This window comes from Malus domestica, chromosome 13 (assembly GCF_042453785.1).
Source record: "Malus domestica chromosome 13, GDT2T_hap1".
Classification (NCBI taxonomy): domain Eukaryota; kingdom Viridiplantae; phylum Streptophyta; class Magnoliopsida; order Rosales; family Rosaceae; genus Malus; species Malus domestica.
In genome coordinates this window covers 37482080-37554168 of record NC_091673.1, presented here as the reverse complement: position 1 = coordinate 37554168, position 72089 = coordinate 37482080, and the positions used below count along the sequence as shown (strand labels likewise).

The window sequence follows — 72089 nt, the reverse complement described above, 5'->3', positions numbered from 1 at the left end:
AGTGATTTGAGTTTGTAAGGACACAATAAGAATTAACATGAAAGTTTGAGTTTTAGTATATATATAATTTGATGCAATTTCTATTGGAACATCATCTTGAAATTGAGGAGAGCTTCTTGTGATTGATAATTGTAATTTCACTTAAGGTAAACATCATGCTTTTAAGGATTGCATGGTTTTTCAATGGGTAAAGCTTAATAAGTCTTGCATATTCATATTTGATCTGAACATTACAGACGGATTGTGACACACCTAACCCCAATAACACAAGTTACAAGGTTGTGATGTGCTGGCCGACCCTAAATTAACTATATGACCCTATACGGAGATGACATCACAAACCAACTAAAAAATGAAGCCATAGTAAGATAATTATGATGTGTAAGAATTTGAACCAAAATATGTTCATTTCAATAATAAATCCAAAGATGCTACATAAGTACTTATCATCCTCCCCACTTGGGGACACAAATTATATCAGGTTTAACCTCGTTATTAATCATTTCACATTAGAGCAACTAGAAGTTTCACACAACAGTAAATACAACAAAGTACAATGCTATGCATAATCAAAAAGTACGATCATGTAAGTGTTATTACAACTCATATAAAATTGCAGTAAAGGAGCCATCACCAAAAGTCCAAAGGATGAAACCCACTTGTCCCCACCAGTGTTCTCCTTAATCTCATTACATCCTAAAAAGGTCGATAAAACAAAACGTGAGTGGACCAGTTATATCATAGTTATAAAATCATCGTTAAATAGAATAACCCCTGTTTTGAAAACATATATAGAGAAAAACTATATAATATAATACTACCATAATAGTAAATTCTCATTCATCAATATCAACCAAAAACCATCAAGTCAAGTCTAGAACTCATACCTTCGGTCAATCAATCATGCTAGCATCCACTAACATAAGTATAGCAAGCAGGAAATATACTAGCACCAACTAGTTAATTTCAATACCAGTAACACTCATCAACCCTAGCGTCCATTAGGCTAATATAACCTATAAATAAATCTACGGCCAAAGATAGCTATCCAATCATCACATGATGACCATGTGGTGAAAATAGATCATGAATGATCTAAAGATAATATCGTCATAAGTCTAGCACAACAATATGCATCCACATAATAAGCACTAAAGCATATACGTAAATATATAACGTAAAAACATTTGGTTTTTTGAAGAGGTCCACTCACAGGTAAGCAGAGCATCCCTCGCAATCAGACTTCTACCTGTATGTTTATGATCCTCAATCAACCTTGTGAATGTCAATATAAGCTAATATAAGCTTAAATCATCATTTTAATGGAACATAGTCTAATTCAACCATTTAGGCTTCAAATTCGCACAAATGGAGGGCACCACGTGATATAGAATAGCGAAAAACCTAGAGATAGGTCTCGGGTCTGTCACGCGCCACCGCACGTGCCGTAATCCGGCCACGCACCACAACAATGGTGTCATGCACCGCCACGTGCCGTCGTCGCCAATGAACGAACCGCCGTACTCGCAGTCGTGATTTGGAGAATAGACGTCTCACTCGCCATCGCCGGTGAGGTGAGGTTTATAAGTGAGTTAACAGAATATACCTTCTCTGTTATGAGATTCCATCAAAGTTAACGAAATCTTAGCCTTTGTCGTTAAATCTAACGGTGACCGTTGCAGGTCACCACTACCGGTCGTCGGAGTCTACCCAAAATCTGCAAATTTAAGCCCAGAGTATGATTAAGGGCTCCCCAAGCTCAATTTTATGGATTTCAAAGCTAAAACTTAGTCAGTTCAGTCCTAAATTTACAAGGAACTCACCTAGGATCTTTTTAGGACAAAAAGGGGTTGAATCTGTCTCGGATTCAATAGCTTAAGCTATGTGCAACTTGCCAGATTCTCGAAATGGGAAGAACAACATGCATTCAAGTTAATCTTGATAATCCTCAACCAAAACCCCACATGCAACTAGGTAAATTTATACCTGGGTTCGACTCTAGGGTTGGCAATGGTTCGGATTGGTGACGGAAATGCTATATCCATCCCCATAACCATAAAAATTAACCATATCCATAACTGCAAATTAACGATCGGGTATTATCCATAACCATACCCATTGGGTAATGGATTCCCCATCGGTTAACAGGTATATCCATCTTTGTAAATTCAAAAAATATATTAGTTCAATTAAGACATTATAAGTTAGTAGATATTAATTTCTTCATTAAACATTTAATGTATAAAATGATCCAATGAATGGATCTTGTTGAGTATAAAAATTAAAACACTGATGATGTTGGCTTGTCTTTGATATCTCACATAAGCACCATTGAGTTCACATTGATTTTGATTCAAAACTTTACTTTCCTACAAAATGCAACTTTTGTATTCTCAAGGTAATGGTTCGGTGAATAATGGATATACAAATATATATATATATATATATATATATTATGCTATTATATTATATATAAATTATATTATTTACTAATTGGGTCAGATTTGGTTATGGATATGGTTTGGGACCTCTATAACCATATCCAAAACCATAACCGAATAATATAAACGGTCTCCATGTCCAGAATATACCCAAACTTCCATACCCAAATATGTTCCATTCAGACAATTATCCACGGTTATCAGGTTTAACGGTTAGAATTGTCATCCCTATTCGACTCGTAAAGGGTCTGTGCACCCACAGCCACGAACTCGTCGGAGTTCATCCATTCAGCTCGTTGAAAACTTGGAAAAGAAGCATATACATGCATGTAGAGGTTAGAGCTCAAAATAGAGGCACAGAGGAAGACATTTGATGTGCAAGAACACCCTCCAACTTTGAACTCAACTACATTTTGCCTTAGTTCGTCGTCGGGGTTGAGTTCGATGCACATAGATTAACAGAGGTAAAACCCTCGAGTTAATCACACAAAATCATCATCGCGAATTAAAAATAACAAGAATAACCCAGAAATAATAATAGGAAAGCACAGTTTCACCAGGGTTAGAGTTTGAGAGCTTCAAAGCTTACGACTTCAATGGTGATTCACCCCACAATGCCCCGATGATGCATGCAAGTACATTGCAAGGTTCCTCCAGTCTCAAGGATTCCAAAAATATAAATTTTGGGCTTGATTTGTTGTTGTTTCAAAGATAAGAGAGGGTGGGAGCTCTCGGAGCTTAGAGAGAGAAGGGGAGTGTCGAAAGCTTAAAGAGAGATGTTTAAAAAATAAGGAAGAAGAGAGAGACCGAGAGTGGGTATAACCCCACTTAAAAATTGTTTTAAGTGAAATTACGGTTTTGTCCCTCTAACTTCAATTAATTACAAATGGACCCTTGAGGTCTCATTTCGTAATTTGATTTTGACATGAAACTTACGTACGAAAATAAGATTATAAAACTTAAGAAAGTACGAGGATATAATTCTCGAGTTGAGGCCCGATAAATTAAATAAGACACCCACTCAGGGTAAAATAGTCATTTCACACATCTCGGGAATAAAATACAATATTTTAAGGTACGGGTTGTAACAGATTGCATGTTAGATATACGTTCTTGCCTGAACGTCATGAGGAGAATATGCATTAGGAAAACCTAACCTTCAAAAGCATGTATGTAATAATTCATAAGTAATTAATAGAATTGCATAAGATTGCTAATGGCGATGGCTAAACCTAGTGCCTTTTAAATTTGGTTTTTCCTAAAACTATTTTTATTTTATTATTACTACCAGTTTTAATAAATTTCAATCATTTGTTTTCTGTTTTCTTTGTTTAAATTCACAATTTCAATTACTTTTCTCACATTGTTTTTAAATAATGAATTAAGGATTAGTTTTAAGTGCAAATTATTCATTCAATCACTATGAAGAACGACCTTACTTGAGGCATTATACTATATCTTGCAAGTATTTTTAAATGTTTTTATGCCTACTTTTGCAGGTGATAAAAATTTCATCCAACATGCATGGTTTATAAGCATTTCATTACTTTGGATATCATTGTCTCTTCAAGGGTTTTACATTGTCTCTTTTAGGACAATCATCTCTTATTAGATGAATTGTTTGGTGAATTTCGATCATAACATCCTCTAGAGCGTTATAGAGCTTGTATTTTAAATCTCCACTTTCAAGAAGTTGAATCATTGGAACATGTACGCCTATCATGCTTTACGCACAAGATATATTAAAACTGACATATTAATGTGCGACGACTGTCATGCTTCAGGCATGCAACCGTTTAGTAGTTCCAAGTCCACAGATAGTCTTATTGTGACTTCAATCCATGCGGCATCTTTATAACTTGTTTATGCATTTGGTAATTAATTAGTAATTTTCAAAATTTGATTACCTTTTTGTACATCATGAATGATATAAACCGATGAGACAGGATAATAGTTGTAGTCGTTCTTGTCTTTTGGTCGCCATAGACTCTGGTAGAGATTGATGGGGATGTGAGTAGGATTCCTATCATTGAACTTTGGTATTCCATTCACTTAGTCAACCACTTCTTTTCTCCCTTTGAATTTCTATGGGTTTATTGTTGATCATTCTACTCCAGCCTCTTGCACAACAGAAGTGGTGCGCAACCTTTTGCCTTTGAATGATCCTTCAAAACATCACTTCTTGGAGACTTACCCATGCTTCACAACTTCAGTGTAAAAAGCCAACACCATATCAACTATTCTAAGGTGTTGATGACTTGAAATCCCGCACAAACAATAGTTGAAGATGACTACTCGGGAGTAGTGCAAAGTAAACAATCAGGCAAGGTTCCAGGAAATCAGTTCCAAACTAGAAATTTGATTTCAAGTTTCGACTAATTGCTCTCTTTCTCCTTGTCTTATAGGCAAGAACAAGGACAAAGGAAAAGATAGGGAAATACTATGGTATGAAATACTTTTTCTCTTGATAATATGAGATACTTTTGCTCTTGAAGAAAAGTAGTTGAAGAATTTAATGCTGATGTAAAACTTCTCTACCAAAAATATTTTCTTATTGCGTAAATGAGTTATGCATTATGTGAGACTTAGTTAAAGAAGTATTCTCATAAAGGATGAAGCTGAGTATTTTGAGATTGGTTGAAAATGCATTCTCGGCAAGAAAGAAGAGTTAGGCATTCTTGGAGGTTTGCCTTGTAATGGAGGACAAAGCTCAACATATATAGAGATTTTCCAAGAGTGGAGTGGTGTCGTTGTGGCCTTGACATCCATACATGTCGGCAACAATGGTGGAGTTTGAACAGTAAAATTCACGCGTTTTAACTTGTCAGAGATATTTTAATAGAGTTGTCATTGATATCTGAAAACATGAGATTGCATTTGAGAAATGCTAATGAACTTTATTCAGGAAAATAGGGGCTTTTGAAATTCGGGGAGGGATGCCCTTTCAATTTTTGAACAAGTAGCCATGTTGCCTCCCCTTTTTTAGAGACATTAATGGTACCCATAATGCACGCTCAGAAAGTTGACTCAATTGCATTTTTGAGATTTCAATTTATCTGACTTCTTTTTCTTTCATCATTTTTAAAAATGGCTTGACCATCTAACCGTTGTTTTCATTTGAATGTGTGGAAGATGCACAAGTGCCTCTTCAGAACAATATACGATGCTCATCCCTCTTATCCTCTAATGGCTCTCTTACGATTGGAAACTCCATGATGAAGAATGATATAAACACCATAATTGTAGCTAGGAAGCTTTGATCACTCCCAAAGATAAAAGAATACTTTCAAAACAGTCCGATGAATTAGCTGTTCAAGGCTCTTTGGCTTTCAATGTTGAGTATGCAAGTTTTGTATCCAAAATGGGCCACATCTACTTGCTCGAATTTGCCAAGTTGAATCATTACTGATTGAGGTGGCAAGTCTTAGACAAGAGATTGGAGGATTCAAGCACGAGAATAAAGAGTTGCTCAAACTTACAAATAATAATGGATGAACATTAGAAGAGACCTCGACTAGCTACAAGAATCCGAAAGTTGGATTCAAAGTGACCACCAGAGGTTTGTGGCTATATTCCAAAGGGACCCAATGCCTCTCCTTCTAGAATTCTACAAACTCCTGGAACTTTGCAAAGCTCTCAATATTATTTTTTTGTAGTTGTAACTCATGTGTACGCACGCGTATGTATACAAAAGTTCCCACCCTTCTAGTTTTATACATGCATGAAACTTCTAGTTCAGCTTGTTAAGTATAGGAAACTATGGAAACTTATGGTTCCATTATATGAATCAATGAGTTTTTTAAGCAAAGATGTTTCCTAATATCATATGTTTTCACATAAATTATCAGGCATAATGAATCCATGAAAGTATTTCTTGCCTAAGATATTGATGGTAGCTAAATCGAGTTTTGCTAAGTTCACCATTTTCTTACTCCCAAAAGAGGAAGAAAGTGTGATATGATGGAATTTGCGATAATTAATTCAGTCCATATTAACATATGTCCACATAAAGTGTTAGAACTTCAAGCTGTTTACATTATTCATATTTTTGAACTTCAGGTCAAAACATTATACATATGTCCTCGAAATTTATTCTCGATATTGACATTATTAGAACCTTTAGGTTCATATTTTTGGAATTCATATTTTTTACTTATGGTCCTCATTTGCATGAATCAAGGAACTTCTGACCCTCATTTATTAGTATGTTGACAGAAGTGCTTATGGCCATCATTTTAATTTAGTTGAGGAAGCGTTGTTTTATCAATTGATTCAAAAACTTCAAATTTTAATTTTAATTTTAGTCAAGGAACTTCAAGTCTGATCTTTTTGTATGATGAGGATCAAGGAACTTCAGTCTGGTATATACTCATCATAACAAAATGTAGTACAATAAATAAATTGCTTTAAATAAGTAAAGATTGTGACAAGGACTTTAATTAAGCATTCACATAGATATCAAAACTTAAAGCTAATAATAACTATAATAAGAAGGGCGAAGGTGACTTGCCATTCACATGTATATATTAATATAGGAAGGGTGAGGGTGTTAGTATATTGTGACAGCCCGTCCCTGATTTTAAGAGTTTTTAAAGTTTTAATAAAGGATTTTACAAAAATGACATTTGAGGCACGCGCATTATTCGAGGTTAATCATTGTATCGTGCCATTTAAGATTTGTTTTCTTGACATATCCTCGTAGTACTCGTCGCTACGGAAGCATGGGCGCAGACGGTTCATGATTTGGAGTTATAACGAAAAAGATTTTAAAATTTAAAGTTTGGGCATTTTATGAATTTTATTATAAAAATTTTGGTGTGCCATTTGGATGGCCCAGATTAAAGGAAATCTGAAATGGATGGCTTGGATGTAAGGGAAAGAAAATAAAAATAAAAAGATGAAGGAAGGTTTTGTGTGTGTGTGTGCGCGTGACTGGTGAAGAAAAAGAAGAAGAAGAGATTGGGCACAGCTGCCCAACCAGAGGAAGAGAGCAGGAGCTCCGGGAGAGAAAGGATAGAGAGTTGGGGGAATGGAGAGAAGAGAGAGAGAAGCCCAGCCAATCGGAACAGAGGAAAGGAGGAAAGGAGGGAGAGAGTGGTGCGGGGGATCGGCCGGATCCCCTTGGCCCGTTCTTGACCCGGTCGGCACCCAAGCCTATTTTCGATGATTTTCACCCGTTCTTTCGGTGAATTTCTTCAAGAAACCTCATGGGAAACACTCTAGGAGCCTTCCTCTATCCATTCCATCTCAAAATTGGAGAGATTTGGCTTTGAAAATGGAGAAAATCGCAAGAAGGGGGTGCGGCGGCTTTGGCTTCGAATCACCCAATCCCGAAGCAATTCCTTCCAATTGTTACCACCCATAGCATCCTCTTGAGGCCTAGAACAAAGCCCAAGCATTGGTTGGGACGGCAGAGTTGATTTGAGGACGAATTGGAACTCACCCATTTCTAGGGTTCTTCACAGGTTTGATGGAATTGGAGCCTTTCGAGACCAAATTGGCCTTGCCCATAGGTATAAAGTTTACTCTACTCATTGAGATCTTCATTTCTGTAAATTTTGGTAATTTTTGGAAATAGTTGGATTTTCCGGCGAGCCGGGGCGGCCGACCGCCACCCGCAGCGGCCCGTGCGGCTTCGCGTGACCAGTGACCCGCCAATGTCATTCTTAGCATGTGTTTAATGTTCTAGGTTCAGTTATGATAATTGATTGACGTAAATTGAGTAATTGAACCTAAGTTCGTTACAATTCGTGGTTAGGTGAAAATGTGAATTGACTATCTGACCGTTGGATCGTCACCAAACTTTGATACGTTGTAATACGTAATATTTGAGGATTATAGGAACTTATAGATTGGGAATCCAATTTACGGATCTTCCGAAATTGGAGTTGTAAGTTCATAAAATAGAATGTTAACTGTCACTTGGTTTTGACAATTGATGGAGATCCGACCGTTGGATGGTAAGGAAATTTTAGGATGTTGTTCTCGAGATATATTGTGGACCTCTAGAAGTTATTGATTGGAAATCGGAGTTGCAGATCTTCCGGATCGAACTACGTAGGGACGTGTTTTATATAAGTTATATATTTTATCGATATGATTTCTGAGGTTTGATTTGATGATTGTTCTAGGCGCCGATCGTCATGACGTCTTGATGTGTTGTGCTAGGGAGTTGTAGGGCGAACTCCAAGTGAGTGGGCAGTTATTTTCGGTTTATACCTATATACTACTGATTTTTCCCATAAATTGAATTTAAATGAAAGTATGTTTTAAAATGTCATGCATACATAATATATGAATTATATGAAATAGTATTTGATGCATATATATGAAATGGTGCTGTGGACGAACAGGTGAGTATCCTGTGAGTTTTATGTGTTCATGTGAATTATTAATGATATGAATTATGTTGAGAGCTCATAACCTGTACCCCTGGTGTTAGTGCTTATATTATTCACCCCGCACCATACGCTCACCTTAGATCCAAGTAGGTGCATGTCGTATAGACCATGAGAGGTGGTTCCGACATGTCGTACAGACCATTAAAGGTGGTTCCAACTTGTAGGTGACTTTAGATTATTATACAGCTGTTGATGAGATAAGCACTAGAGCGTATTCTTACACCATTCTTGTCGTACAGACTACTTCAGGTAGTTCCGATTTATGTGCAAAGTAGTGCCGTACAGGTCACAGTGGTGACTCCGGTTGGATTGGATATTGAGCTATAGAATTAACCGTACAGGACAGCTGCAGGGTCTTCGGTTGATTCCTTATTTCACCTCTTATATTGATGCATCCTTATCATGTTTTGAAGCATAGCATGACATATTTCTTGAAAAGTGTTAAAGACTTGTGATTTGGGTCATTTACTATTATATATGGTTATATATATACTATTTTTCTGGGAAAGTATACGGGTTTTACAGCGAGGGGTTAGCGTTTTGATAATGAGATGATTTTCGAAAAAACTTTGTTTTACTGACCCACTCAACTTTGTTTTGCGCCCCTCCAGGTTCAAGATAGCAGAGCTTTGGTGGCCACGAGGAATCCAATGGTATTCTGACAGAATTCAAAAAAGTAGGATTCACCCTCGGGTGTTACATCTTAGTAATTGTATCTTTAAAGCTTCCAAACTGTGTAAATGGTTACGTCACTCTCACGTAATGGCCAGCATGCCCTCCTTCGGGTGTTACATCTTAGTAATTGTATCTTTAAAGCTTCCAAGATGTGTCATATATGATGGGCGATTATACGAACCAATCACATTAGTAACAAAATAATAATAATAATAATGATGATGATGATGATGATGATGATGATGATGATGTTGATGATGATGATGATAATGATGATGATCATAATCATAATGATAATCATAATAATAATCACAATAATAATCATCATAATAATGATAATCATAATAATAATCATGATAATAATCATAATCATAATAATAATCATGATAATAATCATAATCATAATAATAATCATAATAATAGTAAATATAACTTACTATCCTCCCTTTCTCCTTTCTAAAAGTGGTCATGTATCAAGGGTAGTGTCTAAGAATTATGGAAAGATCAAACCATTATATCTGACCCAAATTTTAATATGGTATGTTTACGAGGGTAATGAACAACTTCAATGAAGAAACCATTTCCATTCAAGGTCAGGAAGTTCGTGTATAAAAGTCGCTAACATGGCTATCAATTTTTTTGATGATTTTGGGTCTATATGAGTATTTCTAAAATCTAGAATGAATTAACTGTTGGATCTTTTTGGGATTTTAATATGTTAGGGAGAGAGGATAAAGAACAACTTTTATGAAGGAAATGTTTTGTTTGAGCATAGGAAGTTAGAGTTTCAAAGCTCGTAACACGATTGTTGGTTATTCTGCAAATTTCAAGTTTGTACATTTTTTTTTTGCTTCTGCAAATAATGATATATAGTCCTACGACAAGATATATTGTTTCTTTAATAAAATTAGTCATACAAATGTATGAGGATAAAATAAAAGGATTTTCATATCTATGCAATTCTAATTGACTGAGGTGAAAGGTAGGTAGTGCTTCATTGGATTCAAAGCATTGTGCTTTCCACTCACACGAGTGCTTGTCGTGCTGATAACGTGTTGTGAAATTGAGGATATGTATGCAATAGAATATAAAGCAACTAAAGAAACTAAGGCACAATATTTGCAAGGTTTGGTAAATGTGGCTATGTCCTCGAGGCAGCAATAATGTTTTCTCTTATTATTTGAAATAATAGTACCCCATGTTCACACCATAGCGGCCTGGCAGAAGAGTTCATAAAGTGCCTTCAAGGGATCGGTCGGACTTGGTGATGCACACCAAGCTTCTAGGATATGCCTAGGGCTATTCAATATTGCATGCAACTGTGTTGGTCCACTCGAGGCCAACCGCTACTAATCCTATTCATAGTTATAGTTGGGTACTAGGTACGAGCCTAAAGTCTTGCACTTACGTGTGTTTGTATGCATAGTTTATGTGGCATTGCCACTACGTACTAAAATGGGTCCTTAGCGAAGAATGAGATTATGTATCGATTATGATTCGCCATCAATTATTCGTTATTTAGAGCAGTTGACAGTCGATCTCTTTACTCCACGTTTTGCAGTCCTAATTTGGTTAGGAATGTGATTATGTAAATCCTTTGGGATTCTATTATATCTTTTAGATAGTGTCTGGATTCAGTTGTAATACCTAAAGAGTAAGGAATTCACCTTCCTACTACTATAAATAAAGGCACAATGGGGTAAGGTAACACACCTCATAATTCACCAAATCTCTCTCATTCTCTATGTGCAATACTTCTCTCTCTCCCTCTCTTTAGTTCTTCAATTAAATAGGTCTACAACATATGCATTTAATGAAAATATTATTTTAACAATCATATGATTATATTAAATATGTATATGCGAAATTTTATTTCAACCCATATAACCTCACTCTGCACCCAACTTAAGCTTTAAATGTGAATTGTCTTTTTTTGCCCTATTGGATAGTTACCATCAAGTACAAGATAAAATTAACAATAAAATTAAAATTTATAAAAAATATCCCCACCCAATAATCAAATCCTTCACATGACGCTTCATCTCATTTAGGAGAGTTGCAACACAACTAGCACCTAACACATAAGAATAGATACATAATTCACCTTATATCACACTAAGCCTCACTTCCTTGTTGTTTAGTAAGACTAGGAAATAAACCAAATAATAGCACATTAAATACAAGTGTACGTATGTTTATATCATCACACATCAACTCTAGTTTATTGCAAAGAAGAAGGTGGAATGTCTAATTGTTGACCTTAAAAACTACCAAGCTTACGTGGCGCTCATGCCGAATAGCTTATGAGCTAACTACGTTCTTTGGTTGGATGTGGGGCGTACCAACTTGTCGACTGAGCTCGGTCGGTGAGTAAATCAATATGGTGGTGGTGTCGAATGCGTTACTGACTTCTTATCCAAGCGATTCGGGCCGAGGAAGGAACTTATCTGGGCCTTTAGGTTTTAGAGCCTGAAGTCAAGGCTGCTAGTCATTGTGAAGTTCAAAGATTGTTGACACTTGGTTCAGCTACTTCAATTATATTCGTAATAATATAAGTGTGCTGAATCAATACCATATTGTAAGGACACAAATACTTAAAAGAGATAAGTGCCTTGATTGTGAATGTGGTTCATCTGTAGGAATGCCTAACTCTAAAATACGTTGGTGAGTATCCAATCATAAAATCGGTTCATCTTTCAATGTGTCGAACAATGTCAACTGGTAATACCCCAATCGCTAAGAAGCTAATGAGATGACATCTTCCAACAAGGACTCAAAGATTCCTCGCCAAGAGATGCTTGGATAGATAGTCAACAAAACTCGGAGTAATGTTGTTTCTACAAAATGGAAGGTGCTCTTCGATCCCTTGATTCTATGGCTTGAGTGTTGTTTCTACAAACTGGAAAGTGCTCTTCAAACTAAAGTAAATTTATCATGAAGATTACAGATTTCACTACTACTTGATATCAAAACCCTAGTAATAAGAGAAATCCCAAAAGGAACCTGTTGTAGAAATAATATTGCTTCCTTACAGAAATATCATACTTGATATAAAAACCTTAGCAATAGGAGAAACCCGAGAAGGAACCTGCTGTAGTTATCTCTTGCAGCACTTGAGCTTTAAGTCCACCGTCAAATCTTACCCTAAGCATATTGACTGTATGGCAGTTTCTGCCTCCGCCCTTTTATTCCCACTCATCCAACTGCTCATCCTTCTCTCTCTGTTTTCCTCTTAGTTTCCCATCAACCAAACACCATTACATATGGATTGCCAACTGTGATGAATTGGGTTTAACTGGGAGTAAAGATGAATTTATATTGAATTGGATTTTTTATGGTAGTTTAGGTAGTAAATTTGAGTTTAAAAACATATTGATAGTTTAATTAAAAGGGTGATTCTATGAAAAATCAATAAAACGTTACAATATTAACAATAGATCAACAATGTTTATGTTATATCAATCATGTATTGTGATACTTAAATGGATTTAAAATAAACAAAAAATACAAAATACAAGTCTTATATTTCAACTAACACTCTCTTTCTCATAGTCTTATATTTGGAAGAAGTCAATACGAATCAAACACTGCAATGCAAGTGTCTGTTTCCTGATTTTGTTTTTTACATTTGGATTTAGACACTGAGTTGCAGTGTCCATTTATTGGTTTCGTTTTTTCCATCACTCACATGCCCCCTACATGTTCCTTTGTACATTTGGATTCATACAGTGCAATGTAGTGTCTGTTTCCTGGTTCTATTTTTTCACTTTTGGATTTAGACGCTGCGTTGTATTGTCCGTTTCCTGGTTCTATTTTTTCCATCACCCACACATCTCTTACTTCACACCTCACGCAACTCCTGATTTTACATTTAGATTCAGACACTGTAATACATTATTCATTTCTTAGCTCTATTTTTTACATTTAGATTTAGACATTGTAATGCAGTGTTCATTTCTTGGTTCTGTTTTTTTACAATTGGATTCGGACACTGCAATGCAATGTCTGTTTCCTCGTTCTGTTTTTTACATTTAGATTCGAACACCGCAATGCAATGTCCTTTTCCTAGTTCCCTTTTTTTTTACTTGAGTAGACTCCTTTACGTAAACGAAGGGCGAGATGGAGTGATAGAATATACATATTCTAACAATTTATTGGATTCAAATCCTCTCAAGATCAGTTCTATAGGAATAGAAATCCAACGGCCAAAGCCTCGTCCCCCGCCTCTCTTCCCCTTTAACTTTTATTTCTCCTTCGCACCCCCACACCCCATCGTTGTTAGCAAACCCCATATCCAATTGCAGGTCATCTATGCTCTAAGTTTGATTTATTTTTTCGCTATTCCTTATTGTTTTAGTTTCTTCTTCTTCTTCTTCTTCTTCTTCTTCTTCTCCAATTGCAGGTCATCTATGCTCTAAGTTTGATTTATTTTTTCGCTATCCCTTACTGTTTTAGTTTCTTCTTCTTCCTTCACACCCCCACACCCCACCGTTGTTAGCAAACCCCAAATCCAATTGCAAGTCATGTATGCTCTAAGTTTGATTTATTTTTTCGCTATCCCTTAGTGTTTTAGTTTCTTCTTCTTCTTCTTCTCCAATTGCAGGTCATCTATGCTTTAAGTTTGATTTATTTTTTCGCTAACCCTTACTGTTTTAGTTTCTTCTTCTTCTCCAATTGCAGGTCATCTATGCTCTAAGTTAGATTTATTTTTTCGCTATCCCTTACTGTTTTAGTTTCTTCTTCTTCTTCTTCTTTATTTGTTATTCTTTCTTCTTCTTCTTCTTCTTTTTTGAGATTTCTCTCACTATAATTCTTCCATAATTATTAAAAAATCTCTGCAACCAAAAGACATTGGTTTGCGTGACCCCTCTCTTTGTTGTTTCATTAACATCGACTGAGATTTTAAGGTCAAGGGACATGCAATTGAAGGATGTGGCGGTGGTGGGGCTAATTTTGGAGATGGTAAGGTGAGAGACCTACAATTAGTGGTTGTGGGTTGGGTGGGTTGTGGTGGTATTGGGGCTGATTTTGAGGTGAGGTTGAATTTAATTTGGAATATGGGGAGGTGGTGGTTTGAGGTTGAGAGCTTGGAAGTGAGGGAGAAAGAGAAGAGTTGAGGGGAAAAGAGGAAGGATAACAGATTTTAGCTGTTGGATTTGTATCAATTGATGAGATCCATCGGTCAGGAGGATCTCCACAAATTGGTCTGGAGATGATCTAAATTCATATTTATAATAGCTTAAGCCCAAAATGACATTTATAGAGAGAGAGAGAGAGAGAAAGTGAAGGATAGAATAGTCAAATTGTAATTATTTATAATAACTTAAAGGCTATGTAACATTCATCATTGACCTATGTCTAATTATTAAAAATATATCATTGATTAATTCCAAAACAAAAATATGTCAATGATATATGGCTTAATAGTAAAGTTTTTATTGACTTTTGGCTAAATTACCTTAATTAAAAACTAGTATATGCCCACACACAAAGTGTGGATTTTTACTTTTGTTTTTAAAATTGAAAGGGAGAGAAAGAGAGAGAGAGAATGTGAGAGTGGAGGGGGGAGTGGGGGCAGAGGGAGAAATGTTTGGTTTTTTATTTAAAAAAAATTAGAGATGATAAAATCATCTCTTTGTGAGGTTTATAAAAAAAAAGTAAAATTTTGTTTTGTGAAATTACTTTATTGTCTTTAACTTTTTTTTTGTAATAGAAGATAAAAATGTCTTTTCACTCTCTTTTGGTTGACAATGAGAGTTTCATTAATATGTAATTTAAATAATATTGATGTAGATAATAAATTGGGATAAACAAATATTATATTGGTTCAAATTAAATTTGCTACGTATACTTGCACGAATTATAGTCAGATAATAATTATTGTATTTACTATTTACTCTCCAAACACTTTGTCAGACGACATCACACTAGTTTCATATCACGCGCTCACAATAATTCCACTTTCCCTTCTTCAATTCACAAAAATCACTGCCTTCCTCCGTCTGTTTATACATATACTATCATCATTCATCTTGGTTGTACCTTCTTCTCTCCAACGACATCAGAGGGTTTGGTTTTTTTTCTTAAAAAAAAATTAGAAATTATAAAATCACATGTAGGTGAGATTTAAACAAAAAAAAGTAAAGTTTTGTTTTATGAAATTATGTTATTGTTTTTTGCTTGTTTGTCATGATAGAAGACAAAAATGTCTTTTCACTCTCTTTTTGTTGACAATGAGAGTTTCATTAATATGTAATTTAAATAATATTGATGTAAATAATAAATTAGGATAAATAAATATTATATTAGTTCAAATTAAATTTGCTACGTATACTCACACGAATTACAATCATATAATAATTATCGTATTTACTACTTACTCTACGTACACTCTATCAGACGACGTCACACTAGTTTTACCGCTCACAATAATTCGACTTTCCCTTCTTCAATTCACAAAAATCACCACCTTCCTCCGTCTGTTCATAAATATACTAGCATTTTGTACGCACCATGAAACTCCTCAAAACTAACGACATCTTGCATGCGTGTCCAGTCGTCGTCAATGAATAAGATCATCATCCATCTTGGTTGTACCTTCTTATGTCCAATGACATGAGTGCTATGCAGCAGTTATATGGTTTGCAGCAATCAACTAAACTAGAATAGCTAAGTTTGCAACGTGGGTTCCTTCATGTTCGTGTTTCCATTTTTTTCTTTTTAGTTTATTTTTTATTTACTGTCCTGTTTGCTTTTGTTTTTTTATTTGGACATTTCTATCCCTAATCAATATTCCTAACAGTAAATCATGCAAGTTAAATTTTTTTGTTTGAGGGGCTTTATAATCTAATTATTTTTTATGAAGCCTTAAGATACCACCCAACTTGACTTGTGGCATTCTAACATTTTTTTTTATGAACAAGTGATATTATATATTAAAATAAGTGGATGAGCTTAGCCTTATAAATAATGTGATTCAAATTAGTTTTTGGTGAGAATCCATCCTAAATTAGTTGGATATTAGTTTAGTTAAAGACTTTAGTCAGCGACTCCTCAATTTCTCTTCCGGTTTTGACACCGACCTTTCCCCTCGCTTTCTGTCACCAACCAATACACTCCTCCTCCGGCCGTCAGGGTTTTCGTGGTCGGACGGCGATGGACTCGGAGGACGATATGCATGATGCCAACGACGTCGAGTCCATGGACGACGACGACGGCTTCTACAGCGACGAGGATGCCTTGGACTACTACGGTACTGACGAAGACGACGCTGATGTTGATTTCGGCGACGATAATGAGGGAATCGAGAGGATCGAGGCCAGTCGAGCTGAGGTTTGTCCTACTCTTCCCTTTTCTTTCTCTCTCTTCTGAAAATATTTGTGAATTTCTTGAAATTGGCGACGCACGCTCTGATTCTTGCTCTGTTTGGGAGCTGAGAAAGCTCTGGATTAGCTTTGATCACTGGAATTTTACAACTTTACTTGACAAAAGCTCCAATTAATGGTAATCCTGTCCCTCACTCGCGTCTTATTTAGTCCAGCAGAGTCGGACTAAATAATCCTAACATTGGGCTCTTTCTAGTTGCTGTTGATTTTGATGGAATATAAGGGTTTCATGCTTACTTTCGTTGTCCGGGGAACATTTTTCCATTTAAGATGAAGTGAATGTCTTACATGGTGATGGCTGTTCTGAGTTCGAGTAAGAATACTAGTCTGTTGGCATTCGGTTGATTTGTAGAGTAGTGGAGGAAAGCTAGAAAAACTTTACAGATACGACTTTGGTCGCTAGGAGGGCGTGACGAACAAATAGGCAATTGACACCTTGAGAGTAGAAGACATCTACAGTTACCGAAACATGAAGATAAGGGAATTACCTGTGTAATGTTTTTCTTGTGCTTCGAGAATTGACGAAGTTGAGGTTCCACCATAAAAATAATTGGCAATACTTATAAGCACATGCAAGGTCCTTCCTCTCATCAATATGAGATTTATTCTCAACACGCCCCCTCATTCTCAACACGACCCCTCATGTGCGGTAAATTTTCAAGTCTAACACGTGGACAACAAAACTCGACTCGGGTGAGGTGGAGCACGTGGGGCCATTGGGTTTCACATGTGGACAACCTGCTCTGTTATCAAGAAGAACTTGGAGGTTCCACCATAAAACCAATTGACAATATGGGGAGTAGCCCAACTACTTATAAGCACATGCAAGGTCCCTCCTCTTATCAACGTGGGATTCATTCTCAACAGAGTCGACCTAACGCCACATGGGATCCTACTCAATTTCCTGTTAGGACTAAGTATGTATCTACTTCTTATGAAATGATGGCAAATGGGTTCTCTCTTGAATGGAGTTCTGCACATCAGCTTCCGCAACTATGCTGCATTCCTCCTTGTCAGACTTTACGCACCTATTGCTCCTCTTTCCCTAGGTCTTCATAATAATTCCCGCATCACCAAATGCTTCTTTTCCTGTCCTTTTCACCCTCCTACAAAGAAGGCTTTATAAGCTTATAAGTTCTTTTAACGCAAATAAGCTTCCCACCTCATGATAATAAAAAGCTGTCTTCCATTCATCCAATCTCTTTCCACTAGTTGCCTACTATTTCAGTTTAATCTGTTGGGGATAATGCACATAACAAGAGTTTCATTACTAATAACTAATTAAAGAATATTTGCTCACAAGCCTCTCCATAAATGGGGGTAAGGCTAGCCGACATTCACCTCTCCCAGACCCTGCGTAAAGCGGGAGCCTTGTGCACTGGGTACGACGACCTCAGCAAGAATAAAAATCTTGTATCATGTGCCAGCAACACCTGTGAAGTTAACCACCTGGAGGCCTCCCATTTATAGTTACTGCAAATTTACAGATTTTAAGCAGTCTTGATATCTTGCTGAAGACTTTTGTCTCTACCACAAGCGGCAGTCTTGATGAACTAAATTCTTACTTTATTGTCTCCAAGGAGCCATCTTTTTTCAGACATGTATGCATCTGTATGTGTGTACTTATGGATATGGATTGGAATGTTAATTTGAATATTAAATCTTGTTTCCATCGAAGGCATTTTGCCAGTCAGTTTGAGGAGCTTATTGCATTCTCATTAGTTTCATAATTTGTCCCTTTTTTTTTTATCCAGAATAATTATATCGTCTTGAAGGAGTCAGATATAAAGCATTGCCAGGAAGATGATATTACAAGTGTATCTGCTGTGCTTTCCATATCAAGAGTTTCTTCAAGCATTCTACTTCATTACTATAATTGGTACTAAATTTTTCACTTGTTCATCTCTTTTAGCATCCTCAATTTCATATGTATGCAGAATTGTGCTCTTTTATTTGAACGGTTCGTTTGAACTGTATGCTCTGTTGTGAGTGAATATAGTAACCTGTGAAATTTTACTGGTGACCACGTGTGCCGTGGCACATAATTACTCTTTTCGTTGAACAGAAAATAAGAGTTCCTGAATACCGACCTTCTCCCTTTTTTGTAAGTTATTTATCTGAAAAAGTTTTGGTATGGCAGGAGTGTAAGTAAAGTGCACGAGGCATGGTTTGCCGATGAAGATAAAGTCCGAAAAACTGTTGGCTTGTTAAAGAAGCCAGTTGTTCAGTTCCCCCATTCCAGAGAAGTAAGCTTTATACACATTAGGAAATTAGAGTTTGTTGTTTTGCTAGTAACTGGTTTGTTTTTATCTTCATGTGTTGGTATACCATCCTAATACCTATTATTCCGTTGGACAGCTTACCTGTGGGATCTGTTTTGAAGCTTGTCCCCATGGTAGCATCAAATCGGCTGCTTGTGGTCATCCTTACTGTTGTACATGCTGGAAAGGTTCATTTCATATTCTATTTTTCTTTATTTACTTATTTATTTATTTATCTTTTACCAAGTTCTGACTTAGGTAGCATCAAATCTGCTGCTTGTGGTCATCCTTACTGATGCATCATTTGTTCTGTTTTGATTATGGAGAATGTAACGTAGGAATTGCATGTCTTTTTAACGTCTACAGCTGTATTTAATTGTTTAAAACTATGTTTTACAACTACTTGCTCCATTTTCTCCAATATTCGGTCTCTGAATATTCTTAGTATTTTAATTCCATTTTAAATCTGCCTTGCTGCGATCAGTTGCTATACCGTTCTTTCCAATGTCATGTTTTATGGTTATGATGATTTGTTCCTTTGGTGATAGGATACATTGGAACATCCATTAGCGATGGTCCTGGTTGTTTGACACTGAGATGTCCTGATCCGTCTTGTGGTGCGTCTCTTGGTCAAGACATGATTAGTGTGTTGGTCAGTGATGAAGATAACCAGAAGTACTCTCGGTACCTTCTTAGGTCTTATATTGAAGACAACAAGAAGGTATATGTGGAATTTGATTTTGATTGTATGGAGCACTTATCAGCCATTAATTCAATGGACTTCAAATTACTATTAATGGATGACCAAAAGTTGGGAGTACTTTATTACCAAAAGTTGGGAGTACTTTATTACCAAAAGTTGGAGTACTTTATAAATTTTCTTAAAAATTTCACAAGTCTAGTTTCTTTGAAGTATGGGACATGTTGTTGAGCTCTTACAGTCTAGCCTGTGTTTTTTTTCACCTTTTTAGGTGTAGATTTCAACCTTAATAAAAGATTCAAAAGAGATTTTATTTTGTCTATTTATAGAGATGTAAACCCAAAGTTGTACAATAAATCTGAAATGTTTTTGGCCAACTCAAGATATGAAATAAGTTTGATTATTAATAATATAAAACATCTATAAATGTTCTTGTAAGATTGGCTTTTATCAAAGAGAACATGTTAATGGATCAACTTTATCAAATGTCCCATCTCATTACTTTGTTACTTTTCTTCCTTTTGGTTGGAAAACTATGTTATTATGATCAAAGAGTCATTTTAAAAAAATGGTGTTATCTTTGTATGTGTTTCAATACTCAATAGGTATCGAGGTGGACGGTTTTAATTACTATATTGAAAAGTGATTAGTGGTTTCTTTTCTTTTCAGTTACTCCTTGTGCCTGTGTGGGCTTGGGGTGTGACTTTATGAATATCATGTTTCTCTTTTATTAGTGGTTTCTTTTCTTATTGATGGTACAATGGTGTGTTCCTGTCTATTACTCTTGTTTGGTATAGTGGATTATATGAATATTATTTTTCTTCCTTCATGTTTTTCCTTTTTTTTCATCATTACTTATGATTATTTTTCTTTGCTGGTAGACAAAGTGGTGTCCTGCTCCGGGTTGTGAATATGCTGTTAATTTTGTTGGTGATAATGAAAATTATGATGTTTCTTGCCTCTGCTCCCATGGATTTTGCTGGAATGTAAGTTTCGTTTTGTAATTTTTAGTAGTTGATATCTTAGTGAAAACTTATCTATATGGGGTGAGTCATAGTTTGTTTTGGGTATGCAGTGTACAGAGGAAGCTCATCGTCCTGTCGATTGTAGCACTGTGGAGAAATGGATTTTAAAGAACAGTGCTGAGTCTGAAAACATGAACTGGTTTGTATTTTCGTTTAGCATCCAAAATTGTATGTTGTGGTTTTACACTTTCACTTCATGGATGTATGTTGTGGGTTTACACTTCATAGATCTCTCTTTTGATACATGCACTGGCTTTCTGATTGTTTCCATGGTAAGAAAGTTTTGGTTGGCCATTGAATTGTATACCTCCTTCTTTCTGTGCTTACCATAACTAGAGGACAATGGCGTTCTAAGATTTATATAGCCGACTCCATTCAGTGACTTGGAGTTTTCAAGTCTCCAACCGAGAAGTTTTCCTCACTCGGAAAATTAAGGGAACACTACCTTAACCTACAAGCTCCACTCACAAAGCTTAACATACAAGCTTCAACAAAAGAAAAATTCAAAGAACTTAGTGAAGAAGGCTTTGGTGTATTTAACATAATACGTTGAAATGAAGCAAAGCTTATTTATTGATATCTCCGATAAGTTACAAATATGTACATATACATGAGTCAAAATAAACAAACAAGAGGGAGCCTTCACAAAGGTTGCTTAGGAGAAGTCTCAGCAGTCGGTAGAGCCCCAGAAAGAGAAGGCACCGGAGGGTGATCATTCGGAGACTCAGTACTGGACAGAACCCTAGAAGGAGGAGGCATCAGAGATTGATCATTTGGAGCTTCATTACGCGGTACAGCCCAAGAAGACGAAGGCAATAAATGCCTTTGGAACAAACCCACAAATCTCTGATAATCAAATAAAATCTGACCATCAGATTCCTTCATCTGGTCAAGCTTCCTCTTCATGTTTGTAGCATAGTCATGTGCGAGCCGGTGCAACTGTTTATTCTCATGCTTGAGCCATTTAATCTCCTGTTTGAGACTTATCACTTCAGCCGCCAATGATTCAACTTGGCGGGTTCGAGCAAATAGGCGTTGGACCATATTAGACACAGAACCTGCACACTGAACACTGAGAGCCAGAGAATCCTTAATAGCCAACTCATCAGACCGTTTGGAAAGTAGTCTGTTATCTTTAGGAATGAGAAGGTTCCTGGCCACCACCACAGTGGTCATATCATTCTTCATCACAGAATCCCCAACGATAAGAGGACCAGTAGGGGATAAGAAGGATGGGCGCCATATGTTGTATGGAGAAGGCGTGGCTGCCTCTTCAACAAGGTTCAAGTCAAAACGACGGTCGAAGGAACCAGACATTTTCAAAGGTGTTGAAGAGAGAAGAGGTTGAACAAGTCAAGATCTTAGAAGTGCAAGAAGGGAGCTTTTATTGGTGGAGATTCAAGTGTGCTTTGGAACTTGATGCCATCCTCTATAAAAATCTGCACTTGACGGAGCTTCAGAAATCGAAGAGGTGCCTGCTCAGAAATCGAAGAGGCGTTTGCTTTCTCAAAAGCTGGATTGCTTAGAGACCCCGAGGGTCGATCTCAGAAATCGAAGAGGCGTTTGCTTTCTCAAAAGCTGGGCTGCTCAAAGACCACGAAGGCCGATCTTAGAAATCGAAGAGGCGCTTGCTTTCTCAAAAGCTGGGATGCTTAGAGACCACGAGGGCCAATCTTAGAAATCGAAGAGACACCTGCTTTTTCAACCTTGTCAGCACCTGTCACATGCACACTCAGCTTTGCGAAAATTACGGGCATTCTGTCGAAGATTTCTGGTGAAGTATAAAGCACGTGAATCTTATTGTTCAATCATCTACTATCCACACGCAACATCAGCTCATTGGTACCACATATAACTTTGCCAAAGATCTCTGACAAAGTTTAGACATGTGAAGCTTGCAGCTCCCACTACATCGCTATGACCAAGAAGGGTAAAAGAATAGCAAAGAAACAGTACTGACAAAGTTTGGACACATAAATTTTTAAAGGTCTAGCTACCATATTATTACCCACAAGGGTAAAGGAACAACACCATTGCTGGATAATTGGAAAGTCCCTGTGTGTCAACCTCTGTGCTCCGTGGCAAGGTAGACTAGCAAACATGCCCAACCTTTACTCACATTCGAGAAAACACTCCCAACAAGATTGCTTGCTCCAAAATCGAAGAGGCACCGCCTTCCGAATCTCGAGAACCAGACTCCCAACATGATTACTTTCTAAAAAATCGAAGAGACACCGCTCTCCGAATCTCGACAGCCAGACTCCCAGCAGGATTGCTTTCTCAAAAACCGAAGAGGCATCGTTCTCCGAATCTCGAGAGCCAGATCCCCGACAGGATTGCTTGTTCGAAAACCGAAGAGGCACTGCTTTCTCAACTTTGAGAGCCAGATCTCCTTGGATAAAGCTTGTCTGTAATCTTCACACGCAACATCAGCTTCCCAAATACCACAGACCATTTTTCAAAGTGCTCTGACAGAGTTATAACACGTGAAGTTGGCAGCTCCCACTACAGTGCTATGACCAAGCAGGGTAAAGGAATAGCATTACTACTTGTTGTTAGGGAGACTCCTATATATGTCGACCTCCATTCTCAACGGATAGGCAGACCTGCAAAAATACTCAACCCTTCCTAATATCTGAGAGGGCACTCCCAACAAAGCCTCTCGAAATACTCAGCTTTCTTTCCCCCCGATAATACATCAAGGTTAAAAGCAAGAGTATCCCATATCATGCTTTTTCCCTGTCTTTTCCTTTGGTCTTGTTCTTACCTGCAAGACAAGGAGAAAGAGAGCAATCAGTCAGCACTTGGAATCAAGCTTCCAGCCAGGAACTGACTGCCTGGAACCCCTTACCCTGGCATTGCTCTCGAGTACTCATCTTCAACATCTTATGCTTCTAGAGAAGATACCACATCTGTCTGAGGAACAGATAGGGCAAGTAAGAAGGATACAAGGAAGCATGTGGAGACTAGCGTAATAGAACACGTGCCGATACATCCACTACTTTGTCAACAACAAAAGTATCCTATATCAGCAGGGTCGAACGTATTCTACATTTGATGGACTTGTTTTGACCCTCAAATTCTTCAGTCGGCCTTATACTCTGGAGGAAACCAGAAAAACCCTCCAGCCCAGTTCAAGAATAAGCCTGTGGAAAGTTACTTCTTCAAAAGCAAAAGTATCTCATATCATCTCTTCTCATTTTCTTCTCTTTATCCTTCATGCTGCCCGCAAGATAGGGAGAATGAGAACAATCAGCCGGAACTCGAAATCAAACTTCTGATCTGGGACTGATTGCTTGGAGCTCTGATTGCTTACCTTGTCTGTCAACTCTTTCAGCAGATCCCCTAGCTCGGCGACTTGGAGAACTCCTACTACATGGTTTGTATCGCGCTTGACCAAGCCTGAAACTACAAGCAAGCTTCAAGTGAAATTGATACATTACCTTGTGCATCTCCACCAGTTAAAGATACCACCCCTGGATGGAGGAAGAGTACTTCCAGAGAAGATGCCATATCTACGTATGAGACAGATAAGGCAAGTGAAGACGATACCACACTTCGGTACTTAGAAGTTTCATGATTACTCAGCGGCTTGGATCTTGCAAGTCCCCAACCGAGGAGCTTCCCTCACTCGGGAACTTAGGGGAGCACTGTTTGTACCATACTTGACCAATACCGAAACTACCGAGCACCAGTCAACGTTACACCATCAAGGACCCAGAAGAGTTTCCCTCCAACCAGGAGGTCAATCACAGAGCAACACATGTCGACATCAGAAGCCAATCATAGCGCGACACGTGCCAACATCGGAAGCCAATCACAACACGATACGTGTCAATGTCAGAACAAGGCTAGAAACTCTCTTCTATAAAAGGATATTATTCTCTCACAATATTTCCTAATGTCATTTGTACTAAATCATTCACTTGTACGCACTAAAGGAGAGCTTGAACCTATGTACTTGTGTAAACCCTTCACAATTAATGAGAACTTCTTTACTCCGTGGACGTAGCCAATCTGGGTGAACCACGTACATCTTGTGTTTGCTTTCCTGTCTCTATCCATTTACATACTTATCCACACTAATGACCGGAGCAATTTAGCGAAGATCATAAACTTAATACTTTCTGTTGTACTAAAGTCCTCACTGATTTTGTGTATCAACAATCCTTAAGTGCTTACCTTTTTGCGTTGGTAATGGATGAGTTAATAGGACATATTCAAGATGATATTCCTTGGTGTATGCTTTTCGCAAACGATATAGTGTTGATAGATGAAACTCAGGAAGGGGTAAATGCGAAGCTTAACCTTTGGAGAGAAGTGTTGGAATCTAAAGGTCTTCGCCTAAGCCGATCAAAGACAGAATATATGGAGTGCAAGTTCAGTGCAAATGGAGGCCAAAATGAGTTAGGGGTGAGGATCGGAGATCAGGAAATACCAAAGAGCGACCGTTTTCGCTACCTAGGATCTATCTTGCAAAAGAACGGAGAATTAGATGGAGACCTCAACCATAAAATACAAGCTGGATGGATGAAGTGGAAGAGTGCATCCGGCATGTTGTGTGACCGTCGTATGCCACTGAAGCTCAAGGGAAAATTTTATAGGACGGCAATAAGGCCGGCGATGCTGTATGGCACAGAATGTTGGGCGGTGAAGCATCAACACGTACACAAAATAGGTGTAGCGGAGATGAGGATGCTTTGTTGGATGTGTGGGCACACGAGATAGGATAAGATTAGGAATGAGGATATCCGAGATAAAATAGGAGTAGCTAAAATTGAAGGAAAGATGAGAGAAAATTGGTTATGGTGGTTTGGACGTGTGCAAAGAAGGCATACAGACGCTCCGGTTCGAAGATGTGACTACGGGACAGAGGTTCAGGGCCGAAGGGGTAGAGGAAGACCTAGGAAAACTTTGGAAGAGACCCTAAGAAAAAACTTAGAATACTTGGATCTAATAGAGGACATGACACAAAACCGAGCGCAATGGCGTTCTAGGATTCATATAGCCGACCCCACTTAGTGGGAAAAGGCTTTGTTGTTGTTGTTGTTGTTGTTGTTGGTAATAGGTTTTATGTATGAATTACATGTGTCTGCATGGGTTAGTGTGTCGAGCATCTGAATTCCTCTTAAAGTTTTTCCTCAGGCCATGTTTGGTTATTCAGATTGGATTGGATTAGGAGGGAGGGTTAGATTGCCTTGGATCACGTTGGATAAAATTAATGCAGTGTTCTGTTTGGGTGCTACAGAGGATTACAGGGCTGGATAGATTAAAATATGCTCTTTTGATAATTTCATGGCCTGGGTTGGGTGTAGGGCGTGGACACTGGTCCTGGATCCCAATTTTACATTTGCAAACTTCTGGAAGTATATTCTTAACTATGTTGAATTGAGTGGTGCAAATGGAAAACATCATCAGTGTTTTAATTTCTGATACACTATTGAAAGTTACCTTTTATTAACGGTTTTATGTGATTTGGGTGGAATTCTTGGTATTTCATATTTCATTTTTATTGTTCTGTCCTAACCTAGTTCGCGACTCTCACTTATACAAAAAAATAGATAACTTTAATTTTGCATTTTATTTTTTCAATAAAATGTAAGCGACTTGTTGAATACTTGGATGAACGATCATTATATGCTTGTTCCCAATATTTTCTATGTACTGGTACTTTATAATGTCACTTTATTTTACCATTTATGTATCCCAATACAATTATGTGTGTTTTTTTTTTCAAATACACACTTATTTATATAGTATATAGTATATTCTTAACTTATGTTGAATTGAGTGGTGCAAATGGAAAACATCATCAGTGTTTTAATTTCTGATACACTATTGAAAGTTACCTTTTATTAACAGTTTTATGTGATTTGGGTGGATTCTTGGTATTTCATATTTCATTTTTATTGTTCTGTCCTAACCTTTGTTCAAATGCTCAGGATACTAGCCAATTCTAAGCCATGTCCAAAGTGCAAGCGGCCTATAGAAAAAAACCAAGGGTGCATGCACATGACATGCACACCACCTTGCAAGTTTGAATTTTGCTGGTATGCTTTCTCCTCCTAATTTCTTAGTTCAATGGAAATTGATTGCTGTTTGGAAAAAATATCTGAATAATGAGCTGAAATATATCGTTAAACTTGAGATTAGATATATTGTTTGAGGGAACTTTTCTTTTGATTATGTTCTAATATTGTTAAGTTTTATACGTGATGCTAAATGAATTATATGTATCATGCAGGCTGTGCCTTGGTTCATGGGTGGAGCATGGTGAGAGGACGGGTGGTTTCTATGCTTGTAACCGCTATGAGGCAGCTAAGCAAGAGGGTGCTGTAAGGATTTTATACTTTTCTTTGAAGTAATTCTGATATTTTCCCTTTTGGAAGAATATCCTTCTTTCTCTTCTGTTTATTTAGTTTGTATTGTTGATTGTAGTATGATGAAGCTGAGAGAAGAAGAGAGATGGCAAAGAATTCTCTGGAGAGATACACTCATTATTATGAACGTTGGGCAAGCAATCAGCAGGTATCCACAATTCTCTTTTTCAAATTTTCAATGCTTCTTGTGCTATGCCATGAATTCATGCAAGTATCTTCATCAAGACATTTTTTAACAAATTCAGTTATGTTAGTAGCCCGGCTGTGTATTTTGTCAATGGACCCTTTTTCTCAATGATCAGAGAAGATCCTACTTTTCTTGACACTTCTTTGATTATACACTGGGTTTTTATTTCAATTCTCACAGAATTTGTTTTGGCAAACAGTAGTAGGCAGGTGGACACCTGTGTGGACTTCAGTTTTTAAGGGTTTGTATGGGAAGAAGGGGTGGAGCTTCCTTAAATTAGAATCAAGATTTTTCTGTGCATTATTCTTCATTTTACGAATTTAATTGGCTAAGCCTTATTGCTACCTTTGCTGGATCTTTACAAAAAGCCCTTTCACTTTTAATCATTGACCAATTTTTTTTCTTGGCAGTCAAGGCAAAAGGCTCTTGCGGATTTGCATCAGATGCGAACTGTGCATGTAAGTATATGTGCTACATGCACACTTATATACTCATAAAACATATGTGATTTCTGTAGTTAACCGCTATTAGATGCAAGGCTGAAAATTAAGTTTGTGTAGGGTTAACTACAGAAACATGAGGTTTTATATGTTTTCACCTTTCAGAAATTAAACTTGACAGAGTCCATTAAAAATTGACCATATTTGTGTCTCATTTTTCAGCTGGATTGTAGATGTAGAACCATAGTTGTGGTTGCACATATACCCCCTTATGTCAACTACTTGACTTGACAGAGTAATCGTTGATAAAAAAAATCTTGTTTCTGATAGGTTTATGGGTCTTTCTAATAAATCAGTAGGCATCGCAGCTTCGAAAAATCTGTTTTTTTTTTTCATCCAATAAGTGCCAATTGAAGGAATTTTCAAAATGGCCATCTTACCCTCCCTTTCTACTTCCTCCCTTCTCTGGTCTCCATCGTGATGAATCTCTGAGCTTTCATCCCGTTTAAGCAAAAGCACCAAACTCATATTTGAAAACAATGTCTAAGCTTTCCGCCACCACTCACCTACCCTACGACCCACATCCACCAAACGAACCGAACGACTTGCAGGCCCACCAAACTCTCCTCCTTGATCCCCTCAGCCACTTGTGTGAATTGGTTCCTGACGCTAGAGCTTATCTAACTGCGATGCCCTCACCCACTAGTTCTCCCCATTGGGTCTCTGCCACTGCTGCTGATCCTTAAGATCCTCAAAGCTCCTCCGATTGTGACTGGTTCTCTCAGCTGCTTCGTCACCGTTCTCTTTGACCTCAGTTGCTAGGAGCAGCAGCCCAAGACCGACTACTAGATTGGGACAGGGAGAGAGAGGGACCTTATTTGGGGAGAGGTGAGGGAGAGGAGAGAGATTGTGTTTCTATAAAAAGAGAGAGTTTGCAGAAAATAATTAGTGGAAAATATTAAAAAATATGGATGAATAGTGTCTTCTTTTTTGTCATTATACATATTCACAACACTTCTATGTAAAAGTTTACCAAACACTTTGATACTGCTTTATGGACTCAAAGCACTTTTGCAAATCTAATTTACCAAACACATGATTGCTTTATTTCACAACTGATTATTTTTACAGCACAGTAGAAGTAGTTTTTTTATTTTTACTTTTGTATTTTTGTATTTTGTATTTTGTATTTTTTTATTTTTTTTAAAGAACAACAATACCAAAATAGGCCTTAGAGATAGTATTAAATTTGTAGTTAGTTTCATTTTAATGTCTTTGTTAAATCATTTAAGAAATTCAATGTATTTTATCTTGATTGGGTAGGATTTGAATTGAATGTAATATGAGGCTTTGGTTGGACTATTCTAGACCAAGGTTCTAAAAGACGCTAGGCACTAGTTGGGTAGCAGGTTGGGGCTTGCGCCTAGCCCCTAGGAGAGGCCTAGGTAGATTTAAGTGAATTTGTTATATACTATATAAATAAGTGTGTATTAAAAAAAAAAAACATATATAATTATATTGGGATACATAAATGATAAAATAAAGTGACATTATAAAGTACCAGAACATAGAAAATATTGGGAACAAGCATATAATGATTGTTCATCCAAGTATTCAACAAGTCGCTTGCATTTTATTGAAAAAATAAAATGCAAAATTAAAGTTATCTATTTTTTTTGTATAAGTGAGAGTCGCGAACTAGGCTGGTGCCTATGCAGGTTTAGGCGTGATAGGCTGGTGCCTAGGTGGGATAGGCGGATGTCTAAGCGGGTCTAGGCGCACTTTCTTATTTTTCAAGTGCCTAGGGACTAATCGGAGTGGTGGCCATCTGCCTAGCGCCTAGGCAGGGTTTTTTAGAACAATGTTATGGACTTGTCCATACTACTCTTATTTAAACAACAATGAAGCTTTGTGTTTCTTCAGTTAAAGAAAGGTGTATGTATATTATACACTCACGTTTATGTTTTTAACTGAAATAAAAATGCCGTTGCTAGAAGATGTTTGGTATGATCATTTCAATTGGATTCGTGTTAGCTATTTTGAATTTCTGTGAAGTTACAATGTAATAACTGATGGATACCTTTTTTTTTGTCAGATGGAGAAACTTAGTGACATACAGCGTGAACCTGAGTCTCAGCTCAAGTTCTTAACTGACGCCTGGCTGCAGGTGAGTTGGGTTTCTTGTTAGAGATATGAATACGTTCATTAAGATATGAAAGGAATTATTTATTTCTCAGTGTATCTATAACATCAAATTAAATTTGTTTGGTGATGAAATTCTGACAAATTTTGTTTTGCCTTCGGCATTCATGTTTGTAGATTGTTGAGTGCAGAAGAGTACTAAAATGGACTTATGCTTATGGGTACTACCTGCCTGACCATGAGCAAGCGAAGAGGCAGTTTTTTGAGTACTTGCAAGGTATAAACTGTGTATTTGTCTGCAGGAACTATTTGGGAGTTGTTTTTTGAGTTTTCTGAAATATGCCAATCTGTTTTTGTCTTCAGGCGAGGCAGAGTCTGGTTTGGAAAGGCTTCATCAGTGTGCGGAGAAGGAGCTACTGCAATTCCTCAGTGCGGAAGGCCCATCGAAAGAATTCGTTGATTTCCATACAAAGCTAGCTGGACTTACCGGGTAAATGCTGTGATATATTAGCTGAAATTCATTTTCCATGGGATGTTTTCTGTTGAAATGCATCTCGTAAAAAAAAAAGGGAGTTGTTTATGTGTAAATGGAGGAAATCTCTGGTACGGTTAACCGCATCAGAGAAAACTGCAAAACTTATAAGTCCGCACTTAAAAGTTTCCTTAATCCCTTCCAAGTTTCCTTAAGAGGTCGCACTTGGTGCGATGGCAAGTGCCTTCGCCCATGAGCGATAGGTCTCGGGTTCGAGACTTGGGAGCAGCCTCTCCATAAATGGGGGTAAGACTAGCCGACATTCACCTCTCCCAGACCCTGCGTAAAGCGGGAGCCTTGTGCACTGGGTACGACTTTTTTTTTTTCGTTGTTTTTTCTGGGTCAACCTAGTATGTTGTCCGTTCAACTTTGTCTGGATGCAAAATGCAGCAAAGGAAAAGGTAAGGGTCAATGAGTCTTTATTATAGGAACTTGAAGGAAAACAATCTCCTTTTTGGAGGATGAGAAGAGGAAGAGGGAAAGTGAGCAAGAATCGATTTTCTAACTTGAGTAATTTATGATGTAATTTATTTGCGGGATATGTATGGTTGGATAGTTTTTAATTAGAATAGGCCAGTAATTGTGTTGCATGGTCATTTATCCGTGACTACTATTTCATTTCACTCCCTTGCCTAATTCAATCTTCTCATCCACTTACCCAACTTTGGCAGGGTGACTAAAAATTACTTCGAGAACCTGGTAAGGGCATTAGAGAATGGCCTATGTGATGTGGACTCTCAAGAAGCTTGCAGTGGGTCAACCAGCTCAAAAAATGGAGGAAGCAGCAAAGCAAAAGGTGGAAAGGGAAAGGGAACAGGTCAAGGTGGTGGGTCCAGGTAAATGTCTAGCATGTACAGTTGGCCCTGTTGTCAGTATAGTATGACAATTCCAAGCCTCCCACGTGCCATCGCTGTCAGTGAGTATTCTAGCTTCCTGTTTTCCTCAGTCTGTTGGAGAAAAGAACTTAAGCAAATTGAGAACAAGTTACTATGGATGAGGGGATTCTTTGGTACGAAAACAATAATGATCTTGAAACAGAAAAATACAGATGCCGTTTAGGGTAAAAAGAGGTTGGCCTGTTGGTATTTGTGTTGGTGGGAGCATAAAGTGATTATTCTGTACATAGTATCGACGTGCTCATAAACTAGGGTTTCTATGACCTAATTTGAGGATATTACAGTTGTCTATTGTGAATGCAAATATGTTCTATTTATATTATTTTCATCTTTTTCAGTAATGTATGTGTTTGGACTCATTTTTTGAACGGCCCGTGTGGCCGCTCATATTACCTGTATGCAATGAAATTATTCCGAATTGCATTAATTGTAATAGTAAAAAGTAAAGAGTACAACAACAACAACAACAAAGCCTTTTCCCACTAAGTGGGGTCGGCATATATGAATCCTAGAACGCCATTGCGCTCAGTTTTGTGTCATGTCCTCCGTTAGATCCAAGTACTCAAGTCTTTTCTTAGGGTCTCTTCCAAAGTTTTCCTAGGTCTTCCTCTACCCCTTCGGCCCTGAACCTCTGTCCCGTAGTCACATTTTCGAACCGGAGCGTCAGTAGGCCTTCTTTGCACATGTCCAAACCACCGGAACCGATTTTTTCTCATATTTCCTTCAATTTTGGCTACTCCTACTTTACCTCGGATAACCTCATTCCCAATCTTATCATTTCTCGTGTGCCCATACATCCCACGAAGCATCCTCATCTCCGCTACACCCATTTTGTGTACGTTGATGCTTCACTGCCCAACATTCTGTGCCATACAACATCGCTGGCCTTATTGCCGTCCTATAAAATTTTCTCTTGAACTTCAGTGGCCTACGACGGTCACACAACACGCCGGATGCACTCTTACACTTCATCCATCTAGCTTGTATTCTATGGTTGAGATCTCCATCTAATTCTCCGTTCTCTTGCAAGATAGATCCTAGGTAGCGAAAACGGTCACTTTTTGTGATCTTCGCTAGATTGCTCCGGTCATTAGTGTGGATAAGTATATAAATGGATAGAGATAGGAAAGCAAACACAAGATGTATGTTGTTCACCCAGATTGGCTACGTCCACGGAATAGAGGAGTTCTCATTAATTGTGAAGGGTTTACACAAAAGCAAACACAAGATGTACGTGGTTCACCCAGATTGGCTACGTCCACGGAATAGAGGAGTTCTCATTAATTGTGAAGGGTTTACACAAGTACATAGGTTCAAGCTCTCCTTTAATGAGTACAAGTGAATGATTTAGTACAAATGACATTAGGAAATATTGTGGGAGAATGATCTCGTAGCCACGAAACTTCTAAGTACCGGAGTGTGGTATCGTCTTGACTTGCCTTATCTGTCTCATAGGTAGATGTGGCATCTTCTCTGGAAGTACTCTTCCTCCATCCAGGGGTGGTATCTGTAACTGGTGGAGATGCACAAGGTAATGTATCAATTTCACTTGAAGCTTACTTGTAGTTTCATGCTTGGTCAAGCGCGATACAAACCATGTAGTAGGAGTCCCCCAAGTCGCCGAGCTAGGGGATCTGCTGAAAGAGGTGACAGACAAGGTAAGCAATCAGAGCTCCGGCTGATTGTTCACATTCTCCCTATCTTGCAGGCAGCATGAAGGATAAAGAGAAGAAAAATGAGGAGAGATGATATGGGATACTTTTGCTTTTGAAGAAGTAACTTTCCACAGGCTTATTCTTGAACTGGGTTGGAGGGTTTTCTGGTTTCCTCCAGAGTATAAGGCCGACTGAAGAATTTGAGGGTCAAAACAAGTCCATCAAATCTAGAGTACGTTCGACCCTGCTGATATGGGATACTTTTGCTTTTGACAGAGTAGTGGATGTATCGGCACGTGTGCTGTTACGCTTGTCTCCACATGCTTCCTTGTATCCTTCTCACTTGCCCTATTTGTTCCTCAGGCAGATGCGGTATCTTCCCTGGAAGCATAAGATTTTGAAGATGAGTACTCGAGAGCAATGCCAGGTAAGTAATCAGGTAAGGGGTTCTAGGCAGTCAGTTCCTGGCTGGAAGCTTGATTCCAAGTGCTGACTGATTGCTCTCTTTCTCCTTGTCTTGCAGGTAAGAACAAGGCCAAAGGAAAAGACAGGGAAAAAACATGATATGGGATACTCTTGCTTTTAACCCTGATGATATGAGATATTCTTGCTCTAGTATAGCTTGTTTACAGAGGTATTATCGGGGGGGAAAGAAAGCTGAATATTTCGAAAGGCTTCGTTGGGAGTGCCCTCTCAGATAAGAGAAAGGGTTGAGCATTTTTGCAGGTCTGCCTGTCCGTTAGGGATGGAGGTCGACATATATAGGAGTCTCCCTAACATCAAGTAATAATGCTATTCCTTTACCCTGCTTGGTTATAGCACGGTAGTGGGAGCTGCCAGCTTCACATGTTTTAACCCTGTCAGAGCACTTTGAAAAAGTGGTCTGTGGTATCTGGAAAGCTGATGTTGCGTGTGAAGATTACAGACAAGCTTTATCCAAGGAGATCCAGCTCTTGAAGTTGGGAAAGTGGTGCCTCTTCGATTTTCAAACAAGCAATCCTGTCGGGGATCTGGCTCTCGAGATTCGGAGAACGATGCCTCTTCGATTTTTGAGAAAGCAATCATGCTGGGGGTCTGGCTCTCGAGATTCGGAGAGCGGTGTCTCTTCGATTTTTGAGAAAGTAATCATGTTGGGAGTCAGGCTCTCGAGATTCGGAGGGCGGTGTGCCTCTTCGATTTTGGAGCAAGCAATCTTGTTGGGAGTGTTTTCTCGAATGTGAGTAAAGGTTGGACGTGTTTGCTAGTCTACCTTGCCACGAAGCACAGAGGTTGACACACAGGGACTTTCCAATTATCCAACAGTGGTACTGTTCCTTTACCCTCTCTTCGATTTTTGAGAAAGTAATCATGTTGGGAGTCTGGCTCTCGAGATTCGGAAGGCGGTGCCTCTTCGATTTTGGAGCAAGCAATCTTGTTGGGAGTGTTTTCTCGAATGTGAGTAAAGGTTGGGCATGTTTGCTAGTCTACCTTGCCACGAAACACAAAGGTTGACACACAGGGACTTTCCAATTATCTAGCAGTGGTACTGTTCCTTTACCCTCTCTTCGATTTTTGAGAAAGTAATCATGTTGGGAGTCTGGCTCTCGAGATTCGGAGGGCGGTGCCTCTTCGATTTTGGAGCAAGCAATCTTGTTGGGAGTGTTTTCTCGAATGTGAGTACAGGTTGGGCATGTTTGCTAGTCTACCTTGCCACGAAGCACAGAGGTTGACACACCGGGACTTTCCAATTATCCAGCAGTGGTACTGTTCCTTTACCCTTGTGGGTAATAATATGGTAGCTAGACCATCAAAATTTATGTGTTTAAACTTTGTTAGTGTTGTTTCTTTGCAATTCTTTTACCCTTCTTGGTCAGAGCGATGTAGTGGGAGCTGCAAGCTTCACGTGTCTCAACTTTGTCAGAGAACTTTGGCAAAGTTATCTGTGGTACCCATGAGCTACTGTTGCGTGTGGGAAGTGGGTGATTGAACAGTACGATTCATGTGCTTTTTACTTCGTCAGAAATTTTCGACAGAATGCCCATAGTTTCCGCAAAGCTGAGTGTGCGTGTGACAGGTGCTGACAAGGCTGGAAAAGTAGGTGCCTCTTCGATTTCTGAGATCGGCCCTCGTGGTCTCTGAGCATCCCAGCTTTTGAGAAAGCAAGCCTCTTCGATTTCTGAGATCAGCCTTCGTGGTCTTTGAGCAGCCCAGCTTTTGAGAAAGCAAACGCCTCTTCGATTTCTGAGATCGACCCTCGTGGTCTCTGAGCAGCCCAGCTTTTGAGAAAGCAAACGCCTCTTCGATTTCTGAGCAGGCGCCTCTTCGATTTCTGAAGCTTCGTCGAGTGCAGATTTTTATAGGGGCTGACATTAAGTTCCAAAGCACACTTGAATATCCACCAGTAGAAGCTCCATTCTTGCACTTCTAAGATCTTGATTTGTCCGACCTCTTCTCTCTTCAACACCTTTGAAAATGTCTGGCTCCTCCGACCGTCGTTTTGACTAGAACCTTGTTGAAGAGGCAGCCCCGCCTTCTCCAGACAACATATGGCGCCCATCCTTAGTCTCCCCTACTGGTCCTCTTACCGTTGGGGATTCCGTGATGAAGAATGATATGACCGCTGCGGTAGTGGCCAGGAACCTTCTCACTCCCAAAGATAACAGACTACTTTCCAAACGGTCTGATGAGTTGGCTGTTAAGGATTCTCTGGCTCTCAGTGTTCAGTGTGCAGGTTCTGTGTCTAATATGGCCCAACGCCTATTTGCTTGAACCCGCCAAGTTGAATCATTGGCGGCTGAAGTGATGAGTCTCAAACAGGAGATTAGAGGGCTCAAGCATGAGAATAAACAGTTACACCGGCTCGCACATGACTATGCTACAAACATGAAGAGGAAGCTTGACCAGATGAAGGAATCTGATGGTCAGGTTTTACTTGATCATCAGAGATTTGTGGGTTTGTTCCAAAGGCATTTATTGCCTTCGTCTTCTGGGGCTGTACCGCGTAATGAAGCTCCAAATGATCAACCTCTGATGCCTCCTCCTTCTAGGGTTTTGTCCAGTACTGAGGCTCCGAATGATCCTCCTCCGGTGCCTTCTCTTTCTGGGGCTCTACCGCCTGCTGAGACTTCTCCTAAGCAACCTTTGTGAAGGCTCCCTCTTGTTTGTTTATTTTGACTCAAGTATATGTACATATTTGTAACTTATCGGGGATATCAATAAATAAGCTTTCCTTCATTTCAACGTATTGTGTTAAATACACCAAAGCCTTCTTCGCTAAGTTCTTTGAATTTTCTTTTGTTGAAGCTTGTATGTTGAAGCTTTGTGAGTGGAGCATATAGGTTGAGGTAGTGTTCCCTTAATTTCCCGAGTGAGGAAAACTTCTTGGTTGGAGACTTGGAAAATCCAAGTCACTGAGTGGGATCGGCTATATGAATCTTAGAACGCCATTGTGTTCTGTCATGTGTCATGTCCTCCGTTAGATCCAAGTACTCTAAGTCTTTTCTTAGGGTCTCTTCCAAAGTTTTCCTAGGTCTTCCTCTGCCCCTTCGGCCCTGAACCTCTGTCCCATAGTCGCATCTTCTAATCGGAGCGTCAGTAGGCCTTCTTTGCACATGTCCAAACCACCGTAACCGATTTTCTCTCATCTTTCCTTCAATTTCGGCTACTCCTACTTTACCCCGGATATCCTCATTCCTAATCTTATCCTTTCTCGTGTGCCCACACATCCAACGAAGCATCCTCATCTCCGCTACACCCATTTTGTGTACGTGTTGATGCTTCACCGCCCAACATTCTGTGCCATACAACATCGCCGGCCTTATTGCCGTCCTATAAAATTTTCCCTTGAGCTTCAGTGGCATACGGCGGTCACACAACACACCGGATGCACTCTTCCACTTCATCCATCCAGCTTGTATTCTATGGTTGAGATCTCCATCTAATTCTCCGTTCTTTTGCAAGATAGATCCTAGGTAACGAAAACGGTCGCTCTTTGGTATTTCTTGATCTCCGATCCTCACCCCTAACTCGTTTTGGCCTCCATTTACACTGAACTTGCACTCCATATATTCTGTCTTTGATCGGCTTAGGCGAAGACCTTTAGATTCCAACACTTCTCTCCAAAGGTTAAGCTTTGCATTTACCCCTTCCTGAGTTTCATCTATCAACACTATATCGTCTGCGAAAAGCATACACCAAGGAATATCACCTTGAATATGTCCTGTTAACTCATCCATTACCAACGCAAAAAGATAAGGACTTAAGGATGAGCCTTGATGTAATCCTACAGTTATGGGAAAGCTTTCGGTTTGTCCTTCATGAGTTCTTACGGCAGTCTTTGCTCCTTCATACATATCCTGTATAGCTTGGATATATGCTACTCGTACTCCTTTCTTCTCTAAAATCCTCCAAAGAATGTCTCTTGGGACCCTATCATACGTTTTTTCCAAATCTATAAAGACCATGTGTAAATCCTTTTTCCCATCTCTATATCTTTCCATCAATCTTCGTAAGAGATAGATTGCCTCCATGGTTGAGCGCTCTGGCATGAACCCGAATTGGTTGTCCGAAACCCGTGTCTCTTGCCTCAATCTATGCTCAATGACTCTCTCCCAGAGCTTCATTGTATGACTCATTAGCTTAATACCCCTATAGTTCATGCAATTTTGTACATCGCCCTTATTCTTGTAGATAGGCACCAAAGTGCTCATTCGCCACTCATTCGGCATCTTCTTCATTTTCAAAATCCTATTGAAAAGGTTAGTGAGCCATGTTATACCTGTCTCTCCCAAAACTTTCCACACTTCGATTGGTATATCGTCTGGGCCTACTGCTTTTCTATGCTTCATCTTCTTCAAAGCTACACCCACTTCTTCCTTCCGGATTCTACGATAAAAAGAGTAGTTTCTACACTCTTCTGAGTTACTCAACTCCCCTAAAGAAGCACTCCTTTCATGTCCTTCATTGAAAAGATTATGAAAATAACCTTTCCATCTGTCTTTAACCGCGTTCTCTGTAGCAAGAACCTTTCCATCCTCATCCTTGATGCACCTCACTTGGTTTAGGTCCCTTGTCTTCTTGTCCCTTGCTCTAGCTAGTTTATAGATATCCAACTCTCCTTCTTTGGTATCTAGTCGCTTATACATATCGTCATAAGCCGCTAACTTAGCTTCTCTCACAGCTTTCTTCGCCTCTTGCTTCGCTTTTCTATACCTTTCACCATTTTCATCGGTCCTATCCTTGTATAAGGCTTTACAACATTCCTTCTTAGCCTTCACCTTTGCTTGTACCTCCTCATTCCACCACCAAGATTCCTTTTGGTGTGGGGCAAAGCCCTTGGACTCTCCTAATACCTCTTTTGCTACTTTTCGGATACAACTAGCCATGGAATCCCACATTTGGTTAGCTTCCCCCTCTCTATCCCACACACACTAGGTGATTACTTTATCTTTGAAAATGGCTTGTTTTTCTTCTTTTAGATTCCACCATCTAGTCCTTGGGCACTTCCAAGTCTTGTTCTTTTTTCTCACTCTTTTGATATGTACATCCATCACCAACAAGCGATGTTGATTAGCCACGCTCTCTCCTGGTATAACTTTGCAATCCTTACAAGTTATACGATCCCCTTTCCTCATTAGAAGAAAATCTATTTGTGTTTTTGACGACCCACTCTTGTAGGTGATCACATGTTCTTCTCTCTTCTTAAAGAAGGTGTTGGCTAAGAAGAGATCATATGCCATTGCAAAATCCAAGGTAGCTTCCCCATCCTCGTTTCTCTCCCCAAAACCATGGCCACCATGAAAACCTCCATAGTTGCCTGTCTCCCTGCCCACGTGTCCATTTAAATCTCCTCCTATAAATAACTTCTCTGTCTGAGCAATTCCTTGCACCAAGTCTCCAAGGTCTTCCCAAAATTTCTCCTTCGAACTCGTATCCAACCCTACTTGAGGTGTGTACGCACTAATCACATTGATAAGTTCTTGTCCTATTACAATCTTGATTGCCATGATTCTATCTCCTACCCTCTTGACATCTACAACATCTTGTGTCAAGGTCTTGTCCACGATGATGCCAACACCGTTTCTCGTTCTATTTGTGCCCGAATACCATAGTTTAAACCCTGAGTTTTCTAGATCCTTTGCCTTACGACCAACCCACTTAGTTTCTTGTAGGCACATAATATTTATCCTTCTCCTCACCATAACTTCTACTACTTCCATAGATTTTCCCGTCAAGGTTCCTGTATTCCACGTTCCTAAACGCATTTTGCTCTCTTGAACTCTACCCTTCTGTCCTAGCTTCTTCACCCTTCCCCGTCTAATAGGATCAAAGTACTTCTTTTGTGTGTCCCGTGTAAAGTTGATAGGAGCATATGCTCCCAAACAACTTTGAGTGGAGTCGTTCGAAAAGAAGTTTCTATAGCCCCCTTGCTCATTTAACACTGTATCCGGGTGCCGATGGAGATACAGCGACTCTTGCTCACTTATCACTGTGCTCAGGCCACACAGCGCGCCACGTACGGGTGACGCCCTAGCTTTAGCGCGATTTCGTTCTGGATTCATTTTCATAAGGATTCGACGTGATCATGGAGTGCCGGCTGTCGACTACCTGACGCCCTCCCCCTCCTCCTTTATCCGGGCTTGGGACCGGCAATGTAAGATAAACTTACACGGCGGAGTTAGTAAAAAGTAAAGAGTAACGGAAAAAAAAAAGAACGTCTATTTGGTGCTTCTTGCATCATTGTTTGTTCTTGGTTTTGCAGTTTGCACTTAACGAGTGTGTGGTCTGGAATGTAGGTACTTGTAAAATTGTTTTGCTGAATATATTATCATCTTCCCCATTCTCGGTTGAATCCCAGCGTTAGCCCCAATCCAAGGGGTAAGGCGTCAACAACGGTCAATATAAGGGAATGATTTTTTTGGATAAATTAACTAACTGTAAGGATGAAACAATTATATATATATATATATATAATTGTTGTAGGTTTAATTTATTGAATCATATAAAGGACAGAGAGAGGGGGTGCGGCGTAGTAGAAGAGAGATGTGTAATAGTGAGGTGTGTTGTATTTCCTTCCATTGTGCCCTTATTTATAGTAGTAAGGAAGGTTAATTCCTTACCCTAACAGGATTGGAGTAGGATTACCACTTTAATAGAATAATATCTAGTCTAAGAGATATGGTAGAATCTCGCAAGAATATCCCAGATACGGTAGGATTTACACGATCACATTCCTAATCCAACAGGACTGCAACACTCCCCCTCGAATGTGTAAATACTCAAACAATTGACATATCAAGTCTTCAGCGATGAAGTAAATACGGTTGATAAAGTTGTTGGCACAATGAGCGAAATCGAGTCTCATATTAACGGAAGAATGCATAAAAGGTAAAACTCACAAAACCTTGTTATGGTAAAGCCCAATGTGGGAAAAAAAACCCATAGACTAAGAGAAAAGTGAGAAAAGTCAACACTATGAGCTTATAGAAAGTTGACTTCGACAATGACATCGTGTAGAGGTTGGCAAGGTTGTCTGGGATTGGCTTGTATGACTTCAACTCTTGATACTTTGCTGATGTAGATGTAGACGCAATCTGTCTTGGGGTTGACTTCGTTGATGTATCATATTTTGGTCAGGTTGATAATGTGGCATAGTCTTCATGGATTGTTGTTGGGGCTCAACAATGGATGAAAACAATAGGTACTTCGAGTATGCTCAACAAGAACTCTCAACCATGTCTCACGTGGCATCGTGAAGTGAGGTGAGTCTTGGAACGGTTTGAAGATTTCGCAACTAAGGTCATATAGTGGACCTCCAAGATATTGTGTTATCCCAAATGGTAAAGACATAACCATTTTGGGGATGTGCCTTGTGTGGGTTTGATAAGTAATCAACATTAACATAACAAACAAGGCAAGCATCATTCCGAGGACCAAGGGGGTCAGATCTGCTTGGGATGCGTTGGGATTAGCCTAAATCCGTAGTACCTTTCAGGGTAGTGGAAAAACTAACTTCCCTCCCCCGACCAATCGGACGTCCGGGATAACGAGGTATCATCTTTAATACCAATTCAGTGGCTATGTGTAGGCGCGGTGCTGCATCTTAACTAATAGATCAACAACGAATGAGACGTCCTGTCTAATACAATGAGCTAAGTACAACAAAGCGCAAGGGTGAACTTAAATATGAAACTTCAGATTCCATAACCTTTTCATAGTCCTCATTTGCACATAGTGTTGGAAGACCATAGGTATACTCAAAGGTAACACCTTCGGGGTGTAATTTGACTGGTAGACCAAAGTACCATTAGAACAACGCTTGAACTTCAGGTCAAGGCATACACGACTTTTCCCAAGATCTTTCATCTCAAATTCTGTCTTTAGATGCGAGGCATTTTTTTTTTTAGCTCTTCCAAAGTCTTAGTGGGGTTCATTTCATGGACATAATCAATCAAACAATCACTTAGATGGGTATACAACATCCGCCAAGTCGCTTCAATTTGTAAGTGAACGCCTCAAATGAGTTGAGAGGTTGTTCCATGGTTTGAACTATTGAACCAGTCCATGTAATTCTTTGGGAACTTACATGTAAATCTCCATATTAATATCCTCATGGAGAAACACTAACCACAGTTCATAATGCTGCTGTTAATCATAGGGCATTTGAGAGAAACCTTGCGCTATAAGGCGTGCATCATATCGCACTATTTCATTCATCTCATTTCCTTGCTCATTTGTAACACAACATGGTTACCTTGGGCAGTGTAGGAACGACATGTCAAAACACACTTTGGTAAGGAATTTAACCTGGATTGTAATTTTGGTTGTCCAATTAGTTTTACGTTGTCACTAATCAAATGAGTACGGTTCGATATCGTCGCTTTCATTTAGCTACCATATAAGTGAACATCATCGATGATAATCTCATTCCAATTCCATTATCTCATCCAAACTAGAATACTGGACCAAGAACTTCAAGTCTCAAGAGTAATCCAGATTAATTTCATGAGATGAAATGATTTGAGACAGCGATCGAGTATGGATTCATTTTGTACCGTGACCTTCCTCTTCTAAGGAAATGAATCCTATGAACCGAGTGATCTGTCGTGCTTTAGGCTGAGACAGTTTGATTGGCCAGGGGCGGCCAAATCGTCCTTTTAGGGCGGCACACCCTTTGGGGATGTTGACTCGACGTCCGTTAAGTACGTCTATCCTTGCAGGCATCTTTGCAGCTGGTATATGATCTCGTCACTTTAGCTAGATTAGAGGAATGTGTCTGGAGTAACATTCTGAAAGCTAAAATACATCACACTTGCTTATCATACATGTGCGGTGCGGGGATTGAGATGAGACATAGAAAGCAATGTCCACCCAAATTCACATCGTTCTACAAGAACATTGACGTTCTTATCTCCCCTTAACGGCGGGAAGACTGTGTCATTGAAGTGACAATCCACAAATGAGCGGTAAGGAGATCGTTTGCAAGGGCTCTAAGAAAGCTAGTGTGAGGGAGAATCATGATCGACAAAGATTCACATCCTTCTTCGAGGACTCATATTGGTAGGTTATGGTGGTGCAACTTGGCACATGGAATGCACACCCAAATGCATAAGTACGAAATGTCAGGTTCATACCCAGTAACCAACTGTAACGTCGAAGAGGTTAGGTGGCAATAGCCTTAAGGTAGACCATCATAGCTACGTACAAGATTGCATAGCCCTAGACAGAAACCGAAAGCTTGGTGCGTTCACCAAGGTCTGAACCATCAATTAAATTATGCTTTATGATCACTTTGCAAAGCTGTTTTGTGGTGAACATGGGAATTTGATGTCCAATTACAAACCCAAAAGAAATGCAATACTTATCGTAAACCTTCGATATAAACTTTATGGTGTTATCCAGTGTTCCAACTTTATGGGATAATAAGGGTGGTGAACCCTTAAAATTGGCTAGGAGGTTTAGCAGCAATGGATGTGGACAAACATGTGACCATTTTGTTAATTCATCAACCAAAACCATAAGTATTTATACAATCCGCATTTTGATTGGATTAGTCCACGTATATTCCCTTGAATCCACTGTGAAAAGAGGGTTGTTTCGTATCTTTGCTAGGGATGATTTAGAAAATCAATTTCCATAACAAGCAGGCTTGGCAAAGTGTGCTTGTAGGCATAAGATCCTTACTTTGGGTAAGGAGATGCGTTGTGGCATCATTGCTCTACCTAAATGTCCAAAAAGGTTGTGCCAAAAGCAAGTAAACTACTCAAATCATCTGAGTCCAGGGCAGCCACATGCGGTGCTTCCTGAAGGAAAATTTTTGTCCTAGCTAAGAACATTTGAACACATAAGCAAACTAATAACACTTTAAAGTAGGCATGCATTAAAAAAAAATTCTAAAACCCATGACTTTCAAAGCCTAGTGAATGGTGAACCACAAGAATCTAACAACATTAAAGAGAAGAAAGGATTTTGAGATTCATTACCCTTGAAACTCATCCTTGTTTACACAAGGGATTCACCCAAGTGAAGGGCCTCCAAGTCACCTCCTAGCTCCTTAGATCTTCCTTGTGTTTTTCTTCCTTTTGATACTCTTTTGCTCCTTGAGGATGTGAGGAAAGGATCTCCAAGAACGCCAAAAATTTAGTGTCTCTAAGTCTCCACACCAAAGATGTAGTGTGACGAGAAGATGGATGAATTAGAGAGATTTTTTATGCTAGTAAAAGTCTCCCTAAGTGGCCGGCCTCTATAGAGAAAAAGAAAAAAAAAGTTTCTCTTCTTTACCTCAAGAAAACCCTAGTGAGTAAAAGCTATAAAGATGACTTTATACTACCTCACATGTGAGTTGCAAACTTGCAATTAATCCAAGTTTAAATCCACTCACCCTTATGGCCAGCCTTGACTTTGTTATTGGGCTAATTGCCCATTTTGTTTTAGTTGTCATACAACTTGTTGATGCACAAAATCAGTGAGGACTTTGGTACAACATAAAGTGTTAAGTTTGTGACCTTCGCTAGATTGCTCCGGTCACTAGTGTGGATAAGTATGTAAATGGATAAAGACAGGGAAGCAAACACAAGATGTACGTGGTTCACCCAGATTGACTACATCCACGGAGTAGAGGAGTTTTAATTAATTGTGAAGGGTTTACACAAGTACATAGGTTCAAGCTTTCCTTTTGTGAGTACTAGTGAATGATTTAGTACAAATGACATTAGGAAATATTGTGAGAGAATGATCTCTATTTATAGAAGATAGTTTCTAGTTTCATTCTGACATTGACACGTGTCATGTTGTGATTGGCTTCTGATGTTGACACGTGTCGCGCTATGATTGCCTTCTGATGTCGACACGTGTCGTGCTGTGATTGGCCTCCTGGTTAGAGGGAAACTCTTCTGGGTCATTCACGGTATAACGTTGATCGGTGCTCAGTAGTTTCGGGATTGGTCAAGTATGGTACAAACAGTGCTCCCCTAAGTTCCGGAGTGAGGGAAGCTCCTCGGTTAGGAACTTGCAAGATCCAAGCCATTGAGTAATCACAAAACTTCTAAGTACCGAAGTGTGGTATCATTTTCACTTGCCTTAACTGTCTCATATGTAGATGTGGCATCTTCTCTGGAAGTACTTTCCTCCATCCATGGGTGGTATCTTTAACCGATGAAGATGCACAAGGTAATGTATCAATTTCACTTGAAGCTTACTTGTAGTTTCGGGCTTGGTCAAGTGCGATACAAACCCTATAGTAGGAGTCCCCCAAGTCACCGAGCTAGGAGATTTGCCAAAGGAGGTAACAGACAAGGAAAGTAATCAGACTTCCACGCAAGCAACCTGGATCGGAGGTTCGACTTCGGCTTTCGGTTGATTGTTCTCCTTCTCCTTGTGTCGTAAAAAGCAACAAGGATAAGGAAAAGCAAATGGAGAAGAGATGATATGAGATACTTTTGCTTTTGAAGAAGTAACTTTCCACAGGCTTATTCTTGAACTAGGCTGGAGGGTTTTTTGGTTTCCTCCAGAGTATAAGGCCGACTCAAGAATTTGAGGGTCAAAACAAGTCCATCAAATCTAGAGTACGTTCGACCTTAATGATATGGGATACTTTTGCTGTCAACAAAGTAGTGGGTGTGGTATGGCGAAGCTTTGCTCTTTGGCCATGGTGTCAGCGAAAGGTTGTTGAAGCTTCTCGAGTTCTTCGGATAGGGTAGCGATGCTGGGTTTGGATTTGATTTAGACTTCTCTGTCTGGGTTGTGTGGTTCTGCAGGAAGGGCATCGTGCTGTAGTGATCTGTTCCAGCTCATCATTGATCATTCTGCTTCAATCTCTTACAGCATTTGTCCCCGATGCAGGAATGGAATGCAACCTTTGCATTAAAATGGTCCTCCAGAGCACTACTTTTCAGCAACTCATCCATGCATGGCAGCTTCAGTGTAAAACGTCAATATCGTATCAACTGTTCTGAGGTATTTGTCGAATGACTTTGTGACCTTGACAACAGTTGAGGATGAGTACTCGAGAGCAATGTTAGGCAAACAACCATGCAAAGATTCCGGGCAATCAGTTCTAGATCTGAAGTTTGATTTCAGGTTCCGGCTGATTGCATTTTTTCTCCTTGTCCTGCAGGTAAGAGCAAGGGAAAAGGAAAAGACAAGGAAAAAGCATGATATAGGATACTTTTGCTTTTAACCCTGATGATATGAGATACTCTTGCTCTAGTGTGGCTTGTTTGCATAAGTATTATCGGGGGGGGGGGGGGAAGGAAGCTGAGTATATCGAGAGACTCTGCTGGGAATGCCCTCTCGGATGTGAATAAAAGTTAAGCATTTTTTTTTATTTGCATGTATGCTTGGCTTTGGAGGATGGAGGTTAACATATATAGGAATTGTCCCAACAGCGAGTAGTAAAGTTGTTCCTTTACCATTTTCGGTCATAGCAATGTAGTGGGAGTTGGAAGATTCACGTGTTTTAACTTTGTCAGAGCACTTCGAAAAAGTGGTCTGTGGTATCTGGAAAGCTGATGTTGCGTGTGAAGATTACAGATAAGCTTTATCTAAGGAAATCTGGCTCTCGAAGTTCAAAAAGCGGTGCCTCTTCGATTTTCAAACAAGCAATCCTGTCGGGGACCTGGCTTTCGAGATTCGGAGAACGGTGCCTCTTCGATTTTTGAGAAATCAATTCTGTTGGGAGTCTAGCTTCCGAGATTCGGAGAGCCGTGCCTCTTCGATTTTTGAGAAAGCAATCTTGTTGTGAGTCTGGCTCTCTAGAGTCGGATAGCGGTGCCTCTTCGATTTTTGAGAAAGTAATCCTGTTGTGAGAGTCAGATAGCGGTGCCTCTTTGATTTTTGAGAAAGCAATCCTGTTGTGAGTCTGGCTCTCGAGAGTCAGATAGCGGTGCCTCTTCGATTTTTGAGAAAGCAATCCTGGTGGGAGTTTGGTTCTCGAGATTCGGAGAGCGGTGGCCCTTCGATTTTTGAGAAAGCGATCCTGTTAGGAGTCTGGCTCTCAAGATTCGGAGAGTTGTGCCTCTTCAATTTTTGAGCAAGCAATCCTGTTGGGAGTGTTTTCTCGAATGTGAGTAAAGGTTGGACATTTTTGCCAGTCTGCCTTGCCACGGAGCACAAAGGTTGACACACATAGGGACTTTCCAGTTATCAAGCAGTGGTGCTGTTCTTTTACCCTTGTGGGTAATGATAGGGTAGCTTGACCTTCAAAATTTATGTGTCTAAACTTTGTCAGAGATATTTGGCAAAAGTTATCTGTGGTACCCGAAGAGCTGATGTTGCGTGTGGGGATTGTTGACATATTTTACTCAGGAAAATCTGCTTCTCGAAATTCGGATTTTTGAACCAACGGCCCTGTTGCCCTTTCTTTTATAAGGGCACCAATTGTGTACAAGAAGTACGTTCAGAGAGTTATTGCTTGCAGGAATTTTCCCCTTATTTTTGTACTTCAGAGATTTATTGCACCTCATTTATGAGAATGTCTGGCCCATCCGACCGTCGTTTTGACTTGAACTTTGGTGAAGAGGCAGCCATGCCTTCTCAAGACAACATATGGCGCCCATCCTTCTTATCCCTTACTGGTCCTCTTACCGTTGGGGACTCTATGATGAAGAATGATATAACCGCTGCGGTGGTGGCCAGGAATCTTCTCACTCCTAAAGATAATAGACTACTTTCCAAACGGTCTGATGAGTTGGCTGTTAAGGATTCTCTGGCTCTCAGTGTTCAGTGTGCAGGTTCTGTGTCTAATATGGCCCAACGCCTATTTTCTCGAACCCGCCAAGTTGAATCATTGGCTGCTGAAGTGATAAGTCTCAAACAGGAGATCAGAGGGCTCAAGCATGAGAATAATAGTTGCACAGGCTCGCACGTGACTATGCTACAAACGTGAAGAGGAAGCTCGACTAGCTGCAGGAATCTGATGGTCAGATTTTACGTGATCATCAGAGGTTTGTGAGTTTGTTCCAAAGGCATTTATTGCCTTTGTCTTCTGGGGCTGTACCACGTAATGAAGCTCCAAATGATCAACCTTCTGTGCCTCCTCCTTCTGGGGTTCTGCCTAGTACTGAGGCTCCGAATAATCATCCTCCGGTGCCTCCTCTTTCTGGGGCTTTGCCGATTGCTGAGACTTCTCCTGAGCAACCTTTGTGAAGGCTCCCTATTGTTTGTTTATTTTAATTCATGTATATGTACATATTTGTAACTTATCAGAGATATCAATAAACAAGTTTTGCTTCATTTCAACGTATTGTGTTAAATACACCAAGGCCTTCTTGACTAAGTTCTTTGAATTTTTTCTTTTGTTGAAGCTTGAATGTTGAAGCTTTGTGAGTGAACCATGTATGTTGAGGTAGTGCTCCCTTAATTTCCTGAGTGAGGAAAACTTCTCGGTTGGAGACTTGAAAAAATCCAAGTCACTGAGTGGTCGTGAGACTTCCGAGTATCAAGGTGCATTAGCATATGGTAGGAGTCCCCCAAATCTCTGGTCAAGGGAGTTGACGAATGAGGCATTTCCTTTCTAAGTGGTAGCCCAAAACTCCTCCTTCATATATATTTGTTCTGAAAGTTGTTAGGCCCAAAGAAGAGGAGGCTTGGGCAATTTTTTTTTTCGAATTTCCAAATTTTTGAATTTTCGAATTTCCGAAAGAAAAAAAATATATATATTTTTAAGCTTTGTAGGTGAAGCTTTGATGGTGAAGCTTTGAGGTTGAAGCTTTGTTGGGTATCATGAATTGATTTTGCTTCACATTATCTTGATCAAGATAGTGTGAAGCTTTTGTAGGTGAAGCTTTTGTGTTGAAACTATTATGGGTGAAGCTATTGTGGGTGAAGCTTTTGTTGGTGAAGCTTTTATGGGTGAAGCTTTTGTAGGTGAAGCTTTTGTGGGTGAAGCTTTTGTAGGTGAAGCTTTTGTGGTGGGTGAAGCTTTTGTAGGTGAAGCTCTTGTGAGTGGTGGGTGAAGCTTTTGTAGGTGAAGCTTTTGTGAGTGAAGCTTTTGTGGGTGAAGCTTTTGTAGGTGAAGCTATTGTGGGTGAAGCTATTGTGGGTGAAGCTTTTGTGTTAAAGCTTTGTAGGTGAAGCTTTGGAGTTGAAGCTTTGTAGGTGAAGCTTTTGTGTTGAAGCTTTTGTAGGTGAAGCTTTGGAGTTGAAGCTTTGTAGGTGGAGCTTTGGACTTGAAGCTTTTGTTGGGTACCATGAATTGATTTTGCTTCACACTTGATCAAGATAGTGTGAAACTTTTGAGAATTTGTAGTTGTCCTCCATTGATGAAGCTTTTGCTGGTGAAGCTTTTGTGGTGAAGCTTTATTGGGTACCATGAATTGATTTTGCTTCACACTATCATGATCAAGATAGTGTGAAGCTTTTGAGAATTTGTAGTTGTCCTCCATTGATGAAGCTTTGTTGAATTTCCAATATTTTTTTTTTTTGGGAAACTAGAAATTTGAAAATGTGGGAGAGACAACATATACAAATTTTGCTTCCACACTGTTGAGCAAGAGATTGTGATGCAAGCCACACCTTGTAGTAGTCGAAGGTTTGGATGAACCATATAAATTGAATTTGCTTTGAACAGTCTTGATCAAGAGTGTGTGAAACTTTCTACGAGTTGTAGTTGCCCTTCATTGATGAATCTTTTGTTGGCACCATAAATTAGTTTTGCTTCACATTGTCTTGATCAAAAGTGTGTGAAGCTTTTGAGAATTATGATTGAACTCCTTTGATGAAGCTCTTGTTGTCACCATAAATTAGTTTTGCTTCATACTGTCTTGATCAAGAGTGTGTGAAGCTTTTGAGAATTGTGGTTGCCCTCCATTGATGAAGCTCTTGTTGGCACCATAAATTGGTTTTGCTTCACACTGTCTTGATCAAGAGTGTGTGAAGCTTTTGAGAATTGTGGTTGAACTCCTTTGATGAAGCTCTTGTTGGCACTATAAATTGGTTTTCCTTCACACTGTTGATAGACGCATATTTATGCGACTTAGTTAACTAGTTTTCTTGCATTTACGTTATTAGTTCTTAGTTATTTTAGTACTTTAAGCCATTTTCGTGTGTTTGTAGGTCCAAAGGGCTAAGGTAGCAAGAAAGTGCATTTTGGAGCAGTTTTGAGCTTGTAATGGATTACATATGATATGAGCAAGATGGATGGACGAATTTGAAGACAAAAGAGGCTAGGAACATGCTAAAAATCTGGTGAAACAAATACAAGTTGCAAGAAGGGATAAATTTCTAGAAGGATTGGCCAAAACTTCACTCAAAACCATGCATACCCCATAAAATTCATCAATGCCGTGGCCTTCCCTTTGTTTTACTTCCACCAGATTTTTTTAGTGATGATGCAATGCCTATCTCACTATGACATTTGAGTGGATGATGTAATGCTTAACTCACCATGACATTTGAGTGGATGATGCAATGCTTAACTCACCATGACATGTGAGTGGATGACTCAAAACCTACCCTCACCAACAATTCTCCACCTTGCCATGCCTTACCTACTTCATTCCACCAGATTTTTGCATTAAACATGTCCATCCTCTCCCTATAAATACCATGCAGCAACCTCATTGAATTCATCCAGAAATTAACCATTCTCCAAGCCTTTCCTTGCCTCTCCTACATATCTAAACCCCTTCCCATCCATTCCTCCAAATAACCAACCATTCAACATCATTCCAACCTTGTTGTGGCGGCAAGGAGAAGGAGAAAAGTCCTTGGACGCGCTTGCTATCCAACATGGATCGTTGGAACGTTTAGGTGCTTTCGTCCCTTTGTTTTTCAATGGTTAAATTTGTTTATCTTTGTTTTGTAATAATGAGGAACTAAACCCCCCTTGGCTAGGGGGGGATTCAAAAACCATGTTTATGCTTGCTATATGATTTGATTACTTCCAATTGCGTTTCTTGAATTGTGAATTCAATTTACTTATCCGTTCGTATAAAAACTAATTTGTGTATGTTGGTTGAGAGTGCACGCTTAATTTTCATGCATGAATTTGACGCTAGAATATAAGGGAGTTTCACCTAATCGTTATGAACTTATATTCATAAGTAGTGAAGGTTGCTAGTCACAATCACGTTAAGTAAATTCTTGGCATAAGTTTCATGCAAATCATAGTAACGAGTGCCTCGTCAATGCTTATGTTTTTCATAGAACTTAATGATTCTTGCTTGTATCTCTATTATGCAATTCATGTAGGGAACTTGTAGGGAATGTTTTGGGTTGTCGTATGCAATCATCCAATCTAATAACTTGTTGAAAAACTGAGAGTTAATTAGTGCAATTCACGGTAATTTGGGGCGTTGAGTATTCATAACTTATCGAAGAGCAATTGGAAATCATTTTGTATGCAAGCAAGACATGTGTGGAGAAGAACCCCTTAGCTAGCCTTCCATTATCCATTCAACCCAAATTTGTTTAAAATCTATTTAAGTTTTTAGTTTATTCGTTTTTACTTTCAACTTCACCAAACTCAAATCCCCCTTTTACTTTCTTGTTTTAAAATCTTTTGTTTACATTTTTAACTTTGTTTCTTTTTGTTTTTGAGTCAGTTTAGAGGTTTTAGCAAGCCCTCCTAATCCCCGGTTTAGAACGATCCCTACTTACATACTTTGTTACAATTGTCAAAAAGAGGGTTTAATTTGTGTGTCAAGTAATTTTACGCATCAACTGTCTTGATCAAAAGTGTGTGAGGCTTTTGAGAATTTTGGTTGCCCTCTATTGATGAAGCTCTTGTTGGCACCATAAATTGGTTTTGTTTCCCACTGTCTTGATCAAGAGTGTGTGAAGCTTTTGAGAATTGTGGTCGCCCTTCGTTGATGAAGTTCTTGTTGGCACTATAAATTGGTTTTGCTTCACACTGTCTTGATCAAGAGTGTGTGAAGCTTTTGAGAATTGTGGTTGAACTCCTTTGATGGAGCTCTTGTTGGCACCATAAATTGGTTTTGCTTCACACCGTCTAGATCAGGAGTGTGTGAGGCTTTCTACGAGTTGTAGAGTTTGCATTATTACTGAGGAGAAATGTCTGAAGCAGATGCAAGAGGGCTGAATAGCTTGATCTTCGTATGTCATGCACTGAAGTTGTTGTCGGCTTGCAATAAGACTTTGTTGGTGACTATAACTTATGTTGCACATAAGTGCTCCCCTAGTTGAGTTGTCAAGCTTGAGGGTTTTTGATTATTTGTGAATGCTAGGAGTTCACATGTACAAGTTGTACCACTCGTCTTTTAGTAGGTGGAATGAATGGTGAGTTGCTTTCATCACTTGGTTGGTGGTACGAAGGTGAGTTCCTTCATCACCTTCCATCACATTTCATAACTTGGTTGGTGGCACGAAGATGAGTTCCTTCTTCACCTGGTTGGTGCCATGAATGGCAAGTTGCTAAATGATATTAGAGTACGGGTTGTACATTTCATCACCTGGTTGGTGGCATGAAGGAGAGTACGTGTTGTACATTTCATCACCTGGTTTGTGGCATGAAGATGAGTTCCTTTTTCACATTTCATCACCTGGTTGGTGAGAATAAGGGCAAGGTGTCGGGCACATTGTAGCAAGTGTCGAATGACACAAAGTATGTCGAACCCTTTTAAAGCACAGTTGGCTTATGTATGAATGTGTTGGAATGTATGATTGAATGAATATACTGTGAAGCTGTTCGTTTATTTGTATAGTCTTATTGAACTATACTTAGACTTTGTTTCATGTTGGAAGCATTCATGTTGAAGCTTTGAACCCGAGTGTTTCATTGCTAGGAATGTAAGAGGATTAGGACCGAGTTGTCTAGATCACCTTTTTATTGAATTCATGTCAAATAGTCTTCGTTACATAGGATGCCGAACGGCTGAAGCTTAACACTTGTACAATGTGAGTTTACTTGTAATAGTACTTCAAGTGATCAGTGTTCCATGGATGGCCAATGGTCTTGCCATTGGAACTTCTAAGCTTGTAGGAGCCAAGGCGACTGATGCCAACAACTTCAAACGGTCCATCCCAGTTTGGACTAAATGTTCGTTCACTCGGGACTCTGTCGTAGAGTAATCTTTTCTTCAATACCCAGTCCCTCACTTTGAAAAAACAAGGTTTGACCCTTGAGTCATAGTAGTTGGGGATGCGCTGCTTGTAGGCGACATTTCTCAAGTGAGCCTGGTTTCTGTGTTCCTTAACTAGATCTAAGTTGAGGGTAAGTTGTTTGTCATTTTCGCTTTGCACGTAGTTCTGGACTCGAAACGTTGCTTGCTCAAGCTCAATTGGGACAACTGCATTTGTACCAATGGTAAGTGAGAATGGGGTTTCTCCTGTTGATGTCCGATACGAAGTGCGGTATGACCAAAGAACTTGGGGTACAAATTCTGGCCAACAACCTTTAGCCTTGTCCAAGCTGGTTTTCAAAGTTCGCTTGATTATTTTGTTGATGGCTTCGACTTGTCCATTAGACTGGGGATGAGCTGGGGAGGCAAAACATAAGTTGATCTTGAACTTAGAGCATAACATCTTGAACTTATTATTGTCAAACTGTCGCTCGTTATTAGTGACTATCGCATTGGGAATGCCAAATCTACAAAGGATGTTCTTCCATACGAAGTCTTCTATTTTTGCCTCAGTAATGGTTGCCAAGGGTTCTACTTCAGCCCACTTTGTGAAGTAGTCAACTGCAACGATTGCATAGCGGACCTTACCCTTCCCTGCAAGCATTGAGCGAAGGGCCAAGGGCTGATCATAGGAATGAGTGGCTCGGGAGGGAAGTGAGGAATAGTTGCGTAGCGTTGACACTTATCACATGAGCGAGATATTCTGATGGCATCTTGGTGGAGTGTTGGGATAGGGATCGAGATCCAGCATGATCTCCGCAGACTCCTTCATGTATTTCCCGGAGGATAATTTCCGCCTCTGCGGGCGTAAGGCATTTTAGGTATGGTAGGTTAAAACCCTGGTTGTAGAGTTAGTTATTAATGATTAAGTAACGGATAACCTTGTATCGAATCAGCTTAGCTTGGACTTTGTCATTTGGAAGGGTGCCATGAGCAAGGAATCTATAAATCGGGGTAATCCAACTATCCCCCTGTTGTAAGTTGCACACTTCCGCAGCCATGGTGCTTGGTGCTGCCAACAATTCGACCTGAATTTTTCTCCTAATCTTGTCTTCCACCGCTGAGGCGAGGCGAGCCAAAGCACCTGCATGACTGTTTGCAGCTCGAGGAATTTGAGTGATCTGGTAGTGGAAGTGCTTGAGCAACAATTGTGTTTGTGCCAGATATGCTGCCATGGAGCTATCCTTAGCATCAAAGTTGTTGGTGACTTGGTTTACCACCAATTGAGAGTCACTAAAGATATCAATTCGTTTAACCCCAAGGTGTTTGGCCAAATGTAAGCCTGCTAGGAGGGCTTCATATTCGGCCTCATTGTTGGACGCCTTGAATTTGAAACGAAGAGCATACTTCATCGCCACTTTGTCAGGGGTCGTAAGGACTAGTCCTGCTCCACAACCTTATTGGTTGGACGAGCCATCAACATATAGACTCCATGCTAGGGCTGTTGGTTCTATTTTCTGAGCTTCCGAGGGTAATGAAACCACTTCTTTAGGCGTAGAAACAATGTTAATAGGATATGTGAAGTCGGCGATGAAGTTTGCCACTGCTTGGCCCTTCTTAGCTGGCTTTGGTTGGTAGGAGATGTCAAACTCACCCAATGCTATCGCCCATTTGATCATTCACCCGGAGGATTGCTTTGATCTTCTCGGGATTAGCCTCAATGCCTCGTTGGCTTATCATGAAGCCTAAGAATTTGCTAGAGCCTACGCCGAAGGCACATTTGTTGGGGTTCAACCTCATTCGGTACCTCTTTAGAATGGTGAAAGTTTCAGATAGGTTGGTGATGTGTTGGTCAGCATGTTTGCTATTGACTAGCATATCATCAACGTAAACTTCCATGCTCTTCCCAATCTATTCGGTGAACATTGAATTGACTAGTCTCTGATAAGTTGCTCCTGCATTCTTTAGGCTGAAGGGCATGACTTTATAGCAATATAGTCCCCTGTCAGTAGTGAAGGCTGTGTGTTCTTGGTCTGAAGGGTTCATGAGGATTTGGTTGTATCTTGAGTAAGCATCCATGAAGCTTAAAAGTTCACACCTTGTCGTAGAGTCTATAAGTCTGTCTATGAGAGGAAGAGGAAAGCTATCATTTGGGCATCCTTTGTTTAGGTCGGTGCAATCGACACACATTCTCCACAAGACCTTTAGGAGCAGGAGACTTTCCTTGGTCAGATTCTTCTTAACAAGGCCAACATTTGCTACCCACGTTGGATAATTGACTTCGCGGACGAAGCCTATGCCTTTGAGTTTTTCAACTTCTACCTTCATTGCCTCGTACCGTTCAGCGTCATAAGATCTTTGCTTTTGTCTCACTGGCTTGGTCTTGGGGTCAATACTTACGCGATGACAGATGATATCAGGAGAGATGCCTGGCATGTCCTCGTATGACCAGGTGAAGACCTCAGTGTTCTCTTGCAAAAAAGAGATCAATGCCAACCGAATGGGTGGTAACAAGGTGGTGCCAATCTTCACCATGCGATCCGGATAATCTTTTGAGATAGAGACCTTCTCCAACTCTTCAGCGGGTTGTGCTTGCTGGGTGAAAGAGTCATCTCGAGGATCGTCGGGTTGACTGTTGCCACCGTGAAGATCCAAGTTGGCTTCGTCTGGGCTGGTTTTTATGACTTGGTCATGTATAGAAAGGGTTTCCTTGGGCACATGCAGGTGCTGTTGCTTGATCGAAGTGTTGTAACATGGTCGTGCACTAAGTTGATCTTCTTTGATGTAACCATTGCCATAAGGGGTTGGAAATTTCATCAACAACATATATGTGGATACCATGGCCTTGAGATCATTGATGCATGTGCTTCCGAAGATGACATTGTATGCCGTTGAGCAATCAACCACCAGGAAGTTAGTGGTAATGGCAACTGTGTAAGGGCCTATAGCAATGTGAAAGGTAAGTGTATACTCGCCAAAGGTTGCACGATATCACTGGAGAAGCTTATCAGAGGGGAAATCGAGCGATCGAGCAAGTGTTCAGCTACATTAAGTGCCCAGAAAGCTTCAGCAAACATGATATTGACCGAAGCCCTTGTGTCTACCAGGATTCGTCGTACTTCAAAGTTGGCTATGTGAGCTTCCATAATCAGTGGGTCGTTGTGAGGGTAGATGATACCTCTTTCTTCCTCAGGGTAGAAACATATTAGATCCTAGTTAGGCTTTTCATACTTACCTCCCCCGATGTCTTCCACGTGAAACACTTGGTGGCCAGGCCTTAAAGCTCATTCATTATTTTTCATGGCCCTGTTGGAAGATTCAGATATGGTTATGCCACCACTTATGGAATATATCACATTCACCTGGCGTTGGTTACGGTTACCCCTTAGAGGGTGCAGGAGGAATTGATCAATTTTTCCTTCACTGCTGCCGTTTGGAAGGTCGAGATCTTCTCATTTGGTTGGATTTGGCTTCTACTCCCTACTTGCTAATAAGGGGTGGCTGTGGGGGGTTTCCCTTGATTTGTCCTTGCCTCAGCGGAGGCATGGTTGTAAGCCTGTGCCATCACCTCAGAGTAAGTCTTCCAAGTGTTGGCATTGATCATGTATTTGAAGAAACAATCACGTAGGCTTGCCGTGAAGGCCTTGAGGGCAGTCTTGTCATCTGTCTCAGCGCAGTGAGAATACTCATGGCTGAAGCGACCAGTATACTCTCATAGTGACTCGTCCGGCTTCTGGCGAATAGTGTACAAGTCATCTGCAAAATGCAAGCGATCGGTCTGGAAGATGTGTTGAGAGACAAACAGTTTCCTCAGTTCCTCAAATGAGTCTATTGTCTCAGGTGGAAGATGGCAATACCAGTTTAGAGCTCCGCCAAAGAGGGTGGAGGGGAAGAGAAGACATCGCTCTTTATTGGTGTGCATCCGATATGCCATGGTGGACTCAAAGAGGTTAATGTGGTCAATTAGGTCATCGCTTCTAGTATAAAGTTGTAAACTAAGCTTTTGTTTTGTCTTTGCTTAAAGGGGGGTGTCGAGGATCCTCCTTGTAAGAGGGCCAGGCCTAGGTTGGTTCCAATCAAGTATCTCAGCTTGTTGTTCAGCCTTCAACTTGTTTACTTCCTTAAGGAGCCGTAGGACAAGAGCGTCCTGAGTGGAGTCATGTACCATTGGAGCTTTCTTTCGTAAATTTCCATCTCCTCTTGGAAGTAGGAAGGTTTGATCAAGAACATGTGATTTTTCCCTTGACTCGCCGTACTGACTTCTAAGGTATGTTTGTCAGAACATCTCTGAGTCCCCTATACCTTCGTGTTTCTTTAGGACCTATTGCCCCTTCCCCAAATTGGTAGCCTGCCTGGGACATGGGAGGGGACCGAGTCTTTCAGAGACCCTTGGGTCATTGATCTTCGAGCTTACATGGATGGGATTGTCTCGACGTTACTTTAGGAAGTCTCGACAATCGTGAAAGACGGCTTTTGATCCTTCCGCTCCTTCTATAAGGAGGTGCCTTCCTTCACTCCTCCTGCTTCGGGTCGAAGCAACTGGGTGGAGATAAGTCTTATGTTAGTCACCAATTCTATGAGTAGCTTTCTCCTCAACAGGAATACCCATGTCGAGGGCAAATGACCCTTCGTGTTGGGGGGCACCCAGTTGATGGTTGACTTCCACAGGGGTAATGAGCTCGTGTGTTTTAGTATATCTAGCCTCGTGGAGCATCTCAAAGACATTCTCATACTGCTCTTGGAGGATCTCATTCTTCATCACTATCTTATTGTTCTGAGCCTCTAGCTCATCAACTTTAGCCTGAAGAGCAAACTTCTTTTGTCCCTTCTTTCGTTGCTTCGCACCAGGTACAAGAGGGGTGTCATTCTATGTGTTATGGCTTCCTTCGCTCCCCATGTTGGAAAGGGATTCCTGGTTAAAAGAGAGTGTACAAATGGTGGAACCAGCTTAAGAAAGCTAAAGAGAGTGAGAATAAGTGTCGTTCCCACAGACGGCGCCAAATGTTGATGCACAAAATCAATGAGGACTTTGGTACAACAGAAAGTGTTAAGTTTGTGACCTTCGCTAGATTGCTCCGGTCACTAGTGTGGATAAGTATGCAAATGGATAGAGACAGGGAAGCAAACACAAGATGTACGTGGTTCACCCAGATTGGCTACATCCATGGAGTAGAGGAGTTCTCATTAATTGTGAAGGGTTTACACAGGTACATAGGTTCAAGCTCTCATTTTGTGAGTACTAGTGAATGATTTAGTACAAATGACATTAGAAAATATTGTGAGAGAATGATCTCTATTTATAAAAGATAGTTTCTAGTTTCATTCTGACATTGACACGTGCCGTGTTATGATTGGCTTTTGATGTTGACACATGTCGCGTTATGATTGGCTTCTAATGTCGACACATGTCGTGCTGTGATTGGCCTCCTGGTTGGAGGGAAACTCTTCTGGGTCATTAACGGTATAACGTTGACCGGTGCTCAGTTGTTTTAGGATTGGTCAAGTATGATACAAACACAACTTAAACATAATGGACCTTATGGACCAAAACACTTTTGGGCCCTAGAGACCCGGAACTAAATTGACAGCTCAATACGAACCTTTTGTATAATTAATTAACTAATTAATTAATCTTGACCATTCTCAATTAAACCATTTAATTGCTTATCCATCTCATTTATATTTCTTCACTTTCATCCTTACTCGGTGTATGATCCATTAGGTTCCAATTAGCGAGGCAGTGGGCGATTATTACTCTTAACGATCAATTGTGAATTGAAACCACATTTCAATTCTACCTTTGATGAAGATTAACGTTTGCTAATCTTCAGGGCTTCCACAAACCATGAATGACACCTAGCAGTATGTCATGGCTACCCAAGCTAAGTAGAAGTGGTTGGAGAACCTATCCAGTTACAATTACAATGCAATACAGTCCTTCTCTAATACAATACTCTTAATCACATTGTTTGAGTGATAGTTTGTTTCATGTCTACTATCCAATGTGATACTTCTCTATACGATTCATTTGAATGTGATTTGAAACAAACTTCCTAAGTCATATTCGTATGCTTTGGTCAAAGATTCCAGAATCATATCTTAGAGTGTTCTCCCTCCACCATGGAAGGTTAGAGATCCCTTGTTGTGCATTCATATGCCTCCATGACTAGATAGCTTGACCTTAACAATGTCGTGGACACTCTCAATGGAATGCCTTTAACATGATCAAAGATCAATGACCCAACCATTAGACATCCATGATGCCTCAGGTTAAAGGACTACTTTGCATATTGCAACTTACGAGTTCTTGCATGACATGTATGTGATAGGAGCATATTTATGCGACTTAGTTAGCTTGTTTCTTGGCATTGATGTTGTTAGTTCATAGTTATTTTAGTATTTTAAGCTATTTTCGTGTGTTTATAGGTCCAAAGGTTTAATGTGGCAAAGAAGTGCATTTCAGAGCATTTTGGAGCATTTTTGGGCATGGAATGGATAGCATATGCTTGGAGCAAAAGGAATGGATGAAATTTGAAGTTTGTGCATCATCCTCTCCCTATAAATAACCATTTTAGCACACTCATTTCACCCAACACATCCACTCATTACAACCACCCAACACATTCACTTACCACTACATCCACTCATTTCACCCAGCACATCCATTCACCTACCACTACATCCACTCATTTCACCCAACACATCCACTCATTTCAACCACCCAACACATTCACCTACCACTACATCCACTCATTACCACCACCCACTACATCCTCTCCCTAGCCTATAAATATATCCATCCAAAGACACATTTGGGGGGACAGTTTAGGGAGAAACTTATATTCACAAGTAGTGGAGGTCGCTTATAAACAATCGCGTTAAATGAATTCTTGGCAAGAGTTTCATGCTCATCATAGTAACGAATGCCTCGTCAATACTTATAGTTTTCATAATGCTTAATGATCTTTGATTGTATCTTTATTGTGCTGTTCACGAAAATGACTTTTGAAGAATGCTTGAATTGTTGTATGCGCTTTCCCATCCAATTCAATAACTTAAGGACAACTTGAAGGTTAATTTAAGCGGACTTAATTAACCTGGGGTGTTGAGTTTCATGATTTATCAAAAGAACAATTGAAAATTGGTTTATGTACAAGTGTGTCATGTGTGGAAAAGAACCCTCTAGCTTGCCCGTCATCCATAGTTTACCCAAATTCGTCCAAAATCTGTTTTAGTTTACAATCTGTTTGTTTTGTTTTCAAATTCGTCAAAATCAAATCCCCCTTTACTTTAAAGTGTTTTATTAGTCAAAATCTGTTTTAGTTCGTGTTTTTAAGTGTTTCGAACCAAGTTAAAACCAAAATTCATCCAAAAGTGTGTTTAGAGTCCAAAACTGCCCAGTTTGTGTTTTTAGGCAGATTTGGGCGTTTTTAGCTTGTTTTGAATCTTTTGAGTTTGTTTTGAGTTATTTGAGTCTAGTTTAGTGTTTTTAACTTTGTTTTTATGTTTTTAAGTCAGTTTAGAGGTTATTAGCAAACCCTCCTAATCCCCGGTCCGGAACGATCCCTACTTACATTCTTTACTACAATTGATACAAGGGGGTTTAATTTGTGTGTTAAGTAAATTTTCACATCAAATTTTTGGCGCCGTTGCCGGGGATTAGCAACTTTGCTAATCCCTTGTTATTTCTTTTTGTATATTTTTGTGTCTTTTGTTTTTAGTTACTGACTGACTTTGTTTCTGTTTGTGTTTTTTTTTTTTTTTTTTTTTTGTTTTACTTTTGATATTTGATTTAGTTTTGTTTTCTTGATTTCAAGTACTAGAGAAGTAAGACATGGATTTTGCTACCATTCAAGCTCAATTGGCGAAACTTACTTCTCAATTGTCACAATATCTTGAAATGACCACAATGCAAAGTGTCCCTACATATGGTGTGTCCTATGGGCAAGGATATCCAACTCATCAATGTTCTCAATTCACTGCGAATGAAGATGCTTGGGGTTATCAAGGCCATAGCCAATCTTGGGACAACATGTTTTCCAATGCTTACAATCCGGATTGGAGAGATTATTCAGATTACATGTGGGGAGAACCTCAACAATTCCAACAAGATGGATATTGGCAGCAAGAAGATGAGTTCTATTCAAGACCTATGCAGCCACCACAACCTCTTCCACAACAATTCCAATCAAATTCAAGTATGCCTATGAGTTATGATGAAATTCTTGATGTACTAACCTCGTTGACGCAGGGCTCACAAGAAGAAGAATATTTGCGCCATCGGATGAGTTCTATCACTGGCCATATGAACCATCACAGCCACCACAACAATCTGCCCAATTCAATTCAGGTACATCTTTGGATAATGATATGTTTAATAAGTTACTCACCTCTTTGAACCAGGAAGTAGAAAATCGAAACAAAAAGATGCAAAATCAAGCCAAGAAGATGGGTGAATTGGAGAAGCAAATTGGGCAGATTATGAAGTTCATGGCACAAATTCAAGAGCAAAGTGAACTCTCCAACTCAACTATTGAAAATTTGAAGGAAGATTTTGAAATCCATGATGCTATCACTTTGGGAAGTGCTATGGAGGTTGAAAGTGAACCCAAGACATCCAAACCAAGCCAAAACATGGATGAACAGCTGCTGCTCGAAGAAGAGGAGAATAACAAGGCCACGACAAGGGAAGAACCACCCTTGCGGCAGCCCCATATGCTCTCTATGCCATCCATTACAACCAAGGTAATCCTAAATTCAATTTGTCCTGACCCCGTTTCACCAAATGTCCATATTCCTTGTAGGATCATGCAATCCAAGGAAGAAGAGGGTGAGAAAGGCATCTTCGAAACCTTTCCAAAGAATCAAGAGCAAGAAGTGGATGGGGAATGTCTAGAATTCATCAAAGAAGATACACTTGAGACGAAAATTCCCAAAAAAGTTGGATTTTATGACACGGGAAAAGTCATAACTCTCAAAACACCAAATATGGCCAAGTCCCATATCCCTGATGTGATGTTCGTAATTGAGTTTGTGTTGGAGCAAGCAAGTAAGCCATCTTTTCCAACTTCGATTTTATTATATACTAACTTGCTGATTTTGATGATTCAGGCACCTACACTAGAATTTAAACCATTGCCGGATCACGTCAAGTATCACCTTCCTTCAATGATCAATTCCATGCTATGGGCCCTATCCAAGTTTAGAAGGAAGTTTCGTCCGGCTGGAAGACGTTAAAGCAAGCGCTTCTTGGGAGGCAACCCATGTATTCAAATAAGGAAGATTTTTTAATTGCTCCACGATTGGTTTTGCGTTCCTAAAAACCTTCCCTTTTCTGTAGTTTTATTTTGCCATGATTGTCATTTTTATTTGTTGCTTGTTTAATTGTTTTTGGTGTGGGTTTATTTTTGAAACATTGACAGATATGCAAGGTATTTTACATTCATTTTCATAAAAAAAAGGGAACATTAAGCAAAAAAATATAAGAGAAAGCCTTCACAAAGGCTGCTTAGGAGAAGTCTCAGTAGTCGGCGGAGCCTCAGCAGTCGACAGAGCCCCAGAAGGAGGAGGCATTGGAGGTTGATCATTTGGAGCTTCATTACGCGGTACAGCCCCAGAAGATGAAGGCAAATGTTGTTGGAACAAACCCACAAACCTCTGATGATCAAGTAAAGTCTGACTATCAAATTCTTGCATCTGGTCAGTCTTCCTCTTCATGTTTGTAGCATAGTTATGTGCGAGCTTGTGCAACTATTTATTCTCATGCTTGAGCCCTCTAATCTCCTGTTTGAGACTCATCACTTCAGCCGCCAATGATTCAACTTGACGGGTTCGAGCAAATAGACGTTGGGCCATATTGGACACAGAACCTGCACACTGCACACTGAGAGCCAGATAATCCTTAATAGCCAACTCATCAGATCGTTTGGAAAGTAGTCTGTTATCTTTGGGAGTGACAAGGTTCCGGGCCACCATCGCAGCGGTCATATCATTCTTCATTACCGAATCCCCAACGGTAAGAGGACCAGTAAGGGATATGAAGGATGGGCGCCATATGTTGTCTGGAGAAAGCATGGATGCCTCTTAACCAAGGTTCAAGTCAAAACGACAGTCGGAAGGGCCAGACATTTTCAAAGGTGTTGAAGAAAGAAGAGGTCGGACAAGTCAAGATCGTAGAAGTGCAAGAAGGGAGTTTCTACAAGTAGAAATTCAAGTGTGCTTTGAAACGTACTGCATACCTCTATAAAGATTAGCACTCAACGAGATTTCAGAGATCAAAGAGGCGAGCTCAGAAATCGAAAAGGCCAATTCAAAAATCGAAGAGGCGCTAGCTTTCTCAAAAGCTGGGCTTGCTCAGAAACCATGGGCCAATCTTCTTTTCCAGACTTGTCCGCACTTGTCACATGCAACCTCTGCACTCGACGGAGCTCAGAACTCGAAGAGGCCAGCTTAGAACTCAAATTGGCAAGCTCAGAAATTGGAGAGGCATCTGCTTTTCCAGACGTGTCAGCGCCTATCACATACACACTCAGCTTTGCGAAAATCACGGACAGTTTGTCGAAGCGCCGATTCCAGATATCGAAGAGGCATCAGCTTTATCCAGATGTGTCAGCATCTGTCACATACACACTCAGCCTTACGAAAATTACGGGCAATCTGTCGAAGATTTCTGGTGAAGTAGAAAGCACGTGAAGTTTACTGTTCAATCATCCAACGGTTGCCGACAAGAGTGAAAGAATAGTACCGGTTATTATTTCCTATAAATGTCGACCTTCACCCTCCATAGTAAGGCAGACATACATAACCTTCCGTCATCTCCGAGAATGCCTTCCCAACAAAGCTTTTCGAGTCACTCAGTGTTCCTTATTCCTTGGGGTACCTCTGCAAACAACTCATCCAAAGAAAAAGTATTTCATATCATGAAGGTTGAAAGCAAGAGTATCTCATATCATGCTTTCTCCCTGTCCTTCTCCTTGTCGTTGTTTTCATCTGCGGGACAAGAAGAAAGAGAGTAATCAGCCAGCACTTGGTATCAATCTTCTGATCTGGAACCGAATGCCTGGAATCCCTTCCTGATTGCTTACCTAGCCCTGCTCTCGAGTACTCATCTTCAACATCTTATGCTTCCTCTTCATCTACCACATCTGCCTGGGGAACAGATAAGGGAAGTGAAAATGATACCTCGAAGCATGTGGAGACAATGTGCTAATTCATCCTCAGCCAGGGACAAGGAGAAAGAAAGCAAGAGGTGGGCACTTAGAAAGATTGAAGAAAGAAACAGACCATCACCTCTATCTCATGCCTGCCTGCCGTGCAGAAGAAACAAGCAGAGAAGAATGTAGACTGCACAATCAAATCAACCCAGCAGAAGGAGTCTGATTTGAAACCAAGGAACTTTCGCTCAGAATTCTGAACCAGTTCGAGATCAAAGCTGTGGAAAGACAACAAGATCATCTATCTCCAAAACCAGATTTGCGTTCTTAAACTCTACTCTGTCTGGTTTTTACTTTGCCATACTCGTCATGTTTATTCGTTATTTGTTTGATTGTTTGCTTGTGTTTGTGTGAGTTTATGCTTGAAACATTGAGGACAATGTTCAATTTAAGTGTGGGGGGGGGGGGTAACCAAGTTGTTTTGCATGAAATTCATGGGAGTTTATCACCCATTACTTCTAGTGTTGTTCCTTGCTGTTTTTAAGTGTTTTTATGCTGTTTTGGAGTGTTTTAGTGTGTTTTGACATAAAAATCCGAAAATCTCATAAAAATTTGAAAAATTGTTTTGAAAAACCTAAAAAGAGTTGTTTTTGTGTGTTTATTTGTGTCTTAGGGTACCTTCCAACACAATGATGAGGATTTGTTTTTTTAAGTACATGACTGTTAAAGAGAGTTATAAACATGGATGAAAATTTGATTTCCTCTTTGGTGTATCCTTTGTTGTGGTTATAATTTATGAATTCACATGCAATCATAAAGGAAAAATAAGTTTTTGTAACATGCTTGAAAGAAGGAACTCAAATGAACGCTACAACCTTGTGAGACTTGAGCCTAAATGTTTATTTGGAGAGTTAATAATCTGTGCATCGTTGTTTTCTAAAGTCATTGCATGATCTCATTATTCTTTGCTTGGTTGCTACTTAGAAGGCGTTTCATCATTTAGTTCCAAATGCTAGAACTCATGCCTATTTCATTCAAAGCATGCTATTGATTTACATAACACATATTCAAGATGAAGTTGTGTAGTGACCACCAAAGCCAAATTGCCGTGCCCCTATTTCATTATGTGTTTAAGTTTAACCTCGTTGAGCCTTGTTAAGCCTATGTTCTTTGTTAACCCACACTATCCTTACCTAGCCTAGTGTTAGGACCATCCATATCCTTGTTCTTGAAGCATAGTAAAGCATGACTTAAAATGAACTCCTTTTTTATCAATGTATTGCAGAAAGCAAGTGTGGGGGAAGTGATTCTTGTGTGTGTGTGTGCCAAAGTCCTTAATAAGGCACGGGTAGAAAAGAAAAAAAAAAGAATTGAAAAAAAAAGTATGAAAAAGAGCTCTAAAGTGTTGTTTGTTAAAGAAAGGGTTCAAAACATTGAATTCGGCCCTAAGTGTTGCATAAATCTTCCCTTTATAATTAAAAGTTGATTCTGCATTCTAAAGTGATTTCCAAGTGTCTATTTCATTGCTTTGCTTGCTATCACTTTAAGAACGTTTGTTATCCCTATCTTTTCTTTGTTAGCCATTACCCCCAAGCCCTGTTACAACCCTTGACTTCAATCTTGAGTTTTGTGTGTTTCAATTTGTGGAGTTCAAAATTGGTATGAGCATATGGTGTCACTGGTTCTCGCATCTAAGTAGTAGCATTCCATTCATGAGATCATATCTAAACATGCTTAATAACTCCAGAAAATTGCTTTCTTTGTTATAACATATGTGAGTCCTAATCTTTCGTGTTTACATCAATCTTCTCACATATACTAGTGTAGGGTGTGTAATCAGAAAATGTGTGTGAAAATAGAGAGTATCTTGTAAGGAATTGAGCAAATTCTCTAAGGCATGTTACTACATTCAAAACATCGTTTTAATTGGTTAATTGTGAACTAGTAAGTGGTGACTGTGATTAAGTATGTGCTCAAGTGTAAGGATGACCAAAATCTGTGGGAATGATGATTTTTAACACGTCATGTTTCATTAAAAATCTCTGAGGCAATTGTTGGAAGGTCTAGGTTGTGTTTTGTTTTGTTTTGTTTTATTTTGCTCAAGGACTAGCAAAAGTTAAGTGCGGGGGAATTTGATAGGAGCATATTTATGCGACTTAGTTAGCTCGTTTCTTGGCATTTATGTTGTTAGTTTGTAGTTATTTTAGTATTTTAAGCTATTTTTGTGTGTTTGTAGGTCCAAAGGGTTAATGTGGCAAAGAAGTGCATTTTGGAGCATTTTTGGGCATGAAATGGATAGCATATGCTTGGAGCAAAAGGAATGGACGAAATTTGAAGTTTGTACATCATCCTCTCCCTATAAATAACCATTTTAGCACACTCATTTCACCCAACACATCCACTCATTACAACCACCCAACACATTCACCTACCACTACATCCACTCATTTCACCCAACACATCCATTCACCTACCACTACATCCACTCATTTCACCCAACACATCCACTCATTTCACCCAACACATCCACTCATTACAACCACCCAACACATTCACCTACCACTACATCCACTCATTTCACCCAACACATCCATTCACCTACCACTACATCCACTCATTTCACCCAACACATCCACTCATTTCAACCACCCAACACATTCACCTACCACTACATCCACTCATTACCACCACCCACTACATCCTCTCCCTAGCCTATAAATATATCCATCCAAAGACACATTTGGGGGGACAGTTTAGGGAGAAGGGAGGAAGACACATTCTGCCGCAAGGCAGAGTCTTTTCTTCTTAACCATTCTACACATTCCCACAACAAAAACACAATTCCATGCACCTTCATTTCCCTTTCCATGTCGTGACCTCCATCAAACCTAAACACATTCAGCCATTCCCTTACATATATCCATATGCATCCATCAAACCACACCTTGTGCCGCAACAAAGAGAAGAAGGAGGACCCTTGGACGTGCTTGCCATTCAAGTTGGATTGTTAGAGCGTTTTTAGGTGTTTTCATTCTTTTGTTTTCAATGTCTAAATTTGTTTATCTTTCTTTGTGAGTATGAGGAACTAAAACCCCCTTAGCTAGGGGGAATTCAAAGCCATGAACATACTTGCAATATGAATTGATTACCTTCAGTTGTGATTTCATAAGTTGTGAATTCAATTTGTTTAACTGCTTGATTGATAACTTATTCGTGTATGTTTATTAAGAGTGCACACTTAGTTTGCATGCATGAATATGATGCTAGAGTATAAGGGAGTTTCACCTAATAGTTACAAACTTATATTCACAAGTAATGGAGGTCGCTTATAAACGATCGCGTTAAATGAATTCTTGACAGGAGTTTCATGCTCATCATAGTAACGAATGCCTCGTCAATACTTATAGTTTTCATAATGCTTAATGATCTTTGATTGTATTTTTATTGTGCTGTTCACGAAAAGGACTTTTGAAGAATGCTTGAATTGTTGTATGCGTTTTCCCATCCAATTCAATAACTTAAGAAGAACTTGAAGGTTAATTTAAGCGGACTTAATTAACTTGGGGTGTTGAGTTTCATGATTTATCGAAAGAACAACTGAAAATTGGTTTATGTGCAAGTGTGTCATGTGTGGAGAAGAACCCTCTAGCTAGCCCATCATCCATAGTTTACCCAAATTCGTCCAAAATCTATTTTAGTTTACAATCTGTTTGTTTTGTTTTCAAATTCGTCAAAATCAAATCCCCCTTTACTTTAAAGTGTTTTATTAGTCAAAATCTGTTTTAGTTTGTGTTTTTAAGTGTTTCGAACCAAGTTAAAACCAAAATTCGTCCCAAAGTGTGTTTAGAGTCCAAATCTGCCCAGTTTGTGTTTTTAGGCAGATTTGGGCGTTTTTAGCTTGTTTTGAGTCTTTTGAGTTTGTTTTGAGTTCTTTGAGTCTAGTTTAGTGTTTTTAACTTTGTTTTTATATTTTTAAGTCAGTTTAGAGGTTATTAGCAAGCCCTTCTAATCCCCGGTCCAGAACGATCCCTACTTACATTCTTTACTACAATTGATACAAGAGGGTTTAATTTGTGTGTTAAGTAAATTTTCGAATGAGTATGTTCGAACTCCTTTTTTATTGTTGTTCAGTGTACTCAATTACCTTTCGAGCACCTACGTGTTTGTCTCAGTGTTCATTACTAAATGACATGAGACTAGTCATACTCACACTTGAGTTAACATAACACATACTAACCTTAGCGGATTGTCAATGCCCAATTGGCAATCCTATGGCTAGGAACGATTTAGGAATGAACATAAGAGAAAGGTCTCGTTAATCTAACTTATTTAGATCACTTCTCTCTTAGATTAAATACATTCCTTGGATTCCCTTATTGCTTAAACACATAATACAATAAATAGTGATTAACAATAAGATTTTCCCTTCATTAAACATATAATAGTTTAACGCAATAAGTATTCCAAAAGCTATTACATCAAATGAGTGGCTTTGTGGGCATACTTCCAACACTTCCTAGTTGGGAGGCAGCCCATTGGCTCTAAAACAAAGCTTTAGGCTCATTTTTGAGGGGGTGCAAAGATATTCCATTCTATTTTCTTTAGTGGTTTCATTCATGATCATTGTCATCTCGAATATCCTTAAAACTTAACGACGTTCTTCCAGAATGGGGAGAATATAAGGTCTCTGAATAGTCAGTAAAACGAGCCAAAGATCCATGGAATCTTCGTTAGGGAGGTATTTCTGTTTGTAATGCTTCAGGCATAAGTCTTCGAATGAAGATCATGACGAAGGCTTATTTAGCTCTTCCATGCCATTGTTGGCTTCAATGGTTTCACAGCTTCTTGATAGTCAAGTGGAGATTCAAGTCTTGTACCCACATAAAGTGGTTTCGGTCAAGAAACATCCAAATCACTAAAATCAAACTTATTATTGTTCGACAATCCACTGAATGGAGGGAACAAGATTGTGATTGGTGTTATGGAAATAAGATATCCATGGGCATCAAAATTATAACATTTGGGACATGGTTTACATGAGAAATTTGAGTTTTCATGGGTATATTGTTTTATGAAAACTTCAAGTTTTAAAGGCACTAAATTCAAAACTACATGTTCGATTTTAATTATGAACTTCCGGTTCATAAAAGGAGGTACATGCAAGAACCCATAATACAATATACAACTAAGTGTAGTGGATTTAGGTTGCTTCAGAAAGTCAAGTGTGAGTGCTTCAAAACTACGAAAGGGAGTCAGTAGTTCAAAGCAAAGAAATAAAATATTGAAGTCCAAAAGTGGGCTTCAGGCCAATAATTTTGAATGTCTTGTCAGATTAATGGTCTGTTGGTCACTTTTAATTAATTCAATAGATTGAAAACATTCGGGTCGATCATAGAAGCAAAATTATACATAATTTCAGGCCATATTTTGGGCTAGATGGTTGCATGCCATACAAAAGAAAAGCCCTAAAATTGGTTAAGGCCATGAAATTGGGCACCAAAAAATATATGGGTGCGGTTGAAAAAAAAAAAAAAAAGTAAAAAAATGGCTTTGGGTCAAGAAAAAGAGGCAACCCAAGATTGAATTGCTGACTGCTGTCCAATTTGCAAAGCCTAACAGCTGCAAGCTATGTGAGGCTGCTGCATGCAACCCAACCACCTGCAAAAGCAAGCTTGTAGGCTTACTGCGGTCACGGACCAAGAAGAAAAAAAATCACAAGCAGCAGGCTTGCTACTGTAACGTGGTCAAGATCAGGTGTTGATGGAGGGTGAGCCAGTCAGCTACTAGTTGATGGAAGGCGGGCCGAGAAAGGCCCAGTAATGAAAAAGGCTTACTGGTATGCGGGCCAAGATCTACAAGGAGAGAAGCCCAGGCAAGTGGGCTTTGGGTTACGTGCACAACTATGCCCAAAACGGGTTGTTGTTTGTGGCAGCGCGGCCCAGCTTGGCTTCAAGGTAGCTAGGCGCATATTAGCTCATAGCTTTTCCCTTTTTATTTTTTCAAATTTTTTTATTCGATTTTGTAAGTTTGTCAGAACCCAAAAAAAAAAATACAAAATTTATGCTTCTATTTTCTTTAGATTTTTTTGACTCACAAATTCCACATAGTAATTTTATAATTGCGTAATGCATGAACGTATGTACATATTGAGAAATATATGTATCGAAAGGAAAATATAAATGTAGGAGGTTCATGCATCATAGGAAATGTTTTCATGCTTCATGGTCATTTCAAATATCTTAATTTATTTAAAAAAAAAAAAAACCTGATTGGTAGAAAACAACTAAGCCTTTGAACTTGTAGAAGATCTTCTCGGAAAGCTGGAATTGCATCTCCGATGTGTTGCATCATGTTCAACAAAAAACAAATATAAATTGAATCAATAGCATGTACATCAATTCAATAAAATAATAAATTAATCATAAAAAGAATGATTAAAACGTAATACTTCCCTGATTGAATATCAAACTCTCTTTAGCCCAGCGTTAAGGGCGTGTTGATAACGTGTTGTAGGCCTAATTTATTGAATCATATAAAGGACAAAGAGAGAGGGGGTGCGGCACAGCAGAGAGAAAGATGTGTAATTGTGAGGTGTGTTTGTATTCCACCCCATTGTGCCTTTATTTATAGTAGTAGGGAAGGTTAATTCCTTACCCTAATAGGATTACAGCTCTAATAGGATAATATCATCTAGGAGATATGGTAGAATCCCACAAGTATATCCCAGATATAATAGGATTACACGATCACATTCCTAATCTAATAGGACTACAACAAAAATATATTCGTTATGGCCTATATTTATCTGAGGGAAGAGAGAGAGAGAGAGAGAGAGAGAGAGAGGACACGACAAGAGAGAAAGAGAAGGAGAAAATAGGTTGAGAAATTATATGTTATTATCCAGTCCTTGTGCCTTTATTTATAGTGATAAGGAGGAGAGAAACTTGCTCTCCAAGTAATACAAAGTTTACTAGGAAAGATCTTCTAGATCCCGAAAGATTCTTAATTTATCTCTACTTAGGATTTACACAATCACAATGTATTAGAATGTATATTTACAACACTCCCCTTTGAGTGTGTAAATACTCAAGTAGATGATGCATCAGATCTTCAGGCAAATGTAAAAGCAGTTGATAAAGTTGTCTCATCAAGTTGACATGAGTAGCGAACACGAGTCTCGAAACAAATAGAAGAATGCATAGGTAGTAGAACTCACAAAAACTCCCTACGGCAAAACCAAAGGTGGGATAAAAACTCATAGTCCAAGGAGAAAGATAAGAAGTTGAATCAAGTCAAAACTAAACATCTTTGGACGCAAGTAGAGTGCTCACAATTGTGCGGGTTATTTATGAACGTACATTGTGCGGATAAGACATATAGTGTAAAATCCCTCGGATTTCATTATTTAAATTTCGTATTTTTTGTATTTTGTAGCTCCGGTGCACTTATTTTTACGGGCGTGTAACTTATTCTAGAGTTGTGATTATTTGTGATAGAGACCCCCACCACTTTTCTTGTATTTGAGAACTTCAATTTATGTATTTGTGTTTGTATTTGTATTTCCTACACCCCTACAGTCCACCATCACGTGTCGATCATAGACGTATGTCGTGATCGGAGAATGACAACTTTTGGTGCTATTAGAGTTTAGGTATTAGATTCCTATACCTTAGAGTAAGGAAACCTTGGGTAGGCTTTGGGTAGCTAGACCTTTACGTAATCAACGTGTGTTTGCTCGAGCCCTATTTATTTGGTTACATTGATTTTTTTCATTCTTCAGACGTATGATGACAACCCTACATGGTTCTACCTAGCTGATTGGGGATGATCTTCTTGACGACACTTTAAGTTTGCATTTGGTGGATCTCATGGCTTTTCCCCAGGAGGCAGCATGGCTTTACATAAGGAGACTCTCCGGTTACTTCTTAGGGGAGGTTCTCAACGTTCTACTGGAGAGAGTCATCACATTCACTTTCGTGGAGATGCTCAGAGTTCCTTCAGGCTCGGTTCCCGTAGTTCTTCTACTGGAGGATCACAGGCGTAGTCTCAGAGTACCATACCACGAGTTTGCTCACATTGTAGACATCAACTTAGCGGTCCATGTAGAGATGGGAACTTATGGATCGTAAATTTGACGTATGGATCCTCTCAAATTAAAATGCTAAGTTTGCAGAATTGATCATTGACCACCACTTAAATTTGGCCATTGGCAAAGATCCCAAAGATCCGATCGTCGGATCATCCTAAAATTTTAAGATATTGTTCTAGAAGATTAATGAGACCCTTAAAAAGTTACAGTTCGCAAATCCGGTGGGCAATC

General features: G+C 39.4%; 1 protein-coding gene across 1 annotated transcript; it reads left to right on the top strand.

Moving 5' to 3' along the window:
- The first annotated feature begins 16492 nt into the window (after positions 1-16492).
- LOC114820495 (probable E3 ubiquitin-protein ligase ARI7) lies at positions 16493-31806 on the top strand. The gene is made up of 15 exons (XM_029091266.2): positions 16493-16849; positions 18657-18781; positions 19043-19148; positions 19261-19351; positions 19712-19884; positions 20745-20849; positions 20939-21027; positions 26831-26938; positions 27133-27223; positions 27327-27416; positions 27866-27913; positions 29991-30062; positions 30215-30314; positions 30401-30527; positions 31241-31806. The coding sequence occupies exons 1-15, from the start codon at positions 16673-16675 to the stop codon at positions 31407-31409; spliced, it is 1671 nt and encodes a 556-aa protein (XP_028947099.2). The 5' UTR covers positions 16493-16672; the 3' UTR covers positions 31410-31806.
- Positions 31807-72089: the final 40283 nt, after the last annotated feature.

Excerpts from the sequence above, each read along its gene's own strand:
- LOC114820495 (XM_029091266.2), top strand. The coding sequence starts at position 16,673 with ATGGACTCGGAGGACGATATGCATGATGCCAACGACGTCGAGTCCATG. Across the intron at positions 18,782-19,042 it reads CTACTTCATTACTATAATTG|GAGTGTAAGTAAAGTGCACG; the intron begins GTACTAAATTTT and ends TTGGTATGGCAG. Across the intron at positions 27,417-27,865 it reads GTTGGGCAAGCAATCAGCAG|TCAAGGCAAAAGGCTCTTGC; the intron begins GTATCCACAATT and ends TTTTCTTGGCAG.